Source organism: Telopea speciosissima, chromosome 2, assembly GCF_018873765.1.
Source record: "Telopea speciosissima isolate NSW1024214 ecotype Mountain lineage chromosome 2, Tspe_v1, whole genome shotgun sequence".
Lineage (NCBI taxonomy): Eukaryota > Viridiplantae > Streptophyta > Magnoliopsida > Proteales > Proteaceae > Telopea > Telopea speciosissima.
In genome coordinates this window covers 53,116,304-53,188,392 of record NC_057917.1, presented here as the reverse complement: position 1 = coordinate 53,188,392, position 72,089 = coordinate 53,116,304, and the positions used below count along the sequence as shown (strand labels likewise).

Below are 72,089 nucleotides of genomic sequence, written 5' to 3'. Positions count from 1 at the left end.
CGGCACCCAGTCAATCCTGGACAGCATGGAATTTTTTTGTACAAAATGATTGGCTCCTCTGATAAATTATAATTGCTAAATTTACTGTAACCCTTGTTATTTTTTCTTCTTTGTTCTAATGTTTGAGCACTTGCACTTGCATTTCACTTCAGGTTTATCCCTCTGAGTTTCTTCTGTCATTAAAAATTAACTTGGTTAGAGTGTAGTAAACCCTAGCATGGCTCATGGTAGGGGTCATGCTAAGTGATTTTGTTCTGTATTTGGGAAAGGTCAAACAGAAGCTATATGGGTTTTTCTATGGAAGCAGAAACTTCTTCAGAAAAAGGGGCAGGAGATGGAGCAGAATTCATAGTGTGGCTGAGGAAGCATGATACACCACGGTGATGGGAGTAACATGTCTAGCAGTTAAGAGTGCAAACTCATGGCTTCATCGCATGGTGGCCGAATTGGACAGTGAAGAATATCCTCAATGATAGTTGAGGGTAGGGTAGCTGAACCTCAACTGCCCAGTGAGAAGAGATGTAGCAAGTCAGTTACAAATTGCAGTTGCATTGATGAATTTTCATTTGGGTTTCATTCTACATAATACATATACAGGAGAATCAATGGCTTTCTCTTTTCTGTACACCTGAGGAAGGCCTATTGATATCCAAATGTCTGCAGACATCATCATATCAGTTAACAGTTACCTTAGCCATTGAATCATGCCGGCTTGATCCCGTACTTACTGGACAGAAGAAAAAGCTCAAAAAAGAGATTCACAGCTATAGATCATCCACTTACAGCTAAGAAATTCCAACTCTTTTATTTATCATCAATTCCAGCTTTTTATACATGACTTTTCAGTTTATAGCTTCATACACGTGGAAAAGGAAAAGGTATTGAAGAAAAGAAGAATATAAAATCCACAATCAATCCGTGAAAGAATGAGAAATAGAAGGAAACACCAATTCTCTCAAAACAAGGAAGAAGAGAAGGTACGAAACATTTATACGGTTAAGTAGAAAAATAAAAAAGAGAAGCGCATTGTGTATGGGAAGAATGGGACCACAGCTCCACAATCAGTAGTGTCTGTAGCCTAAAACAGTTCGATTGATCCCTCGGCTGCCCTTCCCGCCTCTGCTCTCTCCATTAATGGCAGAGGCAACAGCAGAAGACAGTCCTTTCAGCTCCTCAACGCTGGCGTAACTCTTTCTCATCAATGCTCCCCCACCCTTCTTCTCCATTGCATTGGTCGATTTACTACCCAGTTTCGATGTCGCCACGCTCAATTTCGAAGTCTTAGAAGAAAGTGGTGGTGTCATCTCCAATATGGACGGCAATGTCGGTGATGGGGGCCTTCTGTTCTCTTTCCTCAGAATGGCTGAGAAATCCGGCACCGATCGAGTAACTACTGACGTTCCATTCCTCGCACGGCCTGCAACTGGCCCTTGGAAAGTTACCCTTTTCTTGGGAGACGTCACTGTCGACTCTGGTACATCCTTGATCATCATATTGTGTTTGCTCCTTAGCTTGGATTCTCTCAGTTCAGCGTAAGCCCTGTATCTCGGCCCTCTTTCTACAGCAAAATCAGCCAGGGTGAATTCTAGCAGCTCGGGTAAAGAGGAGGAGGTCGAATTCAGAGTATGGATGGAAGCATTGGGATCAAGTGTTGCATAGAGAGATTCTAGAGGGTGACTCGGCTTATGGGTTTTTGGTGGCTGGGCAATGGTAATCTCCTCCTCCTTGGCTGCTGAATTCGAGTTCCCGAGAGAAGTTAAAGTAGAATTCCTAGAGAGGAGAAAGGCCTTGGGATCAAGATTGTGACTTCTTGGCAGATTGTTTTGTTGCAGAGCAGAAGTAGAGTCGACCATGGTTTCTGAATTTGAGCTTTGGGAGGATGTTGAATTCTTAGAAAGCAGAAAAGCCTTTGGATCAAAGGCTGCAAGGAGAGATTGAAGAGTGTGATTCCTGAGCCGTGGTACGGCTCCAGAAATCTCTGCCATGGTTAATTGCCGTTCTACACTTCCACCTCTGTTGGGTGTTGGCTGCTTCGTGTCCTCGTCACGGAAGAAAAAGGAGAGATTCGATTTCGTTTCGTTAACCCTTATTATGAAGTTTGATCCTCCAACGGTCTAATAAAAAGGAAGGAAAGAGGGAGGAGCAAAAGCTTCAACGGTCCACTGGACCAGAAAACGGACCCTTTGTTCCCTTTCTCAATTTCAAAAGTCATAAAAGGAGAAAGAGAGAAAGAGAGAGAGAGAGAGAATTTCTTTGAATTACTCCCCACCGAAAAATCAAAAAATTTCTTTGGATTGAAAGAGAGAGAGAGAGAATTTCTTTGAATTACTCCCCACCGAAAAATCAAAAAATTTCTTTGGATTCCCTCTTCTCTAGGGTCAGACTCATATTTAATCTTTCCTGTCGTCTTTTAGTCTGGATTGGACCTTTGAGAAATTATCTGAGAAGATTCAATGGTTCACGAGACTTCATGTCAATGAGCTATAGGCCTATAGCCATAACCTTTTACATGTCATTTCAATAGGGGAACAGCAATTGAACGAGAACGGATACGTACGGCAATTAAACGGACTAGACGGTAATAATATTTTTAAAAAATTTGACTTCATAAAATGCATATGGTAATAATACGGTACGCGTTTAATACGAATATAATATGACATTGATGATAATAATACTTTTAAAACAACGGACATATATTCATTATATAACATGCATTCATCACCTAATAAACAAAATAATATCATGATTTTATGAACTAAAATAAACACAATAATATAATATGCTATATAACATCTCTAAGATTATCATTTAACATACCAAAATATCAATAATCTACAAGAAATGAATGTAGATTATCTGAAAATGAAATGAGCAAGTTGATTACCTTATCATTAAATCATTCTTCCAACATTACATTTCTTTCTATCTACAATGAGATAACCATATATTTTTAACCAGATGTGTTCTTGTGAAGGGGGATGAGTTCCCACTAATTAACCAACACAAGACAAGAGGGAGAGTTCCAGATATGGATCTCCACTGTACACATTAGCTACAAGAGACAGAAAAACAAGAATAAAATAGAATAGAGATTGAGCCGTTCTCGCCAATATCACACCAGATTCATTTGCTTCACTACCACCATCAAAGTTCAAAGACCAGAAAAACAAGAGGAGAGTACAAGACTTAAGTGCCGCTTTGTTGAACAGAGATGGGGAGGATGATTGGAGATGGAGGCTAGGGCGGCTATGCAAGTTGGGGCATATCGATTCTTGCTTCACTCAAAGTTCAAAGACCAGAAAAACAAGAGGAGAGTACAAGACTTAAGTGCCGCTTTGTTGAACAGAGATGGGGAGGATGATTGGAGATGGAGGGCGGCTACAGTTGCGGCAACAGTGTTGCCTGCTACGGTTGAATGTTCAACGCAAATCGAAAGGGACGAAAGGGAAAGTGAAATCGTTTCCCTAAATTCTAATCTTTTGGGTATTTTTTTTTTTTAAAAATGTATAATATGCATATTATACGAGTATAATATGCATATTAGAGTATAATACACATATTATACGAGTATAATACTCGATCGATTAAAAAACACATTTTTTTATAAAAATATGAAAAAATATGGGGACGGGAGTATTATACGTTTAAAAATTTGGGTACGCATATAATACGCGTATTATATGCGTATTTACTAACTAAGGTAGTATCTGATTAACTTATCCCAAAAAAAAAAAAATAGTATCTGATTAAGGGATTTCTATCAAGGTTTCAAAAAAGAAATTCGAATCGGTCAGAGCCGGTTTTGTTTCGAATTGGTTGAAATCGATAAGAATCGTCTGAAAACCGGGCAAAATTAGCGGGAATTGACCAAAATTGTTCAGGTCGATCATGGCTCAACCAATTCCAATGGACTAATTCATTGATTTGTTTCCGATTTTTTAAATTCGGATTCTATTCATATGCTTTGGTTCACCCTCCCATGTTCGGAAGTCGGAGTGTCGAACCCCAAACCAAACTGGTCAAACTGGCTGAATTTGAACAGAAAACAAAAAAAAAAAATTCTAACCGTACCGATTCCCTATCAGTCTAGCTTCGGTTGTGATGTTATGGAACCAACTGAAAATTGCATTGAATCCGCATCCGGACTGAAACCGATAGAAGACAAATATACAATCGACCAACTTGAAAACAATTAAATAATTTTCTACCCCCGCGCTTCGATTTCACCCATTTTCAATTCGAAATTGGTTCAGCCGGATTGAAATAGGACAAAATCGATTGTTAGGCCCTCGTATTTGAAAGTAAGGAAAAGGAACGGAAAGAGAGATACACACGTAAACTAATAGTTATTGTTATCATTATTATTATTATTTTTTTTTCTTACCTTCCAAACATAACCCACTCAATTTTTTCTGGATCCACAATTAAGAGACTCCCTCGTGTGTTTATTGATGATTCTGCCTAGACTTTGGTGAACCAGTGGGTCCATGCAGGAAGAAATTTTTTTAAGAACTATATAGGTATTTCAATAAAATTCTTGTATAGGGTTTCACGATAAATATGTAGCGAGAGTTCTTTTTCTGTAACAAAATTTGACAGAGGTGTGAAGACGAGTGGCTATAATCTTATTCTCCATTGATAGTAAAACAAATCTCATCTCACCGTAAACACAGGCAATCTTGTCGAACCACATAAATCTTTATGTTCATTGTGTGATTGTTGTGTGTGACTTCCATTCTTTTCTGCATCGTATTATTATATTTCATTTTCAACAGCCGGCTAAGTCATTAAGTTCCCTTGTGGAATTAAACTGTTAATATGGCTCTCTCTGAATGCAATTGGGTTAAGCCCACATTAGCTACACTTGCTTGCTTTCTTTCTTTCTTTCTTTCTGTTCTTTTTTTTTTTTTGGGGGGGGAGGAATAACATGGGCTCGAACCCAAGCGAAATAATTTAAGCCCGCAGCTGAGCTCGTGCTCAGGCTGGGGTGGGTTTCAGGTTACCTGATCATCAATCCAAGCCCAGCCCAACAAACCGCCCACAGCTTAGCAAGAGCTTGGGCTCCGGCAGGTTTCAGGTTATCTAAGCATCACCAATCCAAGCCCAAACCAACAAACCCTCGGGTTCTAGTTTTTTAGCCCAAGCCCAATCCTGGGCTTGTGTTTTTCAGTTTTTCTGGGTTAGTCTTTGGTGGGACCTTTATCCCCTGAGGTTCGCTGACCGGTACAATTGTGCGGTTCCTCTCATTAGGGGGGGTTGAAATGACCATTCCACCTCTTGACCGAACGCATTGCCCGGATGGGATCCACCCCCTTTTATTAGAGGCACTAGGGAACCGTACCGAGCAAGGGAACCGCAGGTGAAAAAAAATCGTCTTTGGTATGTTTGGGTGAACTTGCTCAAGTGGCCACCTTTACCTGTAATTTTCAATCATTTGACTAAGGTATCAACTTTGGACCCGAACCAGGAATTTGACAAAAACTGATCCATTTAGGAATCGATTCACCCAATAGCTTATTGGTCCGGTTCTGGATCTACCAATTAAGTTATTGGTCTGGTTCTGGATCTATCGATTAAGTTATTGGTCTCCCAAACGATTTCAAAACTGATAGACCAACTAGGAATTGGAACTGCTGGAACTAGAATAAATCCACATCCTAACTCGAAATCGTAAATCCCTACCATATTACACATATACTTCTTAAATTTTAAGAGAAGGGGAAGTCGAAGGGGGAAGGAAACTAGAAAGTTGGAGACATGATTGACCTCATATATAAATTAATGTAGCGCATGCGCTAGTGCGAGGGCCAATGAGAGCATGCGCAGGGACATGTCTTGATGAGATTTTTTATTTCACTGGGGTTGAGTGGTAATATTGCGCACTCCTATTTCTGGGCATAGGAACCACGTGACCACCTAGCCTTTTTGTTTTTCCCTTAACCAAAATACAATTGTGAGCATTATTCAATACATCCTATTTTTCTATGTTATTCCTTAAACTTCATATAGATTATTTATGTTTTCTGTAATTCATCACTTGCAAATAGTTCATTTTATTAATATGATAACCTGAACAGGAGAACCAGGTTTGTTAAGAGGGTACTATTACACTAGTTAGGAAAAGAAGTTTTTTTTTTTTTTTTGAAAATTTAAAACATTATAATAGTTCTTAGAACCATTTAGGAACCCCAACTGTAACCGGCCTGCCCATTAGTTAATGGTCCTAAATCCTAGCTTTGGAACTGGTAAGCTTATTGGTTCAAATCTAGTCCTGAGTCCTGACACCTTAGAGCTGGAAACCGGACCGATTACAAATAACTGGACCAATTTACACCCCTTATTAAGATTTATTGACAGAGAGACCACAACCATGGGCCAGACCCCAAATGGGCCTTGTAGTCTTATAAGTAAAAAATAAATGGAAAATGGGCTTCAAAGGAACTAAATACTAGTAGACAAACCAAACCTTGGGCTACTAGAGATGAATAAAGGGATGAAAACGTAATGGAACCTATGGAATAGGCACCAACTTAACACACGAATGGAGAGATGAAATAGTTTCTCCAAGTGTGAAATGGGATTAGGTAAATTTCTTTACTAGGATTTACAAAATCTGGTAAATCGTTATGTAAATTAAAAGAGACTCAAATCTTCTTGGAAGCTGTTACAGATTCTAGAGTAAGGGGATGAGGGGGGAGGGGGGGGGTCCTCTACTGCACACTGCCCCATTCGGCCTGTGCTGCACAGACACAAGACCACGTGCAATGATTGCCTTACCCCTGCTCAAGCGATCATTGCACGTGGCCTTGTGTCTGCGCAACACAGATCAAACGGGCAGCTGCGCTGTAAAAGATCTGGATCCACAGGAAAGGGGGGGGGGGGGGGAGAACGGGGAACAAATCTACTTGGTTTGAAAGCAATCTAAAAAGACTGGTAACCCATAGAGACATTGAAAGCTTAACACAGCACATGGTGACAAAGGAAAAAAAAAAAAGAGAAAAGGGTAGTAGTGGTGTGGGCCGGACATTTTCAGATTGAGATTCCTTATAAAGGAAGACTTGTGAAGGAAGGGTCGTCGTCCTTGTACAGTTTCACATGAATAATGGATTGTTGTGGAGTGGTTGCTTCTAACTTCGATCTTTTTTAACTTTGATCCATCTTTTTGTCATGTTGAGTTGAGGACCCCCTCATCCCTCCCTCCTCAATCCATCCATATCCATCCATCCATCCATCCATCCCCACCTCTCTCTCTCTCACTCTTTCTGTGTCGTCTCTGACTCACTGACTGCATCTACTAGGTAACTGGAAAGACATATTACAAATCCTACAAAATCCTTCTCGTGGGTTCTGTCGGGAGTAACGATAAGCCACTGATCTACTAATACGAGACACAGATCGGCTGACACACTCTGTGCATGCCAACCTGAATATGCGACTGTACGTAGGGTTAATCTTGCATGCATATGCTTCTACCTGTTGGTGGATATATATGTCCGTTAAAGTGGGCCCCATCAACACCTCATCATAAATTCAATTTCAAATTCAAACTCTCACGTTCTATATTCCGAGATTTGATCCCAAATCATTTAAAGTGGTTATTTGAACCTATACTATTGTAGGTTAGAGGAGAATTGGTACTGTTTGGAAAAGTGCTTACCATCCCTAATTCTTAGGAGCTCTCTCTCTCTCTCTAGAATGAGATCTCCCTCTCCAATAATGGATTCATTTGCTTTTCTCTACCTTCCTTCCTTAGTGAGTATGTGAGAAAGTAGGAAACCCTACTTTGCATGAGTGGAGATAAAGGTGGTGGCCAACAATGATGGGAATGAAAAGCTATTCGGTGGGTAGATGTTATGTGCCTAATGGGTCCATTCTAGTATATAGGTGCTAGATTGGACCAGTTTAGTTTGAGATAAGTTAAAAAGTTTGATTTAACGCATTCCATCAGTTTCGAAGTTTTTGACATATCGATCAAATACCTAATAGCAGAACAATCAATGGAAGGGTTATATTCATGTGGAGGCTTTGCACTTTATAGGTAACCAGATTTTCCCCTTCCCTTATGAATGGTTGAATCTACTGGTAGGACGTTCTGATCATCTTCTCTGCCTTTCAGATCACATATAAACCAACGAGCGCAATTCCTCTCCCCACGTGGAGACAACGCTCATATGGGATCCACCGTTCAGTAAATGCATGACCCTCACGTCATGAACGATGAATCTTCATATAAGGGTTGTTCCTACATGGGGAGCTGATCTGACTGATAATATTAATCTCATACTATTAGATGAAGAGACTCACACATCTATGAGAGGATACAGAAAGTCTCAAGGTATTTATAACCGTTGTGGGACTATTATCTAAAGGAGAGAGAGAGGGAGAGAGATGGAAGGGCAAGTGGCATTGGACATTAGGTCATCTAAAACCGAAATTGAGTAGGTTTGATTGGGCTAGAGATGATCCATCTGATCAAAGTGGACGTCCACATCAGTTTGATGCAGCACTGAAGGAAGAAAATAAAGATTGGGACCCAATAACAGCAAGGATTGTTTTGGCAGGGTTGTGAGGGGGATGAGATGATTTGCCTTCCCAACCAATTGAGTTTTATTGCAAGACAAACTTGATAACACTTTTTTTTTTTATAATTATATATTTATTTATTTTGTCATAAGCTCCAAGGAAGAAGAAACTTACTTTTCAAGTGTACAAGTTTTCAAATCCATAATTGTGCTTAGAAACCCACCTTTTCTTTCCTTCCTTTTAAGAGTTCAAACCAAACCGTCAAATTTCAAAAAAGAGGAAACAAAAGCAATCCAATCCAATCTAATCTAATCACTAATCTTCCCCACAATATATTTAAGGAACTAATACTACTTACTATATAATGCTTTTTATTACTCTTTATTATTTATTATATATATATATATATATATATGCTTACATTTCCACCGAATTAAGGTACCATTTGGGAGGTCCCAGTGGCCAATTTGACTTATAGCTAATCTCTCCAATTAATATTTCATATTATTAATTGTGGGAGACCCTTGAATGATGCATTAGGTGCTCGACATGCATTATCTTGTTTTTGTGCTTACACGTAAGCCTTGTTTTTAGACAATGGCTTTTGTCTTTAGTTGCTGAGGTGTAAGCACCACAATCAAATTAACAAATCATCCTTTTAAGTTAAGTTGTTTATTGTTATTGTTAGGAATTCTTTGATTTGTTATCTCTATCATACACACTTTTGTCGGCTATAGTAGATGTGAGTAGCTTGATATGAAGACTTATAAGTACTTAAGGGCATGAATTTTATCCAGAGTCCTAACAAGTGCTATCAGGGGTAGTGCAAAGTTTCAAGATTTTTTTTGGTGAATGAAACATATATAGTATAAGAGTAAAGCCCAAAGGCAAGACCCTAGGGAGACCCTATGAGAACAACAAACAATTAAAATTGATGATACATAAAAAAACTAGGGGAGGGGAGAAAACATTTAAGGATGAAACAACAAAAACCAAGGATACAATAAAAACATAATTAAAGATGATACATCAAAAAGCCGGGGATGGGGGAGAAATAAGAGGGAGGTCAAAACTGTTGGCCAAATGATTATTCCTCAATGTGTCTAGGGTTTGCAGAGTGGGTAATTTATATCTGATCTCACACAAAAAAAAAAAAAAAAAAAAAGTTTCTCAAATATATTCTATAATACGCGGTGAGGAAATCCATCTTCTTTTATTTATTTCCTATTAAAATATGGTGAATCACAACACAAAAGGCAAACTTATCAAATAATATCAGAAATTGAATTACCATTTAAATAAACTTTTATTCTCTCTAAAAGGGAATGATAGTTCTTTGATGAGGCCTACACTTTCTATATATAAATCTCTTTTAATACATATCTAGAAAAATGACAAGAAAAGAATAAATGATCTACATTTTCTCGAGATTGAGACAGTAATTAGGGACAGAAAGGTTTCTCTTGAGATGGAACTCCTAGTTGTGATAACTTTGATGTGCCTCTGAAGATGGAGAAAATCCTTTAGAGAAGATCTCAAATTCCTATGCGTGCAACGGTACTCCCATATGAAAGGGGATAAAATTGAGATTCCACACGAAAGCAATGATTCTCATTCGATGTGAGTAACTCGATAAGAAAATTTTTTAACAACTAACTTTCAAGGATGAGTTCTATCTGAATCCCAAGATCTCAAAACAGAGTGATATATAGTTTGACTCAAACAGTGACCATGCATTTAGAGTTTGAGCTTTGGGACTTTGAGTTGTTCATTATCAATTATCTTCAATCCTAATTGGAAAGTGGTAGGGAGTTGGTTTGTGAAGCATATGATCAGTTGGCCCCACAAACCATTAATTTCAAGTCGGGATTAAACGGCAGCAAGAGGGAAGCAAACAACTATCAAATAGGGTTAGTTGGCAAATAATGGAGCATGAAATGAAATATCACCATAAAGGAAAGGACTTCTTCTAGTTTTGCCGTTGAATAATTGAATAGATTGTTTTCTTCTCTTTTTTCCTTCCAACTTGTTTATTTGCTTCACAGGTTGGAAATGAAACATGATGTATAAAGATTTCAACATGAAGGAAGAATCCTTTCGCCATAAGTGTCTAAACTCTAAATCCTATAATTAATTGAATCCAAAAAAGGTATTTGTGACTATGAACGATAGGGTGTGGGACATAATGATGAATCCAAAATCGAAAAGAAAGCGCCTCGATGTGGTGGTGATTGCCAATGCAGTAGAGGCTTAGAGCTCTGGCCTAAGTCTAGGGAGAAGTTGTCGCAGTCCCTCAATCCCCCACCCACCTCAACCCCACAATTAGATGTGTACATTCTGTTATTCTCCACCCCCACACCCATACCCTGGCCTCCCTTTCTTGAGTTGGAACAACAACCCCTAGCTAGTGGCCTATGAGCCCTCGATAAGAGATGACAAAACAAAAAACCCAAAATCCAATCATATGAATTCCTTCTCCTTAGTTGAAGAAAAACCTAGTCTTCTAAAAAAAATAGAAATAAAACATGCATGCTTCTTAAGAAAGATTTAATTTCAGTAATTTCTCAGTCCTTTTAATTTGTTATCTTTAATGAGAACACCAAGAGAACTTAATATGTTTTTGGTGATTTAAAACCCAAAGCAACTCCAAATTAAATAGTAATGCTTATCCAACATAAATCATCATTTTAATAGAGCAAGCAATGTGAGAAGTAAGGACCAAGCAAAGGCCTAGCCTTTACCTACCTTACATTGTGATGTAGTATATTTGCTGGGCTTTTTCCAAGACAAGATATGTAAATCTTTTCCATGTTTGCAAAGTCTATTCATGTTTACTGGATTCCACTGATGATCATGACCCCCTCCCCCGCCCCCGCCACTTTTTTTTTTGACGTGTGTACATAACATATATATAAAAGCTCACTTCATACATAAAATGATAAATTCACCATGTATTCTATATCTAACCTCACAGTCCTAAATTAGTGAGACACACACAGACACTCCCTAACCATGAAAAAAAGAATATAAGATGATCAGAGAGGAGGGAATGAGTACTATCTCTCAGCACTTCAATTTTAGATGAAAATTTCATTTTTAATTAAGGTCAAATGTTCTTTGTGCCAGAGTACATGATACGCCTAGACACATGAGGTGGGTGAAATGACTGCCCTATCCTACTGAATGGCTGAAATGATTGCCCCATGTGCCTGGGTGCAGCTTGCGCTCCTAGACAAAGAACAATCACCCTAATTATCTTTATCCATTTTGATGTAAACGAATAGTTACACTTACCATATTTAACTTTATTTAGTACGTATTCTCAGAATAGATTCTAAGTGTAGAATGCATTTTGTAATCTGATTCTTTTCTATTTTTCGCTTTAAGATACGTTCTAGATCTAGAATCTATTCCATCTATTCCGAGAATGCTTAGCAAACACAATGTATATAAATATGCATTAATTTATAATATTTAAAAAGAAAAAAAAAAAAGAAAAAAAAAAGAAAGAAAATCAAAAAATTGTGAGACCATAGCAAATGGCAATGCAGTTTGTATGTAAGATAGAAAAGCTTTCCTTGAAAAAATCAAAAAATGAAAAATATACATCATGATCCAATATAGGCAATTAAACATCAAGCTCAGAGCTGGGCCGAGCTGAGCAAGAAGCCAAGCATTGTGTTCTGCAATTTGGCACATATTTCAAGTTTCAAAGCGGATTTTGATGGATCAAATAAAGTAGTGAACTGAAGCCTCCTAAACTGATCAAGGCGCAGCTGGCGCAAGGCTGAGATGTAAATCCAAGCCAAAGGAATCGTCGAAACTGGGCCCACCATCACCTCCTCCTGCTGATGGGAAAAGTTTCGACGAAGAAGAAGAAGAAGAAGGGACAACCCCAGCAGGAGAAGCATGATGATGGTGATGAGGTCCAACTCGAACCTGAACCTGAGAATGAGACCCACTCCTTACCTCTCCTAACCCCATCACTTCCCCTCCTACGTACGTTAACGTGGCCGGGGCTCTCCCGGCACCACCCGAAGGAAAGACGCAACCGTGAGACACGGGGAAGGGCGGCGCCGCCCTCGACATGTATACCCAGGGAGGCGATTGGGGACCCGTTGCAGGAACCAGCATCGGAGTCGAGGGAGCGAGGAGGTGTGGCGGTGGCGCGAAGGCCGATATCATAGGATTTCGGATGTAAGAAGCGGCGGAGCTTCTACTGGCTTGCATTTGGGCGCGCTTGAGTTGCTGTCTCTCCTTCTTGTGAGCGTTTTGGTGGCCACCTAATGCTTGGGAGTTGGCAAATTCGCGACAGCAGTACTGGCACTCGTATTTCCGACCTTCGCTGGCAGGGAAAACGCCGGAATCCGGTGAGTCTGATCTGGTTTTGATTGAATCTACCTCCTGATCTTCTTCTGATACATTGAAGCCAAAGAGCTTTAGTCGTACGTTGTTGGTGGTGGGGGTGGCACTATTATTTGGCTTGGTTTGGTAATCTGCTACTTCAGCCATTATTGGACTAAAGCAACTGAAGCTAAAGCTCTGCAAGATTTGGTTATAAGAATAAGAATAGCATGAGATTTGTCGTGGGTTTTGTTGTTTGGCTTGGAAGATCAGAAGGATAGCAGAAATGAGAGAAAGAAGAAATGCAGGAAAAGCGAGAGAGGGGAATGGGAATGGGAATGGGAATGGGGATATCTATCTATCTGGGATTTATTTGTGTTAGTAGAGTGGGTGCATGTGTTGGGGTATTTATATAGGAGATACCTAAAAAGGTCTTTTGCACAGTTAGAACTTAGAAAAGAGAGAGTGAGAGAGAGATTGGGTTGCCGGTTGCGGACATCCCAAGGAGGGAGGGAGGGAGGAGTAGCTAAAGAAAGAGTGGCATTGGGAACATAACCCAGAAACAAACAAGGAAACACAGCAATACTACTTATGGTTCATTTCGCGTATGTCTCGCCATTTATTCCATCCTGATTAGGAGGGAGAAGGGGGAACCCGGTACCCATTTACTAAATTACCCCTTGATGTTTTTTATCCGTTACGTAAGCTTGTTGATAGTATTATACTACGTACAGTGTAACTCTTTTTTTTTTTTTTTTTCGTAAAGTACGTACAGTGTAAACATGAATGGGAATTGGGACACATTATCGTACATGTCATTAAATTATCTCCTTCAATTCCCTGCGCGGCCCAGTTCCCTCATCCCTCTAATAAGAGAGGGGAGGGGGGGGGGGCAGATCCCATTCGTGCAGAGTGTTTGGGCAGGGGTAGGGTGTTCATTGCGTCCCCTTGTTAGGGGGACTGGGGGACTAGAGAGGATAAAGATACGGGAGTCAGCCAAACTGTTACACTCCTTTGGAATATATTAAGGATGTAAATGGATAACCAAAATCCGAAACCGCATTCGTATTCATTTAGAGATATCCGGAAAAAAAAACCCGAATACTCCAATAAAAGTCCATTCGAAAAAAAATTCAAATACTTAATAATAAAAAATTAAGTAAATAATGATTTTGAGGGTTTTTGAAGATTCAACATGTTCTTGAATATGATGAAAAAAGAATCATGATCTAAGAGATATGGATTTGAGAGTGAATTGTATTCGCTAAGGGGAGGACGGTTCAAGTTACGCAAGACAGGGATATGTAAATGGATGGTCGAAAATCCGAATTCATTTAGAGGTATCCATATTTGTTCAGAGAATATCTGGCTCCGATCCATATCTGATCCGTTTACTTCCCTAGACTATATCTCAAAATATAGTGCATTAAGAGGGTAGGGCAACGCCGGATAAGTTGGGGTGGTCGATCTGAAATTGCTAGTAGGTTCAAAGTCGAACTGAATCGGTAGATCAGACCGTTTGAAGCCTGAAATTGGACCAACCAAATAGTAAACGGTCCGATGTTGAAGTTAGAGTGATTAGGTAGGTGTTCATAGTGCTTATTTATAGCCCAATGGGAGACTGTTTGGGATTAATTGACACGGGTAACTAACCAACCATTTATAACCTTATTGGCCTATTTATGGCCTGATTAGCCAATTAAGTAACCCATTTAAAGAATGAGTAACACATTTTATTAGATAATGTATGGAACCTTAAATTGGTTGGGACCAATTAACTAAACGATTGAATTGATTGATTAAACCGGGCAATCCATATTCCATATACCGACCCATGCATGCACCCATATTCCCATCATCCAAAGAAGGAACTAAAATTGGGTAGGTCACCTCCATGACCACACCATTACCGCATGGAGGATGATGAGGCCATTCCAAACTCCAAAGTGGCCATTTACTTATTAGTTTTTTATTTTTTTTAAACTTAATTATATAGATCATTAGCGACTAGCTAGCTACTCCTTAATTAAAATTGTTTTAAATTAATCACCCTATTGTATTGTATTTATATATAGACATATAGGTAGGGGGTTGTCAGCTAATTAAGCTTAGTCCACCTTAAAGTTGAAGATAGTGAGGATTAAGGTTGTTTGGTACTATTAATTTTCTAGAGATGATCACTATGGATCGCCTAATATTTAACAAAACCCTTCCCGCCCAATTACGTACCCAAACATATTATCTTTTCCTTTAAGTATTGTTGGCATTTCATCATTGGCTATCTTCTTCACATCATGTCTTATTGGGTGGGCCTTATTGCCAGATTATTTCCACTCCAAACAAGCAGATCTTCCTCCATGGAAGGTGTACGTTGGATTTGAATCTTTTCTCTATATACTATAATTCCTTCTTTTTTTTCCAATTCCAAACAATTTAAGACGAGATTCTAACTTATGAAGAAAAATTTTAAATAGATATCCATATATGTATGGAGGGAGAGAGAGAGAAGTATAGCAAATTTGGATATTCCAAGAGATCCATGACCCATATGTTTGGAATTGAAGAAACAAAAAAAAAAAAAAAGAAGAGATCCATGACCCATATGTGTCATTTTTGTAATTTGTCAATCCAAAAGCTTGTGGGAAAGTATTTTAATGAAACGAACCCAAATGGGCTCCCTGAAGCCCATGTCTCTGTTGGCTGTCTTCTGGTGCAACAGTGGTTAGAAAAATCCACAGTCTCTCTCTCTGTCTCTCTCTCAGCTATAATTATAATAAGGGAAAAATAATTGTATGTTTCCAACTATTGTTTTTCACAGAGGAACACTTCAGCGTTGTCGTGGCTTGATCTTGGGAGCCGACAGCCACCCACCCCTCAGGCCCTCACCTCTCTCTGTCTCTCGATCTCTTTCTGTCTGTCTCACACACATATTCACAAACACAAACGTTGCAATCTTTCAAAGGCTTTGAGATGAGGAAGTTAAGTTGGAAAATCCCATGCATGCAAAATTAATCTCCCCACCTCTCCCATCCAAAACATCAAATCTGTCAAACTCTAACCCTACTACTACTTACTACTACTAACAACAATAATAAGCACAAAACCCACCCACCAATCATTACCTACTACCAATCACTGCATCCAAAGCTTTGACGTGTCTCCGACTGCAACACTTACAATCTTCCACGTGTACCCTTTAGCTGGGTCTCACTTTTGTGTCCCAAACCCTTGGATAACCCCATGTTTCACAAAACCATATATATGTATAGGAAAGTAGTTTTGTTATCTTTCTTTCTTCTTCAAAATAAGGGACAAATGTATCTTTTTAGTTGGGAAGGAGAGAGATAGACTTATGGGAGTGCTGGCATAAATCACTTGCAAACATGATTTTTATTTTCATATCTGTATATGTTCATTTCAATTCTACCTCTATAAAATCAAACAAAATGAAAATAAAATCCCAATGCAAGAATTCAGCTCTCATCCAGCTGTGACGGGAGCTAGATGATTCAGCCCAGCCAAAATAAAGGTGTTTGGGGTCATTCAACAGGCAGACCCTCTACGAAATGACCAAACCCATCCTATGAAATGACCAAACCCCCTGCCCCCCCTATTTTGGCTGGGCTGGATCCTTCAGCTTCCACCACGACTGGAGGAAAGCCAGGTCGCAGATGCAAAACCCCTCAGATCAGATCAGGGTTTAAAAACCGGGCATTTTCCAAGCATGTAGGAGTTTTTAGGAGTTTTTTCGTACAGAATTAGCCCAAGTTGGATGGGAGGGGGGAATCGGGCCTATTCGATCCGACGACACTTTAAACCCTGGATCCGATGTTCAGTTCAGGTGTTGGGGGCCTGGGGGCCCACCATGACGTGATGATGATGATAGGTAAACGTTTTAGCATGCATGATTCCGTGATTAACGTTGATTAGGCCTCTAATAACTTTCCCTCCCTTGCTGCTTGTTTTATTATCTATTTACTAAAATACGGTTCCCTTTTGTTTGTTTGTTTGTTTGTTTCTTTCCCTTTTTTCTTTCTCCTCTCTCATCAGGGACTGGAACTGGAACTGGGACTGGGACTGGACAGAGAGATCTTTCAGAATCTTACTAACTACGACGAAAAGGGCTCCCAATCTTTTCAATTCAATTTAAGAGAGAGAGAGAGAGAGAGAGAGTGAGTGTGTGTGTGTGTGACAGAGAACAAATAAATCCTCCTTTGGTGGTCCCCACTTGAAATAAAAATCCAAAACCAAATATATTATATATCATTCCAAAACTTCCCCAAAGTCTCTATAAGGTCTTTTCAGTCTTCACCACAACTCCATATCTGACCCACCATTGTCTCCTCCTCTTCCTTCTTCCTTCCTCATGTGGGTTTTATTCAAAGACCCCACCCCCCTTCCCTCTTCACTTATTAGTCAAATTTTCTCATATTATGATAACAAGATTTGAGCCAATTCTTTCATTATCTCCAAGACCCCACTTTATTAAACTTATCTCTCTTAATTGATCAATTACATCACTAAAGTTAAGATTAGTGCGTGGTGACTTAATCAAATATTGGGTATTTAAATAATAATATCACCATATCTGTGACCTAAGCATCTTGACATGTGGCAAACATCCATGAGTTGATGCTCTGTTTGTAGTTTCTTGCTCTCTTGCTTGGAAAGGAATATTTTTCCATTGAACCCTAAACCCAATATTCCATAAAAACCATGTAAGATATAAGAAAGCGTTATTGTCTAATCATGTAGATTAGTGCTTATCTACTATATATGATGTTTAACTCATCCACTAGTAGTGGGTTTTTGACCTCTCTATCTATTAGACTAGTACACAACATTATTATTGTTCTTTTTTATTATTAATAAATGTTTTTCTCAAATACCAATTTTTTTTTTTTTAGTTAGCAACTAGGTAGGGACACTATCTCTATCAAAAGGGGGATCTGAGGAATTGGATCTACCTGAAAAAGTATGACAGGTGACCCTCCATGAAGGCTTGTAGACAAATACTTTCTAAGATTATTCATATAAGGTTGAGGGTTGAGACTCATCAATGGCTTTTAAAATTAAGTATGATTATTTGTCTTTTCATGTGTGTTGGTTGGATCTTCTATCTCTATCCTTTCAAGGGCCTTCCATAATTGAAGTTGTGGAGTGGGACCCACAACCCAACTAGTAGTTAGACATAAAGATGATGAAACTTATGCTGTGCAGGAATTAATATTTGGAGGTTAATTAGGCAATATGGGTGTGGGGCCATGGATTGTCAGGGAAAACGAGAACATGGCTTCTTCCTTTGATGTAGGGAAAATCATGTGGTGGTGCATCTCACTTCCTCTCTTAGTGTCCCCACAAGCATCAGTACTGGGTTAGGAAGACCTTGCACTGGGACCACAGCCCACAGTATACGTGAACAATATAACCCTAGGGCATATGTAGGCACTATATACATCAAAACCATAACCCAATTTGCACTCTATGTTTTAAAATCCAAGATGAATAGAAATCGCAAATAAACAATCATACAATCGAACATAAAGATTTACTTACATATATGGTTTGACAAGATTACCTACATCCACAGTAAGACGAGATCTGCTTAACTATCAATGGAGAATAGTATTACAGCAATTCGTCTTCAAACCTCTCAAATTGATTACTGAGAAAGAAATCTCGCTACATATTTATAGTGAAACCCTATATAAGAAATTTATCGAAATAACCATATAGTTCACTCTCTCTTACACACACACATGCATGGTGAAATTTACGTAGGGTGATGATGAAATTATCTAATAACTTTTTTGTTAAGTTGGTTTATGTAGTAGGGTCATGGAATTATCTCTAATCACTTATTTCTACCTTGTGAATTGATCAACACAACTGTCTTCTTGAACATGAACTTTTGCTCTTGTTGTAATGGTTTCCACCATCAAATATAATAAAAGATATGAAGAGGCCTAAATCATGCTTACTTGGGAGTTGATTGAAGTGATGCAGATGTTAACATTTGAGATTGCCCAAATCCTGCATATGTCCCACCAAGTTGTGTTTATTAAGTAAAAACTATATAATGGGACATTATTTTATTAATTTAATTTAGACAAGATTATTACATACATGTTCCTACTATAATACAGCCCCATTAACTTGGTAACCATCTTTGTTTCTTATTGTAGCCATTACTTTTGAAAGGACCCAAAAGTTTTTTTGTTTTCTCTCTCTCTCTCTCTCTGTCTATCTCTCTGATTGACTTGAGTTTTAAGTTGATATCCCTTTTATGGATTTGTTCAAAGCATGTTAAGCAATACAAGCAATGTGGAATGACTTGATAAAACCCCATTTGAAGTATTAAAAGTGGCACTACCCACTTCAAATATTAAAATAATAAGAGGGAGGTTGGGTGGAGTTAGCTTTAAGTCATGTGAAGTAGCTCTATAAACTTTATATTAATTGACATGGAACTAAACCTAGATCAGAATGTCTAGATTTTATTAGCTTCCAATGAATTCCCTCCTTTGAGATTTATTTTAAAAAATAAAAAATAAAAGGGTAAATTATAGGTCACCCCCTGATTTTCAAACAAAACTCAGATCACCCCCTTGTTTTTGAAAAAACTCAAATCATCCCCTGGTTTAGATTCCAATATGACAAATTAGTCTCTATCGTTAGTTTTATGCTGTTAAGTGATGATGTCAGCTAGTTAAATAAATTTAAATCCCTAAACTACCATTGACCAATGTTAAAGATAAAGGAAGGGTAATATTGTAAATTTAATTTCAATGTTTTAGTACAAGGATAAAATAATCATTTCACACCAATAACTAACAATAGATTAACACCGTTTTTATAGACAGGGTGATTTGAGTTTTTTAAAAAACCAGGGGGTGATCTGAGTTTCGTTTGAAAATCAGGGGGTGACATGTAATGTACCCAAAATACAAGTCTTGAATTAGATTGATATGAGGTTTGGTCAATTAATGAGACAAAAATAACTGTGGATGTTACCTGTAAAGTAAGCTACATATACATACACATGACTATGGAACTCAAAGACATGTGTTTGGAAACCAATGCACATGACAAAGAGTATTCTTTGGTATTTATGAGCATGTGGACTTGGTCTTAAGAAAAGTGTTTTAACTGTTTTGAGTATTAATACACCCCCCCCTCCCTACTTGAGTCTTGAGGTTCCTATTTTAGTAAAGAAAGAGACTTAGATAAACTATCTTTGAATTTTGGAGGCATGTCCCCTGGAGATTCTAGTTAGTTGCAAGGCTCTAACATATAAAACAAAAAATTAAAAAACAAAAAATTGTTTCCAACAGGAAACCAGGGTCAAGAGACTCAAAGACAAACTCTCCTTAATTAAATAATTGTAGTCTTTTAAGTATATGCATTAGGTCATCTTCTAGCTCTGCAGAGTTTAATTGGCAAAGGAAAATATTGATTTCTGACACAAGAAGGAACCTTCTATGATATAAAATAAAATTTTGAAATTGGGTTTGCTCAGCTGTTGTTGTATCTTGATTAATTTTTTCCTTAAAATAGATTACCTAAGAAGATGTACGTTCTTTAGTCTCATCTAGAAAACTATTAACTTGCACGTAAGCTTATTTATTGTTTATGAGCAATGTGACTATGTTTACCATTATTTTCAAATTAATTTGTTGCGCGATTTCAATGCTAATTGTACTTTGCAATGAGATTAAAATATTGGTCATGCATCGACGGAGAAGGCGGTTACTAAAAATCAGGATTAAGGGACCAGTAAACTTGGAAACGGCGGTCAGTCCAGGAGAAACGCCAGTCCTATGAATCCATTAACCATCTATAGTACAATGGGGGACCATAATCTGATACTTAATGAGCTAAATAGAAAGGTCCATGGCTGCTCTTTCACCCCATGGGTGCTCTAAATCTTGGCTTAATCTAGATAGTAATTAATTGATCTTGTTTCTGAATAAATATAGTATAATGGAGAAACATGAGATGGTTCTTAATTTGTCCTACTTAAGGTGTTTGTCCATGCAAGACAAGATGTGATATGTTCTTTCAAAGTTTCGAAACTTTGAATCTATGGAACATTGGATGCTAATAAACAGGCAAGAAGAGGCCTGCATTTGTCAATTCGACCCCAACCCTATCTCCATATATCTGACTACGAAAGTGGGGTCAAACCTGGCCGGGATGGATGTTAAGGTTGTGTTTGGTATGTATTCTCGGAATAGATTCTAGGTTTAAATCACATTTTAAAGGGAAAAAATAGAAACAAATTGGGTTTCAAAATGTGTTCTAGACCCAGATTCTATCCCAAGAATACATACCAAACACAGCCTAATATGTATTAGTTATTGAATCATATTGTAACTTAGAATTCTGTATTTTATTCATTAACAATCACAATGTGATTTTATACAAGAGAAAAGGTATGGAAACCCTAGAGGATTGGATCGGATCATCCACATGTGATCACGATTACAATAGGAAACAAATCCTAGAATATTGCACATGTGATAACGCATAGAATAGGAAAGGAAATCCTAAATATAATCAATGACTAAACCGTATATAGAGTTGCTATAGGAGAGAAACTCTATATACGTCAACACACCCCCTCAAGATGACGAGTCGTGACAACGAATCTTCAATTTGTCCCGCAAGAATTGGAACCACGCAGTAGAAAGTGGCTTGTTAAGAGCAGTAGCAAGTTGATCAGTGGTGGAGATGAACTGAACGGACAGTTGGCACCTAGCAACACGATCTCGAACAAAGTGAAAGTCAATCTCCACATGCTTAGTGCGAGCATGGAAGACTGAGTTTGCCGATAAATAGGTTGCACCAATATTGTCACACCAAAAAATGGGAGGACCAAGTAGGGTGAAACCCAACTCAATGAAAGAGACTCAAGCCAAACAAGTTCGGCAGCAACATCAGCCAAGGCTTTGTACTCAGATTTTGTAGAAGAGCGAGCAACAGTACATTGTTTGCGAGAGTTCCAGGAGATCAGGTTGGGGCCAAGGAAAATAGCATAGGCGCCCGTAGATTTACGATCCTCAATACTGCCAGCCCAATCTGCATCAGAGTATGCATGTAAGGTTCGATCAGGAGATCGACTGATGAGAAAACCATGTGTGAGAGTGGCCTTCAAGTAACGCATGATACGTTTGACAAGAGACCAATGATCCTCAGTGGGTGCATGCATATACTGGCATACACGATTTACAGCAAAGGCAACATCAAGGTGCATGAGTGTAACATATTGGAGAGCACCCACTATGGAGCGGTACTTAGTAGCATCGGAGAAAGGAGCACCCCATGAGGCAGGGGATGTGATGGTGGTAGCCATGGGGGTGGAGCAGGGCTTGCAGTCGACCATACCGGCATGTTGTAGTAGATCGGACACATACCGAGATTGAGAAAGCAAGAGACCTTTAGAGCTATAGGTCACTTCGATCCCAAGGAAGAAGGACAGCGGGCCGAGGTCCTTAATGGCAAACTCAGAGGACAACTGATTGAGGAGAGAAGTGACACGGTCAGCAAATTGCTTGTAACCAAAATATCATCCACATAAATTAGGACATATATAGTGTGAATGGCATCCTTAAAAATAAAGAGTGAAGGATCCGTTTGAGAAGCATGAAAACCCAACTGAATAAGGTATTGAGAGAGGCGATGGAACCAAGCATGAGGCACCTGTTTCAGTCCGTATAGCGACCTGTGAAGTTTACACACATGATTAGGTCGGGTACTGTTAACAAAGCCGGGTGGCTGCACCATAAACACATCCTCTGAAAGAATACCATGCAGGAAGGCATTCTGAACATCAAGTTGGCGAACCGGCCAACCCTGAGAAACTACAATTGTTAAGATAGATCGAATTGTCGTGGGTTTTACAACCGGACTGAAAGTCTCAAGAGAATCAATGTCAGGTTGCTAGTTAAACCCTTTTGCAATCAAACAGGCCTTATAACGCTTAAGAGAGCCATTTGCCTTGTGCTTCACATGGTAAACCCATTTGCAACCGACAAGATTCATGGTAGGAGATCTAGGAACCAGTGACCAGGTGCCATTTTTTAGCAGTGCATTAAATTCTTCAGCCATTGTAGTTCGCCACTCCGGGAGTTTAGATGCATGTGAAAAACAAGTAGGCTCAGGGGGGAGTGACGTCAGTATGTAAAGCATGGGGGCGGGAGCGGGAGGGTACTATAATAGGTGGGGGAGGCTGGTGGGAGACAGGCATGGTGGAATAGGGAGCGGGTACGGGTGGGTGGAGAGGGCAGGGGAGGGGACGGTGAAGGGGAAGAGGACACCAAGATAGGGATGGTGGGAGAGGCCGGGGGAGACGGTGATGAGATAGGCGGAGGTGGTAGGGTAGGTGGTGGCAATGGTAAGGGTGGAATAACACAAGGAGTGGAACCCCAGGGTGAAGGAGAGACCGGGGAGGGATATGAAACACAAGAAGGACAGGAAAAAAATGGGAAAGTAAACTCGCCAAAGCGAACATGATGAGCAATCCATATTTTCTTAGATTTAAGGTCGAGACACCGATAACCAGTGTGGGAAGGGCTATAACCGAGGAAAACACAAGGGGTGGAACGAAAGTTCATTTTATGATTGTTGTAAGGTCGAAGAAAGGGGTAGCAAAGGCACCCAAAAACACGGAGAAAAGAGTAGTCAGGAGGTTTATGGTGGACCAATTGAAAGGGTGAAATTTTGTCAGACACTCGTGAGGGCATTCGATTGATTAAAAAAACAGTGGTTTCAAAGGTAAAATGCCAATATTGTAGGGGAACATGTCCATGGGCAAGAAGAGACAAAAATCGTATATAGAGTTACTATAGGAGAGAACTCTATATACGTCAATAAATCAAAATAATGTATTTTGCATTTCGGCTAAAAAGAAGATGAAAATACATGAAGTAGAAGAGATTTTAAGACAAAACAGGAGCATTAGACTGCCAAAAATACAACCCCCATTAAAGATGGATTTAATGGATGCCATGGCCTGGAAGTTGTAAAATGATCAACACGTGGTCTAAACATCCACAAAAGATTTTTCACTATGGGAATAGTAGAAGAAAATCACGTGCTTTGCGCACCAATTTGTACTACATGAAGATATGATGTAGCAATTTTCACCAGTTTCTATGTAGAAAATGTCTTGGATAGAGTGTGTAATTTCGAACTCAAATTCAATCAAATGTCCTCTCATGTATTTTCATGCATCCCTTTGTATTTCAGCCATCCATGTATTATAATTTTTTTTTAATAAACCATGTACTATGCAATTACTCAACTATGACTAAGCTCTATGTTGCCATTTGTTGAATCCATTAATGTCCATAAAATTTCAGCCTAATCTGTCTGCCACGCATTAGGAAATCGGATCGGAATCAGCCAAAGTGACTTGTGTAGAAGACGAGAACCTAAAACGATGCAGAAAAAGAATGAAAATCGAAAATAACAATCACACAATGCACACAAGGATATAAGTGGTTCGGCAAGATTGCCTATGTCCACGGTGAGATGAAATATGCTTCTCTATCAATGGAGAATAGGGTTACAGCCGCTCGTCCTTACAGCAGAAGAGTCATCACTACAATTTATAGAGAAACCCTATACAATTAATTTATCGAAATACCCATATAGCCCTAAAAAATATTTTCCTGGGGGCTACCATCCTGGAACCCTTACATGGACCCGTCAGTTCTCCACTGCCCCAATAACAAAGATTAACGCGCAAGGTAAACTAGTCCCTACGGCCTCTTAACGGACCAGATGAATGACCCAACTAATGCAACAGATGGAATACAAGACATTGTATCCTCCCCCGATTCTATCGATCCAAATTAATGGAGACCAATCCCATACCCAATTCTAAGTTTTAAACCTTTACTTTGGGTACTAAATCAGACAGTAATTTTTTATTATTCCAAATCAAACCATTAATATCTAATAGAAATGGAACACAATTTCTTGGGCAAACCACATTTCTCCACTTTAGGAAGTAGATCAACTAAAAGCACAGGGATCAGTTCAAACCTCCATCACTTACCGCCCCACACGATCTGTTGCTTTTTAAGTCCCTGAAGTAAGCTTCTAGTTTCCACTTCAACCCTACTTTCTGCCATTCCATAATGCAGTCCTTAAAAATAAATAAATAAATTTGACCATGAAGCAATATGCCAAAAGCCCAACCGGGATCCTTAAGTGATGGGGTTAATGAAACCAAAAGGCCTAGAATTAATCACAGGAGAATAAGAATCAGATTGAAAATACAAAGTGGAAAAGAAAGAATAAGAATTAAGTCTTGACTGACGGAAAATAACATAGAAAGAAAGAGGTCCAAAATGGAGAAATTGTGAAGAGTCTCATTTTCTCATTAATAACTGAGGTATTACACTTATATATATACACACATAAGGGAACCCATAACTGGTTACAACAACCTATAACTAACTGTGTGACAGCTGTACTCAGCACACTACGTGACAGTTGTACTGAGAACCTTGTTAGTATGTGTGATCGTGTAGGTAGGACTCTCCATAACACGCCCCCTCAAGCTCAACGGGGTGTGACCGACGTTGAGTTTGGACCGAAGATAGCTGAACCGGGGTCGAGAAAGACCTTTTGTCAAGACATTGGCATGCTGATCAACAGTCGAAACATAGCGGGCGTGGAGTTGTTTCGAATCAACCATATCACGCACAAAATGAAAATCGATGTCAATGTGTTTCATCCGAGCATGAAACAGCGGATTGGCAGTTAGATATTTCGCGCCAATGTTGTTATAGCAGACAACTGGGGCTGTAGCCAAGAAGACACCTAACTCATGGAGCAGAGAGCGAAGCCAAACAATCTTAGCAGCAACTGAGGCGACAGCTATGGTATTCAGCCTCTGTGGAAGACCGAGAGACAGTTTCTGTTTGTGAGAGGACTAAGAGATCTAATGTGAACCAAGATACACACAGTAGCCAGTCGTGGACTTACGGTCAATGGGACAACCTGCCTAGTCAGCATCAGAATAAGCTACCAGCGACATCGTGGACTAACGACAAAAGACTAAGCCATAAGTGGGCGTATGAAGGAGAAACCGCAAGATATGCTTCATTGCAGCCCAGTGAGCATCTGTAGGGCTGTGTATAAACTATGCAACACGGCTCACAACAAAACTGATATCTGGCCGTGTGAGGGTTAAGTATTGGAGAGCCCCAACAACACGACGATATTCACTACCATCAGGCAAGGGTGTACCCGTAGTGAGGGACAAGGAGACACCAGCCGCAATCGGAGTGAACACCGGCTTGGCAGAGCCCATATTGACGCTGGCTAGTAAATCATGAACATATTTAGCCTAATTGAGAAAAAGACCAGCAGAAGTCCTTATAACCCCCATACCTAAGAAAAAACTCAACTCCCCAAGCTCTTTAAGAGCAAAGGCAGTGGACATCTGTCGGACCAAAGCGGTAATGGCAGAAGGATCATTCCCAGTGAGCACTAGATCATCCACATATATCAATAGATACAAAACCACAGTGCCCTGACGATAGATGAATAGGGAGACATCAGTCTTAGAAGCATAGAAGCTACACGATAGTAAAAAACCACCGAGTCTGTTGAACCATTCCCTGGGGGCCTGGCGCAAGCCAAAAAGGGACTTACATAGGCGACAGACGTGGGCTGGAGCCGCTGGATCCTCAAAGCAGGGAGGTTGGCACAAAAGACGTCTCAGACAAGGAAGACGCAAACGCTTGGCATGATTCCGTAGGACCTCTCACCCAGGGCGCTGATGAAAGCCCTTGGCTTCAAGACGGGCCTTATAACGTTCGATGGTCCCATCCGCCTTACGTTTAAGGCGGAACACCCATTTGCACCCAACCACATTCTGACTCGGAGAGCGGGGAACCAAATCCCAGGTACCATTCCGAAGTAAAGCGTCAAAGTCATCTTCCATCGCTTGGCGCCATGGCAGAGAGCGCATGGCCTGTGTGTAGCAGGTGGGTTCGACCAAATCAACGGTAACAAGAGGAGTTGCAGCAAGGTTCAAGCGCTGCGTGGGGCGAAGAGAACCAGTCCTGCTCTAAGTAATCATTGGATGGGAAGGCCCAATTGTGGAAAGCACAACAGGAACAGGTGGGCCTAGAGCAAGCCCTCTGGGACTAGGTAGCCCAGGAGGCAAAGAGGACGGTGGTCCATGAGACGGTGAGGGTCCACGAGTCGGTAAGGGTCCATGAGACGATGAGGGTGAGGGCCCATAAGCCGGTGGGGGCCCAGGGACATCGAGGCCGATGTCAGTGTCGCAAAGCAAGGAACCAGTGGGAGTCGATGTAGCACTGGATGGGCCAGCATCGGCAGAACATGGCAGGAGCACAAGTGGTGCAGTAAAGAACTAAGGATCCAGCTCTGTGGTCGTGGCGCCAGCCCAAGTAGATGAATTTGAGAACGGAAACGTGGACTCGTCAAAAAGAACATCTCGTGCAACATATAAACGTTGGGTAAAAAGGTCCAAACACTGATATCTTTTATGTGACCGTGAGTAACCAAGAAATAAACAGGGCTTGGATCGGGAGTCCAATTTGTGTTGAGCATAGGGCCGTAGCCACGGATAGCACAGACATCTAAACGTGCGCAAAAAATAGTAGTCAGGTGCAATATTAAACAGCCACTTATAGGGGCTTTGGGAACCAATGAGAGGCGATGGTAGCCGGTTAATAAGATACATTGCAGTTAGGAACGCATAAGACTAGTATTTAGGTGGCACATTGGCATGTAGGAGAAGAGCAAGGCCACTCTCCGTAATATGACGGTGCTTGCGTTCAGCAGCACCATTTTGCGCCTGAGTATGTGAACAAGATATCCGTTTGGAAATACCATGAACCTGCAGAAAGGAATCTAGTACACCGAACTCTCCTCCTCCATCAGTTTGGACACACTTAATGGTCCTTGAAAAGTAGTTTTCCACCAACACCTTAAACCTTGTAAAGATTGGTAAAACATCACTCTTGCGGACCAGTGGAAATAACCAAATGTAACGACTGAAGTCATCTATGAAGACAACATAATAGCGAAAATTATCCACAAAAGCTACAGGGGCAGGGCCCCATACATCACAATGTAACAGTTCTAGAGAATACATGCTCAATGAATTAGTAACAGAAAGAGGAAGCCTGTGGCTTTTAGAACATGCACAAGTTCCACACAAAGAATGAGTAGTAGTAAATGAAGGTAATGCAAATTGCTTGACGAGACTTCAAACAGTCTTGAAGGAAGGATGACCAAGCCTACAGTGCCAGTCGGCCAGAGGAGCACGAACAACGGAAAGAGATAGTGATGGGGAACATCGAACCAGGGGCAGCTCATAGAGCCCATTGCTACTCAAGCCTCTGTATAAGATCATGTTCGTCTGATTGTCCTTAATCAAGAAATAGGTAGAATAGAATTCCAAATGCACATTATTATCAACAGAAAAACGTTGTGCCGACAGCAGATTCTGATGAATCATAGGAACCAAAAGAACATTATGTAATGAAAAAGCATGATCAGAACAATAATAGTTCGAGGATCCAATATGAGAAATGAAAAGATGACTACCATTACCTACAACAATTTGATCAGATCTAGAATAGGGAGATGAAATAACCAAATTACTAATGTCTACAGTGATATGGTTATTAGAACCAGTATCCAATAACCAAGAAGAAGCAGAGCTAGAGGAAATTGGAAAGGAAACACGTACCGAGGAAGGCATGGTTGAACCTCTGGGGGCAGTTAGAAGTCAAATGCCCAGGCTGATTGCATATCTGACAGGTGGAGCAAGTCGTCGGAACAGAGCAATTCACCGGAGGTGAACCCACCATGGGAGTACCAATGACTCGGGGAGCAGAGTGAGGCTGAGACAGATCTTGCCGTGAACCAGAGGACGAGAGATAGGGCTGACTGCCAGAACCACCATTCTGGTCCGAAAATTGCCTAGAATTGTTGTTGGAGTAGCGAAGATTGCCACGATAACGAGAACCACGAGAACGACGACCTCCAGATCTGGAAGGGGAGTCAACAGATCTGGAAGAAGAGTCATCAGATCGGTGAGAACCATATGGCACAGCAACCATATTCGCAGTGGTGACTGGAAAGAGACCATCAGAGGAGTGCAAAAAGTTCTCGTGACTCAGCAATAAACCAGTGAGCTCGATAAATGAAACCGGAGAAGAGTGGAGACGAATGGATGTCGCAAAATCACGATACTCACTACCAAGACCTCGGAGCACCGCCAACACCAGATCTTCGTCACTGATAGGCTGATCAATGGCAGCCAAGGTATCAACAATGGAGCGTGCAAAGAGGAGGTAGTCAGTAACTGAATCTGAACCTCGCTGAAGACGAAAGAGGCGATCCTTCAAGTCCATTATCCGAGTGCGGGAAGGAGCAAAGATTCAAGCGAGGGTTTCCCAAGCCTCATGAGCAGTTTGGGCACCGACGACGTGAGAGACAGTGGATTCGGTAAGGGATGCTATGATCCAACTCAAGATAAGTTGATCCTGCCTCTCCCAGAGAGTGGCAGCATCCTCAGACCGCCGGAATGAACAGAGTCCGGAGAACCACTAGCAGGTCGTAGGAAGGAGCCATCGACGCATCCCAATAGATTGTAGCCACACAGCAGAGGCAAGAACTGCGCACGCCAAAGCATATAGTTGGAACCACCAAGCTTCAACGGCAGCTGAGGCGCCATATTCGTAGGAACCGTCGGAGTGGACGAAGGCAACGCCATGGAAGAGCGGAGAAACAAGAAAGAAACCAAGAAAGTAAAAGAGGGCTTCAAACGTTTGCACAAGAATCAAGAAACATCACAGGAACCAAGAAAACAACTCAGATGAGTATGAATAGCGTATTATACCATGTGAAGAGTCTCATTTTCTCATTAATAACTGAGGTATTACACATATATATATATATATACATAACTGGTTACAACACCCTATAACTAACTGTGTGACAACTGTACTGGGAACCTTGTTAGTGTGTGTGACCATGTAGATAGGACTCTCCATAACAGAAACTCAGTCCTTACTTAATCGACTTGTCTCTGCAGCCGATATTCTCTTGGAAAACTCGCTAGAGAAAATTAAATGCCAACAAGAATCACTGTGGTTATGATAGAAAGTGCAGACACTTTCAATATTAGTTGATTCCCCAAGATCTCTCTCTCTCTCCTCATGGTTGCCCTTAGAATTCATTGACGATTTAGGCTACAAGGAAGCTGGTAACACATTATACACCTCTAGTGTCTAGAGAATGTTACAAAAAAAAGCACCATCAGCAGACACCATAAAACCTATCCATTTCATTCAAAATGCACTTTCTTCAACACCACCATCAGCAGACAATCTATTTTCTTACCACAGGTTCAACAAAATAACAAAATTTTATTACTATTTCACAGCTCTATGTATTTAAATTGCTACAACAATGTGGGAGTTGAGGATCAACTCAGTTTAATGAAAACAATTCACATTAAGACATCTTGCCTGACAAATTCGTAATGTCCATACAGAAGAAAATGGGGTAACCAAACAAAAAGTAACAACAGAGGTAAAAAAAAAACAAGATGAAAAGAGAAGGGGAAAAAAGAAATCAATTGGAAGGAATACATGACCGGACTTTGCTGGAAGCAAATCAACAATTTTCTCTGTAAGAATGTGAGGATGGAATAGTAAACCAATCCAGCAATTCAGCAGGCACCTTGACATCCTACCAATCATATTGGTATACTCAATTTTAACCAAGCTTTTTGTCAGTACCTTTCAGACCGAGATTAAACCATTTCTTCTTTGATGCTTTATCCTTCCCATCTGCTCCATCATCTCCTGGGCTCTCAGCCTTCAACTCATCTCCAGGTACTTGGCTACTGCTGCTGCTGCCACTCCCACTAACAGTACTAACTGCCCTGGCTATGGTAAATGCAGAATGGATAGTATCTCTCTGTTTAAGCAGTTCGTCAACCTGTGCTCCACAATAGAAAAAAAACAATGAGGTTCAAACCCCAAATGCAGTAAGTTGCGAATTTCCTTCAATCGGTAATGACTGCCTTTCTAAACTGTTTCTTCTCTTTGAGAAATTATAGAAGTATAGGTAAAGAAGGAGATTTGTCAGGATAAGGTCATCAACATTCAACACTCTAGTGAACTTGCACCCCACATGCACAGAGGTTCATGAAGGTAGTTAAGAATTTCCTTGAACCAGGGGAATAATCACCTCTTTTGACTGAATAAATGGAATAACCAAAAAAAAGGCTGGGTATCCATCATTCATTTAAGAAAACAACCCAAGGCAAAAGAGTTTAAGATGAAAACACAAAACGAAGAATTCTGTGCTAAATGGTTTCTAGACCTCCACAATTCAAGTCCATATAGCATAATAGGTTGAATCATCAGTCATAAATTTAGGAACATCAGGGCAGTCATGTTGGTTGAGGTAAGTCAGATTCTAGTAGTAACAGGTATAGTGCTAATCTGAAATTTGCTTAAAATAGGATGCTAGGATGTCTCTGTTCAACAATAAAAATATAACTGAATAGTATGTGGAGGACAGAACATACAGATTGCTTTTCTTGGGTGTATCTGTTGGTGACTTCTTGAAAGCGGGCTAATGCCTACAAAATTCCATAAGAAACAGTAAGCCTTAGAATAACTAACGATGCATAACTGCTATGAAGTAAAGTACTGAAAACCATCACGTCATGCCTTTCTGTATTCTGTTTCAAATTGGCGAAGCTCATTTCTCTTCCTTATAATTTGAGCTTCGATCTCTTTAAGCTTCTCAGTAGTATCTTCATATGTCTTCGCACAAACCGCCTCAATGATATAGGTAGCTGGCTTAAAGAAGTTATCTCCTAAACAAATTTAAATGGATATCAACAGGCTGCTCAAATTTTATTATCCCAGGAAACTAAATAATAAATGGAACTATTTCAGACCGTAAACAGCAAATATGTGAGTTCCAGCTTTTAGTTCAGAGACTTCACAAGGTTGTAGGCCCTCCAATCTTTTGAAGAAGGCAGCTTCTGGGTCCTTAGCCACAGCTAACTGCAACGACACAAGGATTAACCCATTACTTGTAAAACATATTATGGCAAATTTATTTTGGCAAAGATGTAAAAGACAATGGAACTGACATACCGCGTTCACAGTTGAATCCATTCGGTATACTTGAAAATGTAAGAAATACATCCCTGCAGATGTTGCCTTACCAGTCTTGTCACTATCTTCCTGTTCACAAAGAGTTACAAGTAACCAGGAAATCAAGTCAAATAACTTCTGGTAAAAATGTATTAGAGCATTCTGAAAGCACTCAATGCAAAAGATACACATGGAAGTTTGAACATTAAGCATGTGCTTGAAAGATTTGTGATGAAAACAAATAATTATTCAACAACTTCCTCTTCAGCAGAGAAATTTGGTAACAAAGCAATAATCAGAAGTAGCTATTTCAGTTTCCAAAAGGTCAGATAATCTAAAAGTATAATGTAAAACAATACAGAAGACATGCTAATGCAGGCCCGATTTGAATTTGGACCGGAATTTAAAATAAATTTGGGTTTATTTAAGAAAAAATAGCTCTCCCTCCCTCTCTCAATCTGCATCACTTGCAATGGGTCCATGATCAAATTCAACTCAGCAAAGCCACATCCCAACTACAATGTGAGTAAAATAAAGCTATTCTGCTATTCCAGTAGTTTAAGATCTCACGATATATCAGTATCTCGGGCTTGTCGAGATGGCCGAAATATACTTAAATATCCGAAATATGGTATTTTTTCTGCCATATTTCGGCAGTTCATCTCGGTGGGTTTTTGGCCATATTAAGGTCTCATACTTCATGTACACCCTTATTTAAGCTAAATAAACATATTTAAACCTTCATATTGCAAACAAAATTAACTCAAAGTGGTGTTTTGGGTATGCTCCCTTGATTGATAGTATACGGTCGCCAACCCTGATGTATAAATAGTTAAATACACATTGTTTAAGTACTAAAAGACATAATAAGAAATTTAAACAAAGTAATGAAACAAAAATAAAGTCAAATGTAACATTTAATTTAAACTTTAAAGTTTAAACTCATAAAGTCACAAGTGCATAAGTTCATAAGTCATAACTCAAACTCCATAATAGTCAATAGTTCAATACTCAATACACAAAGTATTTCTACGAAATTTACAGAAATATGGTACTCAATACACAGTATTTTTATGAAATTTACTGACATATACCGAAATATACCGAAATTTCTACGAAATTTGAACTTTTTTCATTTCGGAAGCCCATCTCGTCTCGGTAGTGTCGAAATTACTGAAATTTACCAAAATTTCGGCGATATATCGCGAAATTTTGAACCATGTATTCCACTCTAACTAGGACCACATCTTCCGTTTCTTCATAACACCCCAATCAAACTACCCAAGTAATGTTGGACCCTTTGTTCTTGTAAAACCTTCAACCAGCACCATATTACTCCTCATGGATGCAACCATTGGTTTTTGTTCGAAATTTATATATTACAAATTTAACCAGCTATACACGACTCACACATGAGGAGATATCATCATATTCTCTCCATTTAACATGGCTGTACAATTCTTGGAGCGATTCTATTTTAGGGTTTACAAAGGGGTAATTCAAGAAATTTGTATTTCTTTATATCCCCATAAATTGTTGCGATGGGGATTAGGGTTATTGGGAATTCTTTGCAAACACAGAGAGGCATGAGGAGCTGACGCATATAAGTCACCTAAAGATCTGATTTTATTGAAAATAAGTTCTGGGTTGGGTTATGTAGGTGTTGGGTCTTTGATCCCATGGATTTACTTTGTAATTGTCCAATTAATGAGCCAAAAATATGAGTAGAAAGTAGGAAAACGGGATTTACTTCATTAGTTTAGTAAGAGTCATGTTTTGAGTCTGTTAGATGCACGTTTCTCACCAAATTGGGCTTCTTTCTCTAGAAATAAGTCTAGGGTTGGATTATAGACATGCTGGGCCTTTGGTCTCATGGGCTTTCTATGTAATAGGCCACTTTTATGGGCTCAAGTTGGGGTACATAAGTTGCATACGGAATTAGCTCTATACTTAGTTTATTTTCATGTTTTAGTGTTTTAAATTGAACCGGTTGAACCACTGGTCCAATTTAAATGATTTTTGAATATTCTTTTAAGATAGAATCTTGTTAACTTAAGTTTTCATTTAGGGTCCACACCTCTACACGAATTTTAGAGAGGGAGTGTTTTGTATTTAGACTCAGCCAAGGATTAGGGATTTCCTATTCCTAGGCTGCATAGGAATTTAGGCCTTTGGCAATTATAAATAAGGCAAACCGTGGGGCTCGTTTTCACCTCACTGTTTATGAAATTTCTCTCTTGCAAGCTGCTGCAATTGTTCTTTTACTGAAGATTTGCTTTGTGTGTGATCAAAGCTGGTGGGATTGGTGTGTAATCCAATTGACACCTTGCGGTGTGAAACCCGGTGGTTCGTTGGTGGGATTGGAGTCTGATCCAATCGACACTCTGCAGTGTGAAGCCCGAGTGGTTCTCTTCAAGATCCAGTTTCAAGTTCAAGTTCCAAGATCCAATTTTTATTCAAGCTACTGCCATTACAAGCTGCTGCCGAATACTCCTTGGTACTACAAGTGTGACAGCATCCCCATCCCCCTACTACTTCTAAACCCTCTACAGCCTAACCCTAATTTCCCCTTTTTGTTTTCTTCAAATTCCCATAACCTAAATCACTCACAGACCTAACCCACCATCAGAATCACTTCTAGTTGAAACCACAGCATCCCCAGTACACCCCCTCCACTCGATCCAAACCTCTGCCCCATCCTATCCTCAAAACCCCTAAATTCCCTCAACGTTCATTAAACCCTAAAACTCTGTCCAGATAATTCCAGCCATCAAAAGCCTTCCATACTTTGGCCGAGTGCTCATCTCCACCCCTGGAGAACTCGATCCAAAGCCCCCCTCCTTAATTCCCATTATAAACCCTAGAATCCCTCACTTCACTCTTTCTAAAAACCCAAAACCCTAACTTGCTGCCATTTAAGTTTTCACTCCTCCACTAATCAAACCATCACTGGACCTTCACTAATAGACCCCCCTACACTTGCCTAGCCTAACCAACCCTTCAAACCCTAACCCTAACTTTGACCTAATTCCATATTTTACACCAATCGGACTGCCTGTTCATAGCAGATCCTAAAGATTGGCTCCTAGTTGGATGGTCTCCTTGCCACCTAGGACTACATTACTGTTACTTTCATTATTTTATTTTCCTAATCAGTATATAGTACCTTATTAGATAAGGATTGGGTTAGGCCTTTCATTTTTAGTGTTTGAGACTGTTATTGAGTCTTCTATGTAAGTTTATAAGGGGTTACAGCCTTGTACACGAATTTGATTAATGAGATTGAGAAGAAAAAAAATATAGCCTCTTGCTTTGCTATGTGAGAGAGTATGGTGAGATGCCATGGATGAGAGACCCGGGAGAGAGTGGGATACTCGATCCAAGCCTATCCTTCTTTTCTATTTTCTATTTTCTTCTTTGTTTCCATTTCAATCAATTTCATTGTGTGGTCTGCTACAAGTTCTTCAATTGTTGCCTAGTGTTTTGAAGATGAAAGCAGCATTAAATTTTCTTAAAGATGATCCTGCTTAGGGACATAGTTGTCAGGGAGGCAAAGCGATCCAAGGCGTTGGAGGGGTGTCTAAGCACTTAGGCGACAAGGCGCCCGCCTAGGCAACCAAGGCGCCCCCAAGTGTTATTTTTTATTTCCCCCTTTTCTAACATTATTTAGTATGCTACAATATTTTAGTATGCTACAATATATACCTTATATCATCAAAAATCAACATTAAGCCTTCTCAAGTCATCAAAAATCAACATTAAGCCACATTAAGTCACATCAAGTCATCAAAAATAAATATTAAGCCACATCAAGTCATCAAAAATCAACATAGAACTAGAAGACAACAAAACTGAAGAAGCAAGCTATTGGAAGTTTGAAACAATCAAATATACATTTGGTTTATACTAGTCTCACATTTGGTTTATACTGTTCTTAGAAAATATGATCTTATCTATAAGTAATTAAATTGTCCTCAATTTAGAGAAATGTTCATGTTCTCTAAGAAGTTTGACTAGTCAAATGATTTTATTTTTACATGAGACTTTTAGTATTAGGTAGACCACAAAACCAGCTTTCCAACAAATCCCAAATTGCTTAAATCTGATTTATATTGAAGAAGTTATGTTCCGGTCAAACCTTATTTGGTATGTGTGAATGCTGTCAAAATCGCTCTGAATGAAAATATATTTTTAGATATCAAAACAAGTGAATATTTTACCGCACTTTTGGTTTTTAGCAATGTTTTAACATATTAAGATTTAATAATTTTTAGATTTGAGAAAAAACCCAGCATTAGAAAGTTGAAAATTTTACCTACCGTCGAAGATCCAGTTTTTGTTCTTGAACTGGGGGGTTGACTTTTTTCCTTTTGGAATTTGATTTTTTAATTACTTTTATTGGATTCAAATAGGGGGTATTTGCTTATTTATGAATAATATCTTAAGTAAATGAAATACCAAACATAAAACATTTACTTAAATGATATTTGACATAAATAAGGACCAATACCGGGTTCGATACCATTAAAAACCAATGCAAGGCGCCTGGCAATAAGGCGGAGGTCGCCTAGGCCCCAACAAAACCGTCTGGACGCCTAGGCGACGCCTTGACAACTATGCTTGGGGCTAGGTCCTTCGTGATCCAGCTCTACAGTCTACATTAGGATCAATTTCATTGTGTGATCTACTACAAGCTCTTCAATTGCTGCCTAGTGTTTCGAAGATGAAAGCAGCATTACACCTTATTCAAGATGATCCTGCTTGGGACTAGGTCCTTCGTGATCCAGCTCTACAATCTACATTAGGAGCGTGTTACCCTTTCCTCATTGTTAGTAAAATCTACTCTCATCTCTCTGTAGATGTAGGCACCTTGCCGAACCACGTAAATCATTGTGCTTGTGTGATCGTTTCTTCTTTCCGTTTATTGTATTTCCTGAATCGTTCATTTCTTCTTTCCGTATATTGTATTTCCTGAATCGTGAATAGGTCTCAGTCTCTACAATGGGTAGTCTCTATGAGAAGTACCAACACCCCAAGCAGTAGGATGAAAGGGAATGCAACGAAAGAGATCAACTTGATTCTGTTGATCTGCTATTATCGCCAGAAAAAGGGCACCGCCAGTAAGAAAGATGATGTAGATCGAAGCATGAAAAAGACCTGGAGGGGGAAGTCACTTTTCACGTGACACTGTTCACGTGAACAGTGATTTGAGGGCTGATATGGACTGCTGGCTTAGAGGAGTTGATTTTTGGTGTTATTTCTATTATTAGACGCTTATTTAGTTTCCTATTTGAGTTGTAATTGGGAATCCTGGTTCTGCTAGGAATCCTAGTTAGAGTCTAGTTTCTATTTTATAGGTTTTATTAATTACCTTCTTACTTATATTAGGATGGGGTTGTTTTATTATAAATACATGTATGTGGCTGAACTGAAAAGAGTCAGAGATTGAAGAAAAAGAGCTATTGACGAAGCTGTGAGATGTGGCAACAGTGAGATACCGTGGGTGAGAGGATGATGGGCTGAGATAGCTGATCCTATCCCCCTTCTATATCCCTTCTTCTTTTTCTTATCCTTTCATGTTCTCCTTCATATGTAAACAGAAAATGGCAATAAAAGTGTTTTAGTTATTTAATTTTGTTTATTGTATTGATCCTACTGCAATCAATTTCCCGCTGGTTTCCTTGATTCGAGGTCAATTTTGCTTTAAAAGAACAACAAGAGGATAGGGAGAGGAGGAAATAAACAGCAAGAAGCAGAGGGAAGAGTGGTGGGAGTGATAGGAATCACATTTGGCAATCCGGAATCAAACTAAGACGAAGAGGTCTCAAAGGGGGAGGGGAGAGAAAAGAAGAAGAGATGTGTGTGTGTGTGTGTGTGTGTGTGTGTGTGAGAGAGAGAGAGAGAGAGAGAGGGGGAGGGGTCACATGACTCGCCCCAAACACGCAGGCTTCTTCTAACTAAACAACAACTCAGCCTCATCCCAACTATAAATGGAGTCAGCTACACGGATCCTTTCAAAGTACATGATTAATATTAAGAATAAAAGTACAAAAACTCAACAAACACAACTACAAATCAATCTAAAACAAACTAACTGGGGTACGCTACACGGATCCTTGCCTTCCAATCAGCTCTATTCGACGCCATACTAGGAACAAAACCTAAACTATGCATGTCTTTCCTCACCACTTCACCTAGGGTCATTTTAGGCCTGCCCCTAGCTCTTTTAGAGCCTTCAATCTGAATCAAGTCACTCCACAGAACTGGAGCATCCGGTGGCCTCCGTTGAACATGGCCATACCACCTCAGGCTACTTTCTCGTAGCTTATCTTGAATCGGGGCTACTCCCAAACCGGCTCTAATATGGTCATTCCTTATTTTATCCTTCCCAGTTTTGCCATGGAAAAAGAACTCGCCGAGATGTCGGTAATATCTCGATTTTTTGCAAAACCACGACGAGATGCTAGGCGAAATAAGCAATGGCATTGTCTCGACCGAGATTGTGGTCGAGATCTCTGTGGTCTCAGCCATCTCGGTGAGAAACCTTGGCATACAGACACTTATTTATGCCAGAAACCAAGACAGACATTTACTTGTGCCAGAAACTAGGACAGGCTCTTATTTATGCCAAATAGCATTTAAGTAAATGACTTCATAATTTATGCCGAATAGCATTTAAGTAAATGATTTCATTTACTTAAGACATTATTCATAAATAAGCAAATACCCCCTTATTTTAATCCAATAAAAATAGTTAAAAAATCAAATTCCAAAAGGATAAAAAGTCAACCCCCCAGTTCGAAAACAAAAACAGGATTTTCAGCGGTAGGTGCAATTTTCAACTTTTAAATGTTGGGGGTTTCTCAAATCTATAAATTTCATAAATCATAATATGATAAAACATTGCTAAAAACTAAAAATGCGGTAAAATATTCATTTGTTTTGTTGACACCTTATCACAAAAATGGTTAGTATTACTAGCAAGCTCTCGGAAATCCGATCAGAGATCCAACGATCTATCCTCAAATTTGTTGGTAAATTTCTCTAGAAAAGCAAGAAAATCAGGGTAGATCATCATCGGAAATAAAGATTTTGCTCTGATAGCAATTGATGCAATCTGCGATTCCAAAACCCGGCTCGGATCCCTTATCCAACTCTAAAACTAAAATAGAGTTCAAAGTAGCTAGCCTATTCCTATGTATCCTACCCAATGCAAACATAAGAAAATAAGCACATAAAGATTAAACTACTTCCAGCTCCTATTGGACTAAAAACTCAAGTTGGGCCAGTTTTGTCTAGGTTTGGATTTCCAAACTCAGTCATGCTGGTACAACCAGTCAAGTGCTACTGCATCAAGCATTGAGAGAGATCAAAGCTCTCTCTTGTTACCCAGTTCTAGCATAACAATACTCAAAAGGAAGCTGTTGCAGTAGTGCTGGACAGAAATGGGGCAGAAGACAGAGAAACGAGAGAGAGAGAGAGAGAGAGAGAGAGAGAGAAGATACCAGAGGAGTAGAGAGAAGACAGGTCTCACAACCTATTGCTAACATACCTACCTGGTAACAATAAACAACTCAAATAAAATCAAAACATCAAATCTGTTTTTTCTTTGGTTACAACCTTAAATATTTACATGCTTTATGATTCTGCTGCTTTATTATATGTCAGGGAGAGGGTTCTCTGAGCAAGCAAGGTATTCTACACTCTCTCATATTTAATTTTTTTAATCATCGTTTCTCTCATCTTAAAAAATTATTATAATATGCATGTGAGGAGGCATAGTTTATGCCTTAGGCTCAAAGAGCCTTTTCCTTATATGCTATTATGCTTTTTAGTTTAATTTGCTTCGTTTTTTTTTTATGAATATGCTTCTTTATATCTTATACTTTGTTCATTATTTGTTAATTTTTATCATTTGAGGTCATTACTAGCAATTTAGCATAATTATATAATTTGCATTGAACTTTGTCAGCGTTTGCTTCCGGTCCAAAGCCTAGATAAAGGATGTTGATGAATTAGGTCCGCATCCGGTATCCCGAAAAAAAAAACCCTAGCTAAACCCTTTTAACATGGATTTTAGAATCTTATATTATCAAAGCGACGCACTACACTATGACCCTGTAAGCGACGTGCCACGTTGGCACCCAGATGCGGTTACATGTAGGCAAGGATTCTCACACCATGGATGAGTGCGGGTAAAGAAGTTAGTCCAAAACGTAGGATTAGATTAGCATCTTGGAACATAGGATCTTTAACGAGTAAGAGTTTAGAATTGATAGATGTTATGAGGAGAAGAAGGTAAGTCTTGGTGCACTGGTAAGGTTGCTCCATTGTGACCAAGTGGTCATGGGTTCCAGTCTGGAAACAGCCTCTCTGCAAAAGCAGGGGTAAGGATGCGTACATTATGACCCTCCTCAAACCCCGTAGTGGCGGGAGCCTTGTGCAATGGGTACGCCCTTTATGAGGAGAAAAAGTATTAGCATAGCTTGTATTCAAGAGACAAGATGGAAGGGTAAGAAAGCTAAGGAGTTAGATGGTTTTAAACTTTGGTATATGGGGTATAAAAGTACTAGAAGTGGAGTGGGCATAGTAATGGATAAAGATTAAAAGAATGATGTGGCGGATATTAAAAGATTTGGAGATAAGGATTATATCCATCAAGCTTTTGTTGGAGAAAGAGGTTGTCAATATACCTACGCACCCCAAGTAGGATTTGATGAAAGTACCAAGTTAAAATTTTGGTAAACATGGATGGTTAGTGCACGATTTTAGACAAGGTGAAAATATTATTATAAGGGGTGTTGGAATGGAAATGTTGGGAGAGATCATAGAGGCTATGAAGGTGTACATGGAGGACATGGTTTTAGAGAGACGAATGAGGAGAAGGTCTCAGTTTTAGATTTTGTTGTGGCTAATGATTTATCTACTGTAACCACTCAATTGAAGAGCATTTAGTTACCTTCAAAAGTGGGCATCATAGGGTATGTATGGCAACGTTAAAAAGAAAATTGTTTCTATTGTTTTGGTACTTTTTTGGAACAGAAATGGGACATACCCTGTATGTGTCGTCCAGTTCGCTTTTTTTTTAATGAACCAATAAAAAAAAAAACAGATTTAGCAGAGTTTTGAGAAACACCAAAAGGGAGCTCCAAAAAAATAGAAACACAAACTGAAAGCAAAAATGTGCATGATACAAACTCGATATTCATGAATCACCACCACCACCACAACCACACCGCCGCCGCCATTACCCCCACCACCTCCACCTTCACTGCTACCACCATGATGAGGACATCACTCAAGGATTTATGCAGCCCCCATGTTACTTCATTATGGATAAATGACCAGCATTATGTGTAGTTCTTTTAATTAGTTTGTTGTATTTTTATTTGGAGCCAGAATTGTTGTGTACTAATGTTGTAAGGGAGTTATTAGGGAGTTATTGCTGGAGAAGTAGCCATTGCTGGAAAAGTAGTTATTAGGTTCTTTTTTACTTTTTGGGGTTTAAAAAGACTGTATTTGGAGATGGAAGATAGGCAAGCAAGCAAGGAAGGAATGAAAGCAAGAGTGATTCTATGCAATTCAAGATGGTGTGAAGCCAAGATGATTTTCTTTCGTCTCTACCTTCTTCTTCTTCTATCCACTCCTCTCTTTCAAACTCTATACCTACAACAAACTATCCCTATTTAATTATCATATTTCTCTCAACCCCATTTTCCTTTCTTAAGTCCCATCCATTATTTCTTTCAACTACAGCAGCCTGTAAACCCCAATAAATCAAACTAGTCCTACATCACACCACCACCACAAAATAGAAGAAATTCTTCTCTTAATATGCAATCCATACATGTTTCTTTTTTTTTTCTAGTATGTTGATACAGAATTACTCCGAAATCACACAAACACAAAAATTGTTTCAAACTCAGAAACAGTATTTTGGAACAGAAATGTTGCCATACAGGGCCATAGTAGCCAAATAGATTTCTTCCTAACTAGAAGATCCAATAGATTGTTATGTAAGGACTATAAGGTTATACTAGGAGAGAGCCTAACCACACAATAGATTAGTGGTCATGAATATGTGCTTCATTACGCAGAATCGTAAGAAAGGTGAGCTTATTTTCCCAAGGATAGGGTGGTGGAGCTTAAAAGGAGATACATTGAAATCATTTACTAAGAAAGTGGTCAAAAAAGGAAAGTAGGACTTTGAGGCAGACACTAATACGATATGGAACGAGATGACTACTTGTATTTAAGAAGGTTATTAAAGATGCCCTAGGCGAATCAAAAGGAAAACTTCATTCCTCTAGGAAGACTTGGTGCTGGGATAATGAGATTCAAGTAGCCATTAAGAATAAGAAAACTAGTTTTAAGACAAGGCAAAGGACTACGGATGTAGGATCCAAAAAGGTATAAATTTTCCAAAAATGAAGCCAAGAAGATTGTGGAAAAAGCAAGGGCAAAGAAATATGAATATCTTTATAACAATCTGAGCACAAAGGAAGGGGAAAAGAGTAAAGATATCGACCATATTAGATGTATTAAAAGTGAAGATGTTAAAGTACTAATAAGGGGTGAGAACATTAAGGAGAGATGGAAAGATTATTTCAACAGCCTACTACATGGAGACAATTTGAGTAATAGTGTCCTGGAAGACTGCAATACCCATCAAGACACCACACGTCGTAGATATGTACAAAAGTTTAGGATGTTTGAAGTAAAAGAATCTTTAAGGAGGATAAAAGTAGGTAAGGCACTAGGTCTAGATGAGGTCCCAATAGAAGAGTGGAAGAGCTTAGGAATATGTGGTTTATCTTGGCTAAACAAGCTGTTTAATAAGATTATGAACACAAGGAAAATGCCAAATGAATGGAGGAGAAGCATTGTGGTTCCGATTTACAAAAATAGAGGTGATATTCAGAATTGGAATAACTATAGAGGCATAAAACTAATGAATCATACTATGAAACTATAGGAGAGGGTTATTGAAACCCATCTGATACAAGAAACTACTATTATGGAGAACCAATTTGGTTTTATGCCAGGCAGATCCACGACAAAAGCTATTTACTTTCTTATGAGACTTATGAAAAGATTTAGAGATTACAAAAAGGATCTCCATATGGTCTTTATTGACCTAGAAAAAGCTTATGATAGAGTCACTAGAGAGTTAATCTAGGAAGTACTAGAAAAGAAAAGTGTTCAGGTAAATATGTGGAAATAATTAAAGATATGTATGATGGTGAGGTGACTTGGGTAAGATTTATGGGGGGTCAAGGTAGTGGATTGCCAATTACAATTGGGTTACATCAAGGATCAATTTTAAGCCCTTATTTGGTTGCGTTTATCATGGATGATTTAACCATTGCCATTCAAGATGAGGTTCCTTAGTGTATGCTTTTGGCTAGCGATATTGTTTTGGTGGATGAGACAAAAGCAGGGATTAATGCCAAGTTGGAGTTATGGAGGCCAACCTTGGAATCAAAAGGTTTTAAGATAAGTAGAACGAAGACAGAGTATATTGTGTGAAACTTTAGTTACACTAGGACGGATAATGAGGTGGTGAAAATTGATGAGACGAAGATTCCGCAAAGTAATTATTCATGAATAAAAAAGGTGATATAATGGATGATGTTTCACAGAGAATTAAAATAGAATGGATACAGTGGAGAGGTGTGTCTAGAGTGTTGTGGGATTGATGTATTCCATTAAAAGTAAAAAAGGAAAATTTTATAAGACATTCATGTATGTATGGTGTGGAACATTGGGAAGTTAAGAAGCATCGTGTGGATAAACTCAATGTAGAGGAGATGAGGATGTTGAGATGGATGTGTGGCAAAACTAGGAAGGATAAAGGAATGATCATATTAGAGCTAATTTGGGAGTAGCTCCGATACATGATATGCTGCGTGAAAGTTGTTTGAGGTGGCATGGCCATGTTCAACGGAGGCCTTTGGATGGTCTAGTACGGGGGAGTGATTTAATTCAGATTGAAGGAACTAAAAAGCAAGGGGCAGACCTAAAATGATCCTTGGAAAAGTGGTGAGGAAAGACATGCATAGCTTAGGCCTCGTATCAAGTATGACCTCGAATATAACTGATTGGAGGGCAAGGATCCAGTAGTCGACTCCATTTAATTGGGATAACACCGAGTAGTAGTTGTTGTTGTTGTTGAATGACCTTGTATTGAAAGAAAATAAGGACCCGGTTAATAACCATCCTGCTCCCAATTCCTTGATTCCACGTGGAATTGATTTCTTTTTAGAGAATTTCTGAGATCTACTAGATAAGAAAATAAGTTACAAAACAAGTAGAGTTTACATTATTTTACACCTACTTTTCTTGTAAACCTGCTTGTTTTGTAAATTATTGTTTTAATCTAGTAGATCTAGAAAATTGTCCCTTTTTTTTATTCCTTGATTTTTTAGAGTAGATTGGCAGTTGGTAATACTATTCTGGAATCAATTTCAGAACAGAATGAGATCAGAATCAGCATTACGTACAATGTGTTCCATTCTCCAATTTTACACAATATTTACCAAAATGCCATTACCCATTTTGAAAAAGAGAATCGGGAGAGGGAATATTCAAAGGCAGAAACCATGAGAGTGTAGAAGAAGAAGAAGCACCCCATAATGTAGCTCTAGATAGGGAGGGATCCTACTAGAGACTAATTATCAAGGATCTAATAACAAAGGAATCAAGGAGCTGCTGGTTCTGCAGTCTCAGTAGGACAGAATTGCAGTTTTAGGTCAAATCTAGGGTTAAGTTTATGAATATAGAGATGAATCTTATAGGGTATTGATGGGCAGGTCTAGGAGAAGCTCGTAATGTAGGTTTGGATGATGTTTAACAAAAAATTTGAATTTCAGAAAATCAGGGTTAGGGTTTCGGGTTTGGGGTTTTAGAACTTAGGCTAAAACTAGGGTTTTTAATGGGATTTTAGGGCTAGGGTTGGGATCGAATTTTCCAGGTAGGAAGGGGAAGATTCGATCCAAATATGGGAGGTTTTTATTGGCTGGAAGTACTAATTCTGGAATTTAGGGTTTTTTTGGGGGGTTTCACAGAGACAAGGCAAACTAGGGTTGGAGTGAGAGGATGGGGCTGCAAGTTGGATCGAGTGGAGGGGATGTTGTATGGAGGCTGTGGTTTGAATTTGAAATAATTCTGTTGGTCAAATATGGCTGGGCAGCAAGATCTAGGGTTTAATGGAATTAGGTTTAATGGAATTCAAACAAAAATAAAGGGGATTGATTGGGGGGGGGGGAATTAGAGGATTAGGAGAAGAAATTGGTGAACAAGTTGCAGCAGAAATCCACTGGCAGCAGCTTGATCAAGGTTGAAGGATAGAACCACCTTCAGAGAAGAACCTCCCAGCCGTCACGGAGTAAAGAGTCACAGGAGATCCACCTGCCCTTCTTCCTTGATAGAACCACAAGGCAAACACTCCAAAGAGCAGTAGCAGCAACAATCGGCAGCCAACAATTCTGTTTTTTTTCAAATATTCAACTGTGTGGGAGCCTCCCACGATTTAATCTTTCATAATAAAAGGCCATAGGCCAAATCTTAAAGCTATTACAACTCTAACCTCTTCATAAATAGTGGAGAGGTATAATTAAACTACTTAAAACAATTTAAAACACTTAAACTAAGAAGATTCCTAAGTAACCAATAGGAACATTTCACTTAAATTGGACCAGTGGTTCAACCGATTCAATTTAAAACATGAAAAATAAACTAAGTATTGGGCTAATCACGTATGCAACCTATGTACTCCTACTTTAGGCTCATTAAAGTGGCCTATTACATAGAAAACCCTTGGGAACAACATATATATATCCCAACCCTAGACTTATTTCGGACATTTATCCCCTCAAGTACAACACACCCTCAAGTGCACCAAAAAGGTACATCTGACAGTGCACATGCACTTGGGGGAGTGTTTTAAACAAAATCACTTTAAGGTGCACCGTCAGATTTACCTTTTGGTGCACTTGAGGTGTACTGTACTTGAGGTGATAAAAATTCGACTTATTTCTAAAGAAATAAGCCCATTTCGATGATGAATCTGCATCACCCCACCACCAAATATCCATGAATGCAAGCACCGGGAGTCGATTCTTTTTGTTGCTTCTCATCGCAATTGTACCCTTCTTCAGCGTCCTCTCTGCCACAGAGCAACAGTACATCTCAGCTTTAGGGGACCCAGGAATGCGAAGGGATAGGTTGAGGGTAGCTCTCAAAGGCTGGAACTGTTGCAATGAAGGGCTCGATTGATAACAAATTGCCCCCTCCTTGCCTCACCTTCCTTCTCTCCGATAGGGTATTGTTTTCCGGCAGAAAGTACATATTTCAAGCCCCACCTTCATCAATCTAGGATTTCTCTTGGCACATGGAGATGTCCTGGAGATTGGTTTTCAAAATGCAACAGCATTTGCCTGAGCAAATCGGACGAGATGAGACAGCATCTGGCGTGGTTTGAGTTCCTTTTATTGTTTTGTTTTGATGCTTGATTTATCAGATTAATTGATCTGTTTTACCTGAGATGAATCCTCTGTGCTGCATTGTTCCTGTTTCGGTTGATCGGGACCGAGGCAACCCCATAATAACAAAGCCTGCGACACAGCCCCTGTTAGGGTTGGATATCTCTTTTAGAAATGTGGGAGTAGGTTCGAACAAACAGTCTCTCTCTACCCAGGTTTCATCTGTGGATGTTGATTCCGATTATAGGGCTGATGGAAGAAATTCCAAGGGCTGCTGCAGCAGCGGCATTGCAAATGTCTGTGTGGCTGGAATTATTTATTAATAGGTAAATTGCGGAAAGAGATGGAAATCTAGGTGGTTTGTGCTTGAGGAGGAGGTTGAGCATCATGCTTTAACAAAAAAAAAATGGGGAAGGGCCATTATCTTGTATGGCCTCATTCCAAGTTGGCTTGCTCTGGAACAGACAGATCATAAATAATATGCTCTGTAACTTCCGATTTTTTAGTGCATTTGGGGCTGGTCTGATTTCTGGGAATATGAAATCAGACTGGTGTTACCAAACAGAATTCCACTCCCGATCGATTCCCACGGAACAGGAATCAGGATTGTTATCAATTGGGCCCTAAAAGACTCCTAATTGTAATCTAAAACTGAAATTAAACTTGACTTTAACTAGGACTCATAAAACTGAAATAAAATCCTAAATCAACTCTACCACTAATTAGCCTATTAAAACTAAGATTACAAGATAAATCCAAATAAAGGCCTATTCTATTCCACTATTAATTGACTGACTGATACAAGGGACTATTCCTCCACTACCGACTGACCAGTAGTTGAGAGGATAGCAGGGAATGGTTAGACGGTAAAAACCTAAATAAATAAATAAACTAAAAATTTCCTACTGGACCCAGCACCCAAGAACCAATTGGACAAAGTTCATCTCCATCTGGGCTCCCCAAGGTCCAAGGAATTGCTCTTGCATCAATGTGATAAGATGTTAAGGTCGAAGTGTGTAGTTGCCATGGCGCTAAGGCAAGCAATGGCACCTAGGCGATGTCTATGAGAGGCCAACACACCAAGGCAAGTGCCATATTCCAGGTATATTTCCTTCATCTTCCGAGTCTGAGGACTTCATACATAAGGCAACTGGTCACTTTGGCATCAAGGCTTGACTTGTCAACTAGGCAATATTTTGACAACTATGTTCAGTTGTTGAAGATGACTACAACAAGAATACCGTTCAGCCAATTTCTGTCAAGTGAGTTTTAAGAACTCATATAGTCATATTCTATTATTTCCATCAACTACGTAAACATTAACGTGCGAAGATATCCCTTACAAGCCAACGCATCACATTAACAAATAAAGCATGTTCTTCTTTGATGTCTTGCTCAAGTGAAAAATTATCCATAAAAAAACGCTTGCATGGTACAGAAACAATAATATATGATTAATGGGGAGTGGCAATAGCAGGAAATTCTAGAAAAAAACGACTCAAACAAGTATGATACCTGTAAAGCCAACCCATAACCACCATTGGCGTCATGTTCAAAATACAGCAGCTGTAGCAATAACATAGTTCAAATCTAAGTTTGTTGAAAAAAGGATGTTACAACCATGGGATAAAGAAAAAGAAGGCAGACCACAATGTGGCACTGTTTGACCAAAGTCAATCATACCTTAAATTTACTTTGAGCAGCTGATGTAACTCTAACTACTATCCCTGCCTGAGCTTGTTGATCATTGATTGTTACACCAAAGAAGTGGGCACATTGTTTTTCAACCTGCACTTGAAAGCACAATTAAGAGAAGAACCCTGAAATGAAGGTGGATCTGCTTCAAGTAAATAAAACAAGCACCTTTCCGCTCACTGATGTTCCTATGGGAAGAGGTCTAACAGTGACTGTGCCATTTAAAGCCTCCTCTAGAACATTAGCAGAAATTGTAGTCTTGATTGGGACACCCAGCTTGCTAAAAAGTAAAAACCACACACACAAAGAGCATGAGTACCAACCCAAGAACTAAAAAACAAACAGGGAAGATATTTTCAGTGTCCATCTGAATGTCACCTAAATAGTGCTGCAAACATTGTATTGACAGTCCCCAGGTTGGATAAATCAATCTCCATATCCATGCCATCAGTTTCGAGAGCCTAGATAAATCAGAGACCAAAAATATTATAAGCTTTGAACACTTCAAAATGAACTTATAGAGGAAAATGGTTGAGCAGAATGAACTTCCATCTTTTTTCCTTAAAAAATATGAGATAAGATAGATGAACCAGGAAGAATTGGTTCAGACTAACAGATAATCTCCAACCCCATGCACCAAGACAAGTCCAGCAGTTTGTTTACAAGGGCCTCAATCATTGGTTTACTTAAGGAGCTACTCTACTATGAAAAGGTGAGAAAATGGTAGCAATGTCCCATGAAGACAGAGATCATCTCTGGCAACCAAAAGTTTGACATTGAAGATGTTAAATATCAGAAAAGGAGAGATTCATAAAATTGCTCAAATAAAACCAACAGAGATTATTTTGGTATCATATCTAGGCCAGAAATCAGAGGTGAGAGGACTGTGTGATTATCTGGAATAGGAATTCCATTAAGGAGAAAAGGCTTGGAAATCAAAAGCACTTGGTTGAAAGGGATGATCATTATAGATCCAGCAAAGAGAAACCAAAGGGGAAGTTAGGTGTCTGAATCTTCCAGAGAAGGACAAGGATGGTTTCTGATCTCGTCAGAAGAGGATGATTATTTTGGGTGAGAGGCAAAGATCCTAGAGAGTATGTTCTAAAGGAAAAGGCATAAGAGTCTCCATGGAAGAGTACTGATGCAGTTGCATTAGACATTAATCCTGTACGGAGGCCTCTTCGCTTAGAAACATAGTTCAAAATCTCACCGAGATCTCAGCAAGATCTTGGAAATCTCGGTAAACTCGAGCTAGCCGAAACAAGGTATGATACGAAACAACAAAATGTCAAATCTCGAGAAACTCGACCGAGATTTCGAATATTTCGGAAATCTCGGTAAAATCTCGAATATTTCGAGAATCTCGACCTCCTCAGTACTCATAGAGTCATAGTATTGTATTGGTGGGACTTGGGAGTTAAGACGTGGATGACTAGGGTAGTAAGGTGTCTATGAATAATGTATTATTCATTGTACTTAGGTTGGGTGTCTATGTAATATGCATTGTGAACGCTTCATTGCATCTTGTGGTTTGTAGTAGAAACTTTAAGTCTTTAACTATTTCTTAAATAATTATTCAATATTATGTGTGTAATTTACTTGTTTTACTTGCCAATTATGTCTCATATCATTCAAACAATGTGTAGAATAGGCAATATTACATTAAGGGTTGGCCTTTACAGCCAACCAAGGGTGCAAATCCAAAACACCAAATTGGGTGTTTTTTTTTTTTCAATTTGAACCTTTAAATATGTTTATTAAGCCTAAAACAAGTTTACCTTAAAGTTTCAGAGCCAACTATGGCCATATGCCCACCGAAACATTAAAAAAAAAATTACTGTCTCGCCGAGATCTCGGAAAACTTGACCTGGTTGAGACCGAGTTTTAGAACCTTGCTTAGGAATCCCACAAGGTGTTGCTGGCAATCTCATGGGCTGAAATGAACCTTTGGGTAGTTATATTATAAGCTCTACCTTTTATTTTTTGGGTTTCATTGGAACAGGCTTAATTTATATGTCCATAAAATGGGAGCTGAAGTGATGCAGATTCATCACCGAAATACGCTTGTTTTATTAGGAATAAGTCTAGGGTTGGGTTATATACATGTTAGGCCTTTGATCACATGGGTTTTCAATGAAATAGGTCACTTTTATGGACCTTAAAGTATGGGTAATAGGCTTGCATACGGGATTAGCTGTTTTAGTTCCATACTATTTTGATGTAATAGTCATGTGACTAGTTAAGTGGTCACATGACACATAATTTGGAATTAGTTTATTTGTTTTTTAGTAGTCATGTGACTTTTTTAAGTATCATCTGACAACTTAATTGCCTTGATGTATTAGAATCGGCTAGGTTGTTTTAGTAGTCATGTGACTATTTAAGTGGTCACAACTCACATGACCTTTTTAATAATGTTGGCAATGTAATAGAGTCGGCTAGGGGGCTCTTTGTCTCCAAGGCTGAATAGGAAAAAGGCCTTATGGCCCATATAAATAAAGTAAATAGTGGGGAAGGGGGTTCTTTTCACCTCACAATTTTGAAAATCTTCTCAAAAAAGCTGCTGCTGCAACTTGTCTTCTCCAAAGAGATTCATCTTGTGTTTGATCAAGGCTGACGGAATCGGTGTTTGATCTGATTGACACCTTGCGGTGGGAAGCCCGGGTGGTTCGAATTGGTTACTTGTTTCTCCATTACTGTTACATTCAAGTTCTTGTTCAAGTTTTGGTTTCAAGAGGTGTTCTACATCGACAAAGTTCGGTTCTAGTTTGTTCTTCGATTACAATAATCAAGTTTGAACCTGAACCAAACCCTGCCCATTCTCTTCTTCTCCTGTAAACCACCCACAACTAGCATAGTATCACCCAACCAGTATAGGATCTAGCCCTTTGAAAGACTCAGTCCAAACCTGGTCCTATTCTGCCCACTCTAACCCTAGTTCTACCATACTTGATGCCGGTTCTGTCCAGCAGCCTCTAGACTTGTTAATTGTTAACGAGACCTTCACTGGAAGACTCCTACATACCATCTAATCTTAACCCTAACTTCAAACCTTAATCCCCACTAAACCCTAACCCTAAATTTAGCTTTCCATTAGTTTTACCCTAACCGGGTCACCCTTTGAAGAACAGATTCTGGTTCTGGCTTCTAGTTGGATTGCATTCAATCTAGAACTACATTATGAAGTTAGTATAAGGTATTAGTAGTTGAATGTTTGAGTTATAAGGAATGAGTAGTTAAGTGTTTGAGTTAGATTAGGGTACTCAATAGCTTTTAAGAGTTCTGTTTTGAGTTTATACTTTATTGCGTGTGTGAGAATGATTAGGAGTCCTTTTATGAGTCAATTTAAGAATTTCAGAAGATCTTTATGTATGTAATACACCCCTCTATCAATTAAGATAATGCAGGATTGGCTTGGTTTGGTTCATATGGCTCAAACCAACTCTTGCGGTTCAAGACTTGGCTCAGATCTATTTTTTCTAGAAACCAGATTTCTAGAGTTATTTGGAGAAGTTTTCATGGCCTGCAGTTGTAAGTTTTCATGGCCTGCGGTTGTAGGTTTCCTGAATTTCAGAAACCTTATCTTGTGGGGCCCATTTTGAATATCTTGTGGCTTCAAGATCTTCTTCATATCGTGGGTTATCTTAAGGAGTTTCTGTCCTTTTATTTTATATTGTTAATTAGAGTCTAGATGCTAGTCTTTATTTCAGTTTAGGACTCCTTTTTTTAGCGAAAGGTTACCTTATTTATTAGGTTGTTATTAGGTGGTTGAGTGAAGATAAAATACCTTCCAAAGTAGGAATTAAGGGTAAATATTTTTAGTCAATAAAGGACTGCCAACTCAGCCACTTAGTTGTTTTTTTTTTTTTTTTTTTTTTTTTTGTTTTTTTTTCTTTTATTTACTGCCTCATAAATATATTGTGAAGGCTCACAAGCCCCCACGAATTGATTGAATGGAAAATAGTTCGTTTTGAGAATTGAAATTGTTGCCTCTATTTTGTTCTCTCCTCTCTCCTCTCCCCTCTTCTAAAATTACCATTCACATCACTGTTCATAGCCCCGTAACAGCCTCTTATCTTCTCTTTATTCTTATCTTACTCTCCCTCTAAAATTACTGTTCACGAGTCTTGTTCACAGTCCCGGAACGGCCTTTTATCTTCTCTTTATTCTTCTCTTAAGCCCACCATAGCAAATCCTTCTTTTGATCTGCATCAATTTGGTATTAGAACTGAACCTGAAGAAGCTATTCAACATGGAGGTCGATGTTTATATTTACGATCTATTACTTTCACTCCAAGAAAGTGTGCATGCACAAAGAGAGTATCAAAGACAAGCCTCTGAAGAATTCAATCAAAAAAATTGGAGTTATACTTGAAGTTCTGCAACCAAAAGTCATAGGCCAGTTAATCGAGAAAGCCTTTGATGATAAAGACCCTCAAGAGGAGCCCGTGATTAGAATCGAAGCTAAATTGATTGATGATCTGATCAAAGATCAAGAGCCTCCTACAGAAGATTATGTTGAAGATGAGCAAATCATGATAGACCCTTTAGAGATCAAATGCGTTGAGTTTATTCTTCCGGAACAGATCTTCAATGTCAATCCAACAGTCACTAATTTTGTCCATGATGTTTGTGAGAAGCATCGGATCGACGAATCACAGCGATTGATCATGGATGCCAAACAAGTGGTGGGCATTCTCCCATACTTTTAAATTTGAGGGCGAATTTTTTCTAACAAGGAGGGAACAATGTAGGTTTGGTTTGGTTCACATGGCTCAAACCAACTTTGTGGTTCACGACTTGGTTCAGATCTGGTTTTTCTAGATACCAGAATTCTAGAATTATTTGGAGAAGTTTTAATGGCCAGCGGATGCCCATTTTAAAAATCTTGAGGCTTCAAGATCTTCTCCATATCGTGGGTTATCTTAAGGAGTTTCTTTCCTTTTATTTTATTGTTAATTAGAGTCTAGATTCTAGTCTTTATTTCAGTTTAGGACTCTTCTAATTTTTTAGCAAAAGGTTATCTTATTTATTAGGTTGTTATTAGGTGGCTGAGTGAAGATAAAATACCTTCCAAAGCAGGAATTAAGCATCACGTTTTTAGTCAATAGAAGGACTGCCAAATCAGCCAATTAGTTTTTTTTTCCTTTTATTTACTGCCTTATAAATATATTGTAAAGGCTCACAAGCCACCACGATTTGATTGAATGGAAAATAGTTTGTTTTGAAAATTGAAGTTGTTGCCTCTATTTTCTTCTCTCCTCTCTCCTCTCTCCTCTCTCCTCTCTCCTCTCTTTTCTTCAAAAATTACTGTTCATGGGTACTGGTACTGTTCACAGCCCCGGAACAGCCTCTTATCTTCTCTTTCTTCTTCCCTTATTCTCCCTCTTAAGCCCACCATAGCAAATCCTTCTTTTGATCTGCATCATAAATCTTTTTGAGTAAAGAAATTTGATTTTTTTCAAGAGTTTTGGTGCTGGTGAGCAGTGCATACAGGATTGTGTCTTCTTTCTTGCATACAGGATTGGTACCCCAGACCTGATTTCCGCCCTGGTTCAATTTTCAGATTGCTAGATTTGGTCACCTTATTCTAGTTTTGTTTTCATCCAATATTTGTCCCAGCTCTGTCCTATTGATTTTATGTTGATCCTGGTATAATTGTAGTTCTTGTTTCTAGGATCTTTTCAAGAATCCTGAACTCCATTAAGTACACAGGTAAGAGAAACTACTAATCTGAAAGGAGTCATAGCCGAATAGGAAACAGGGAAGGATTTCATTGTCCTTTGTCCAGCAGAGGAAGCTGAAGACTTACTAAAATAAGGTACGAGGAAAAAAAGAGCCAATTGATAAGAGGTCGGATGAACTGTATATCAAAACATACGTATAGATTAAAGAAATGATAATAAGAAAAAAAAAATTGGGGTTGTTCAGGTGCTTGAGATGTTGAAGAGTGGAGCTCAAAAGAGCTAAATCGAAGAGGGGGAAAAGGGGCCCTTCATCAAACAATTTGCATCACAGCATAAAGCCAAAAGAATCATTTACAGGCAACCTCAATTTCATTAAGGAATGCGACTGAAAGTGCCTGAAGACGGAAACCTGACAAGGCCATGAAGGGAGCAATAGCAAGGATTGGAACGTATCTGGGAAGCAATTGTATTCCTGATGAAAGTAGATACATGAAGAATTAGGGAAAGCGTGTGGCAAGCTGCTGAGAGCAGATTCAGAATTTCCCATGGGAAGGTTTTGCACTCAAATGCTTATTGTTTCAAACAAGACTCCGACTCAAATCTCTGCCTGATCAAGTCTATATCAGATGATGATGAATGTAGACAAGAGGATGAATGAGATGCAGAACCAGGGGACTGATAATGATGGCTAAATCTTAGAGAAGAACATGGTGACAGACACAAAAATCTCAAATAGGAGGACAAGGATTTCACAAAATCAAAAACGGAGGATTAGAGAACTATGAGAACAAGTCAGCAGAAGATTATGAGTTGGAGGAACAAACGGCACCCAGTAAACATTTAACCGATAAAATGATGCTATTACTTGGAGGGATAAAGGACGGAAAGTCCAAATTTGGATTCAGAAGTCATTTAAAAAAATATATGTCTCTGTTAAGTTATTGGTCCTATAGGTGTCGTGCAACCCTATTGGGCCCATTATTGTTGGCGGTAGTGGAATTAGGACTCTAGTCACGATAGAGGGAGTGTCCCTATCATGAATAGAGTTTTAGTTAGTTTTGGTTTGGTTATTAGTTGCACTTAGTTAGGATTCTTGTTTCCTTTATGGTTTAGATTCCTTATTTGGTTGTAACTTCAATTACTTGTTGTATGCAATATATAGATAAAGTATGATGGACCAGCGATAGCTCTCACACACTGAATCTATCATTGGTTCGGTTCTTTCATCTTCTCTCTCATTTTCTCTCTTTCTGGGTTTCTCTTCTCCTATGAGGAGTGGATGCGTGAGAAGGACACCCTCCAGACAGTGCACTTTTTGTGGCAAGCCCAACCATACAATTGATACATGTTGAGCTAAACATGGCACAGCAGAGTGGGCTCCACCATTAGCTAATAGTGCTGCATCTGATGGTACTACCGCAAAGGTGTCTTCTGGTGACACCAATCTTGCTTCTTCATTAGGGTTTATGTCTCGAGATAACTATAAAGATTTGGTTAAATTTCTCCAGAACCTGCAGCCATCTACCGATGCTTCTTCCTCCATCCATGACCTTATCTTCTATTCTTCGTGTACCCCAATTACCTTTAAGCTTGTTATCTGTTAGTCAACTGACTAAATCTCTTAACTGCTCTCACTTTTTTCCTTCTTATTGTGTTTTCCAGGACCTTCTAACAATGAGGACGATTGGTGGCGGGATTGAGCAAGCTGGACTCTACTATCTGAATTGCATTGGACCCTCTACTACTGCTACCAGTATGGTGCTCTCTCTCCACTTCAATGGCATTTTCGGTTGGGGCACCTATCCTTATCCAAACTTTAGCATATGGTACCTAGCTGCAAATCAGTATCTTGTCTTGAGTGTGAAGCCAGTGAACCCGGGAAGCATCATCGGTCACCCTTTCCCTCACGTAGTATGTCTAGAAAGAAGTCAATCTTTATTTCCTTAGTTCATTCTGATATTTGGGGTACTTGTCGTGTCAAAAATAAGTTAGGTTTTTCCTACTTTGCCACTTTTGTAAATGCTCACTCCCATTTAACTTGGGTGTATTTGCTGAAAGATTGTTCAGAATTTTTGTTTGTTTTCAAGATTTTTGTAATGAAATAGAGACCCAATTCAACGTTTCCATTGAAGTTTTTCATTCTAATAATGCACTTAAATACACTCCTTGGGCGCCTAGGCAGGTAATGTAGTCCTAGGTGGATAGGAGACCAGCTACGAACCAATGCTTCAGGATCTGCTATGAACAGGCAGTCCGATTGGGGCAGAATAAGGATTTAGGTCAAATTAGGGTTAGGGTTAGGGTTAGGGTTAGGGTTAGGGTTACGTTAGGGTTTAAGGGTATGGTTATGCTAGGCAGGTGTAGGAGAGTCTATCAGTATTGGTCCAATGATGGTTTGATGAGTGGAAGTGTGAGAACTTAAAAGGAAGCTGGTTAGGGTTTCGGGTTTTTGAAATTGGGAAGTAATGGAATTTAGGGTTTAGAGGGGGAATTAGGGCAAGGGCTACAGGTCGAGTTCACTAGGGGTAGAGAGGGTCACTCGGCTAAGGTATGAAGGTCTGATGATGGTGGAATGTTGCTACACTGTAATTTAGGGTTTTGGGTTTTAAAGCGGTTTTTGGCTGGATGAAAGGGACAAAAGTCTGTATCGAGTGGAGGGGGTGCAATGAGGGTGCTGTGGTTTCAATTTGAAAGGATTCTGATGGAGCGTTAGGTCTGTAAGTGATTTAGGTTATGGAATTTGAAGAAAACAAAAGGAGGAAATTAGGGTTGGACTGTAGAAGGTTTAGAAGAAGTATGGGATTGGGGATGTCTCAGACTTACTTGTAGTTGCAGGGAATGATAGGCAGCAGTAGAACCTTGAATAAAAATTGAAACTTGCAAAGCAAAACTTGAATAAAAATCAGATCTTGAACTTGAACTTGAAAGTAGAACTTGAGAGGAACCACTAGGGCTTCACATCGCAGAGTGTTGATCGGATCAAACACCAATCCCACCAACAAACCACCCGGGCTTCACACTGCAAGGTGTCGATTGGATCATACATCAATCCCACCAACTTTGATCACACACACAAAGCAGATCTTCAATAGAAGAAAGGTTGCAGCAGCTTGCAAGAGCAGATTTCATAAGACAGTGAGGTAAAGAGAAGCCCCACGGTTTGCCTTTATTTATAATCGCCAAAGGCCCAAATTCCTATGCAACATAGGAATAGGAAATCCCTAATCCTTGGCTGAGTCTAAATACAAAACACTCCCTCTCTAAAGGTGTGGACCCTAAAATAAAACTTCAGTTAAGAAGATTCTACCCTAAAAGAATATTCTAAAGTCACTTAAATTGGACCAGTGGTTCAATCGATTCAATTTAAAACTCTAAAACATGAAAATAAACTAAGTATAGGGTTAATCCCGTATGCAATTTATGTGCCCCAACTTTAGGCCCATAAAAGTGGCCTATTACATAGAAAACCCATGGGACCAAAGGCCCAACATGTCTACAACCCAACCCTAGACTTATTTCTAGGAAAAGAAGCCCAATTTGGTGATAAACCTGCATCAGCGGACGCCTTGCCGCCTGATTATTTCGAGACCTTTTCATCGGTTGCTCGTCTTATTTGTTCCATGTTCTTATATCATTAGTTGTTAATCTAGACTGGCCTCTCTATCAATTGGATATCAAGAATGAATTTTTTATATGGTGATCTGAATATGAGGTGTATATGGAGCAACCTTCAGGGTATGTTGCTCAAGGGAGAATCCATGCAGAGTATGTAAGCTACACAAGGCTATTTATGGTTTGAACCAGACACCTAGAGCCTGGTTTGACAAATTCAGCTCGATTGTTACTAAGTATGGTTTCTCACAATGTTATTCTGATCACTTGGTCTTTGTTTGCCGCTGGGGTTCTAAGGTGGTTGTGTTGGCTGTTTATGTCGATGATATTATTGTATTTGGTGATTATACATCTGGTATGGCAGAGGTAAAATCTTTTCTGCAGCAGCTTTTTCAGATGAAAGACTAGGGTTCCTTTGGCTATTTCCTTGGTGATGCAGATACACTACCTTGGACCGACCCAAACCCAGTTGGGTATCCAAACCAAGATGAACCGGTTTCCAACCATGTTCTGGTTCAGTAGGATATTTAGAATTTATTTTATTTGGGAAAAATATGTAATCTTTTATTTTGGGGTAGCTATTAGACTTATAGGGAAATTTCCAATTTGAGTTTTATTGAGTTTCTATTTTAGTTAGTCTAAGTTTTAGGAAGTAATTAGGAGTCTTTTATTTCTATTTATATATATGATGTAATTCCCCATCGTTGGAGACAGATTTGAAGAATGAACTGAGTTTATGGTTTGAGTAGCTTGAGGGATGTGTGCGTGTGCACTCTTCTTCTCCCCCCCCCCCCTCTTCTTCTTAAGCAATTTCTCCCCTCTCCTCCTGCAACTCTGATTTTTCCCAGCTTCCTCTCTTCTCCTAACTGGCCTTCCCTAATGGGGGTAAGGGGCAAAAGGAAGAAAGAGAATCCAGGAGGAAATCAGAATTGCAGGGGGGAAAGAGGAGAAACCGTGAGAAGAAGAAACAGTAGAAGAAGAAGACGAAGAGGGAAAATCAGAATTGCAGGGGGGAAAAGAGAAGAAGAAGCAGTAGAAGAAGAAGAAGAAGAAGAGGGGGGGGATCAGAGTTGCAGGGAGACAAGAGAAGAAGCAGGAGGGGGGGAAGGGTGCACACGCACACAGCCAGAAACTCAATTCATTCTTTGGTTATTCAATTCTGTTCTCATTCCTCTCAAAATACATTCTTTTAAAAACTCAAAATCAAAAAAAGAAGAAGAAAATAACTCCCTAACAACTACTTCTACAGCAATAACTACCCCCTAATAACTATTTCTACAGCAATAACTGCCAAATAACTCTAAAAATAAAAGATAAAACAAAAATAAACTAAATGCAAGGCTTGTAGGGCTTGGGCTTGGGCCTGAGATGGTATCTCTTGGAGTATCCAATTGGGCCTGGGTAAGGGCTAGTAGGAGCAGCCCCCAAATGTCCTGCATCAACTCTCCCTTGCTTTAAAAAAACCCAACCTCGAGTTTGGATAAACCCAGGAAACCAGTCCATGTGATGCACATCCATGCCGTTCAAAAGCTCCAGTAATTCACAAGAAGAGGAGACAAAATCTTGAAACAGCACGTCCTCTCGATATTGTTGAGTGGAATGTCGAAGTCATACGTCATTACTGTTGCAGCATCTCCGATGTTGTTCTTCATTCCAACTTGGGATAAGATGAAATAATATGGAACGATTGGTTGTTGCAATCGTGTGGTTAAAGGGGGTCAATGGATGTTATGGTAAAGAAGATGAGGTAGTGTATATGAGTATTTTGGAGTTCTGGCTTGTGGTTTCCAGAACAAGGGAACAAGATAAGAGAACTTAGATAGGAGAAGAAATATAAGAGGGGAAGAGAGACTGAAAGGGAGAAAAATCTGAGAAAGAGAGATTCACCCAGGTTTGGGCTCTCATACCAGATAATGGGGGGAGGAGAAAAAGGAAGAAAGAGAATCCAGGAGGAAATCAGAATTGCAGGGGGAAAAGAGAAGAAGAAGAAGAAAGGGGGGGGGGATCAAATCTGCAGGGAGACAAGAGAAGAAGGAGGGGGGGGAAGGAGGGTGCACACGCACACAGCCAGAAACTCAATTCATTCTTTGGTTATTCAATTCTGTTCTCATTCCTCTCAAAATACATTCTTTTAAAAACTCAAAATCAAAAAAAGAAGAAGAAAATAACTCCCTAACAACTACTTCTACAGCAATAACTACCCCTTAGTAACTATTTCTACAGCAATAACTGCCAATTAACCTAAAAATAAAAGATAAAACAAAAATAAACTAAATGCAGGGCTGGTAGGGCTTGGGCTTGGGCTTGGGCTTGGGCCTGAGATGGTATCTCTTGGAGTATCCAATTGGGCCTGGGCTAGGGCTTGTAGGAGCAGCCCCCAAATGTCCTGCATCATTCCACCACTTGGTATTGAAGTACTACAGAGCAAGAAAGGGATTAGTCTATCACAACGGAAATATGTATTGGATCTTTTGTCTGAAAATGGTATGCTTGCATGTAAACCAATTAATATTCTTTGTCATATAGAGAAGCTATGTGTTGCAGAGATGAGGATGTTAAGACATAAGATGGATGTGCGGCAAAACTATAAAGGATAAAGTAAGAAATGAATGTATTAGAGCTGATTTGGGAGTTGCCCCGATCAATGACAAGCTTCGAGAATGTCGTTTGAGGTGGTATGGCCATGTTCAACGAAGGCCTGCGAATGCCTCAGTATGGAGAAGTGATCTGATCTTGATTAAAGGAGCTACAAGAGCTAGGGGCAGGCCTAAAATGGCCATAAGAGGAGGTTGTGAAGAATGACATGCATAGTCTGGGTCTTGTACCAAGTATGACCTCGGATAAAGCATGGTATAAAATCTCGCGAAATATCGGCGATATATCGCCATATTTCGTGAATCTCGATATGTCTGAGATACGAAACACTTCCGAAACATAAAAATACAATATCTCGTCGATATATCGTGATATATCGCGAGATATTGTAAAAGTGACAAATAGTGTCACATTAAGAGCCTTATAATTCCATATTTCGCAGCTCTTGGTCGATATTTCGACCGAGAGCCGCTGAAATTCAAATTTTCTCTCTTCTTCCTCCCTTCCAAGCCTCATCCAAGCATTGTTGAAGCTCCTTGTCGCCGGGAAGACGTCGGAGGGTCATCTAAGCTCATCAACCAAGCCTATTTTCATTATTTAAGGTAAATTCTATTTCTCTAAAACTATTTTTTTTTAAAAAATTTTGTACAAATGTTGTTGGATGTTGATGATATTAATATATGTTAGACACCGGAGGCCGATCTACAGCCTCACGGTGTCGAAATTTTTTTCCCATATGTATTTTTTTTATTTTTTTTCTGGTTTTAAAAATTCATTTTCCTACAACTAAAATAGGAAATAATTAGGGGTAATATGGGTAATGAATTAAATATATGTTAGACACCAATGGCCGATCTACGGCTTCACAGTGTCGGATTTATTTTTCTGCTCTTAAATAATTCTTTTAATTTTTGAAAATTAAGAAAAATATATAAAAAATTAAAAAAACAGAAATAAATAAGGAAAAATATGAGTTTTAAGTTTAAAAAATAATGAAAAAATATGAAAGTTATTTCTATATGTTTTGAGATGCATTACATGTATATTATGTTTACTAATTTTTGGTTTTGTTGTGTTAGGTCAATACTTATATTAACATTATATATAAAAAATTGGTTTTAATTATGTGAAAAATATAAGGGTTAGGGGAAAAATATTAAATAACTATACAAGTGTATTAGTAATCTAAAAGTGTCAATTGAAGTGCATCTACATTAAGTTTTTTAATTATTTGTGTTACTTACATTGCAGTAAACAAGTATCATTATGGCGGATCGTGATAGACAACGTGTGAAGGGCAAGCAAAAGGTGGGGGAAAATAGTCAACAAAGGGGGCGGAGGGAACAAAGAGAACAGAGGGAACAAGAGAGACCAGCCAGCCAGCATAGGGGTGACATTGCATGGTTACATGGTACTCCCATTGATGGGGATAAGAGAAAATCTATATGTAACTATTGTCACATGCAATTTATGGGAGGTGGGTCCAGTAGACTTAAACAACATCTGACTGGAGGATCTAAAGATGTTGTAGGTTGTCATATAATCCCTACTGAAGTAGCCAGGGAGATTGGTGATAGTTTGAGGGGAAGAAAGAAGAGGAAGGCTGACAAGCAAAGGATAAGAGAACAACTTGAGGATACAGAAGGAGTTCGATGGGAGGAGGAAGACGATACAATGATGATGATGATGATGATGATGATCATTGCGATCGATGACATACAAACAAAGAGAGGAGGCTAGGGATTTTAGGCGGACTGTTTAAGGAGCGAGTAAGTTTTCAAGATGATCAGAGAGACAAAGAGTAGGGGGTAGTGGAGGAGTGGCGATTCGGAGGTCCTAGAACTTTGAATCCTTTTAAAAGATCACAAAGTGTGAGGGCAACCCCAACACCTCTACCAGACTCAGACCACCATCAACATCCGATCCTAAATTGCATAAGAAGAAAGGAAGCAATCAACCCGAATCAAAGGAGCATGGAAGGGGATGAAGGGATTGGTTAAAGAATCAATAGCTAAGTGGATGCTATACCATACCATCCCAAAGAACATCGCACAAGGCCCCCATTATGATACCATGATAGATACCATTGCGAGGCTGGCCCAGGATTCAAGGGCCCCACCCCATATGAGGTAATGAATGTTTATCTACCTCAACAAAAGAGTGAGATTGATGAGTACATTAGTGAGATGAGGAATATGTGGGAGACATATGGGGTGACTATAATGGCAAATGGATGGACTGGGCCTACAAGAAAGTCCATCATCAATTTCATGGTTTATTGTGATGGGAGGACAGTGTTCCTCAAATCTTGGATGCATCCAAAGAGATAAAGGATGCAAAATATATTTACTGATTGTTAAAGGAAGTAGTGGAAAAGATGTGGGTATTGAGAATGTTGTCCAGATTGTAACGACAATGGAAGTAACTTCGTGGGGTGAGAAGATGATGAACAATAGTAAGTACCGGCTCTTCCTCCTTATGCAGCCCATTGCATTGACTTAATGCTAAAAGATATGGGAAAGTTAAAGTTGGTGAAGACTGTGGTTGAAAGTGCAAGACAAATCACCAACTTTGTATACAACCACTCCTATGCATTCAATCTATTGAGGGAAAAATGTGGGGGTGACTTGGTTAGGCCTGGCATCACAAGATTTGCCACCAACTACATTGCTCTCAAAAGCATTAAGACAAAGAAGGCCGGGCCGAGAAGCATGTTTGCTTCGAGGAGTGGTTTGAATGGAAGGGTTCCAAGACCGCAAATGGGAGGGAAGCACAAACAACGATGTCATCCGAGGACTTCGGACCAAACTAAGCAAAGTGGTGAAAGTTTTAGAGCCGATAGTTAAAGTTCTACACGTTGCGACTCCGCTCTCGAAGGGTCCAACCATGCCAGTCCTATATGCTGCAATAGACTTGATGAAAGATAGTGTCTATAGTGTGGCTCCTCGCAGTAGCAAACACTTCTTAGATATCATAAATGCTCGCTGGGAGAATCAACTTATGCATCCACTGCATAAGGCTGGTGAGTAAATTTGTTTTATGTTTACTAATTCATAGTATTATTATTTACTAATTACCTATGCATTTGACAATACCTCTATTCTATATGTCATATTTCAAAGATACTACTTGAACCCTAAGTATCAATATAACAATAGGCTTGGGTTGGAAACTCAACTTATTGATGCGTGAAATAAGTAGTGAAGAAGTTGGAGCCGGATGGTGCACTACAAGCAATTTGCAACAATGAAGTGAGTTCATTTGGAAACTCAACTTATTCATGCTTTCAAATAAGTAGTGAAGAAGTACTTACTAATTTTCCACATGGGTGTAGATCAAGGTATTTAGGGATGCATTGGGAAGTTTTGGAACTAAGGCTGCGATACAAGGCAGAGCACGTGGTGATCTTGGTAATTCTTTTAAGTTTTAAATTACATATGTATTGAAATTTGAAAGTTGAAAGTTGAAACAAACATTTGACACATGTCTTTTTGTTGTAAACTTGTAATGCAATTATGGTGGGTGTTGTATGGGGAATCGGTGAAAACTTAAGAAGAATAGCAATTAAAGTCCTTGCCCAAACATGTTCTCGCATCGTTGTGAGAGGAACTAGAGTACCTTTGCACTCATCCACTCCAAGAGGCGCAACAGATTGGGGTCTCAACGTTTATCTGACATGGTGTATATGCACTACAACATGAGGTTGAAACTGCAACACATACGCATGGGACATGTGGGACAGAGGGGCACCATTGATCTAGCTGACATCTTTCAAGTTGACTCAGACGATGAGGACCCTATTGTGGATTGGGTGAGGGATAGAGGTGAGCCGTGTTGGATGAGGAGGGAGGTAGGCCCGACCCCATGATAGCTTCGAGATTGAGTGCGATGTGGACGAGTATATGGGCCGACGAGGGTCGGATACATGCAAGGGAAGCCTCACCCATACCATTCCAGCCCACCTGGTGGCAATGTTGCATGATGAAGACTGGTCTAAGTCCTCAAATGATGATGATGATGATGGTGATGATGGTGATGCTGGTGGTGGTGGTGGTGATGGTGATGCTGGTGGTGGTAATGCTGGTGGTGGTGATGTTGGTGGTGGTGATCTTGGTGAAGAATTTGACAAAGACGCGAGAGCGTTATGTGGTAGGCCAGGAGGCCCAGGATATGGCACTGTAGAGCCACTTCGATTCACCGGAGAGACACACGGTTTGATCATGCCACACAAGATACGGACCACGAGCACGTGCCCCCGCACCCCCACCCTCGAGAGGCCCCCTACATACATACAACAGAAGCGTAGGGGTCGACAAACACAATTGCAACCTGATCACATGGACATTGATAACCTATCTAGCTCTGTTGGTGGTTTGAGTATGGGTGATAGGGAGGGAGGACCGACTAGACATTGGCGTGCCCCATCTTTTGACGCACATGTCACTCCATTGGCATCGGATTATGGTGCATCACAACCTTACGGTGGATATGGATATGGATCATCATCATATGGGCAGTTTAGTGGGGTAGGGGACTATGACTACTAGTCCCAGTCCCAGGGACATACTGAATCATCTTTTGTAGATAACATCTTTGCATACCCTAGCGGACCTAGCTACCAACCTCACCAGCCATACATGCAGCCAATGCCATCGCCTCTTGCGCCGGCGCCAACATCATATCATAGTGGATCATCTTCTTCACGGACTGGATCGATTGGTAACCCTAGTTTATATCCTAGGATAGGTTACCTACAGTATGTTAATGATTCCATTTACGTGATACTTGTGGATGACTACACTCGTTTCTTCTCCGATTCTATACCGTGGTCCACATATGTCCTTCAAACAGAGAGCAATGGACGTCGACTCCAGCGAGGCATGAGTGGGATTGATCTAGGGAGGCACAGCAACTACTATTAGCAGTTTAGCACTTGTAATTTGTAACTTAAGTTGTGATTTCATTAATCCATGTGTATTTAACTATTTATACATTAGGGTCGGCGACCGTATGTCAATCAAGGGTGCAAGCCCAAAACACCAATTTGAATTCACATTTTTACAATTTTATGGTTTAAATGTGTTTATTAAGCTTAAATAAGGCTGTCCATGAAGTTTCAGGCCTAGATATGGCCAAATACCCCCCGAGATGGACCCCCGAAATATTGCAGAAAAAATGCAATATCTCGGGCATATTTCGCGATATCTCGGATATTTCGGATATCTCGGTAGGCCCGAGATACCGATATATCGCGAGATATAGTACTATGGGATAAAGCCTACTGGAGGGCAAAGATCCATGTTGCCAATCCTATATAGCTGAGCTTTTCCTAACTCCCTGGTCTAGGACTCTTTCCTTTTACTGTCATTTCTCTTTTTTGCACTTCTCATCTCTTATGTCTTCGTTTCTTGCTTTTTCTCTTACTTAAATTTGCCAGGATCCATGTAGCCAACCTCATTTAGATGGGATAGGGCTTAGTTTGTATGGATCCACATCAAAAGTTTAAAACAATGGTGGTGAAGATTTTGGTCATACACACCTGTACAGGAGAATAGTTGGGAAGCTTATTTATCTAATTGGCAAGCGGCATGTCATATCTTAAAGTACCTAAAGGGGCTCATTTATTGTCCACATCAAAATGTCGATCTTGTAGGATTTCTGATGCTGACTGGTATGGTGTTGATGGTATAGGTCTACCACACGTTAATGCACATTTATTGATGGCAATCTTCTCTCGTGGTGCAGTAAAAAGCAAACAACTTTGGCTAGATCCCGTGTTGAGGCTGAGTATAGAGCTATGGCTCATACTGCAGCTGAGTTAATGTGGTTGAAGTCAATTCTTCAAGAGTTGGGTTTTCCTATTACTCAAGACTCAACCTATGAAGATGTTTTGTGATAACCAAGCTGCTATCTACATTGCCAACAACCCTGTATTTTGTGAAAGGACCAAGGTTGACTGCCACTGTGAGAGAGATGTTGTTATGAAGAAGCTGATTGTTACTCCATTTGTTTCATCTTTTTGGCCCTGCTTTCCGGAAGTGTTGTTCCAAGCTGGGCATGGGAGACTTATATGCTCCAGCTTGAGGGGGCGCGTTAAGTTATTGGTCCTACAGGTGTCGTGAACCCCTATTGTGCCAATTATTGTTGGTTGCAGTGGAGTTAGGATTCTAGTCATGATAAGGGGAGCGTCTCCAGTGTGACTAGAATTTTAGTTAGTTCTGGTTTGGTTATTAGTTGCTCTTAGTTAGGATTCTTGTTTCTTTATTTGGTTGTAACTTTATTACTTTCTGCACGCAAATATTATAAATAAAGTATGATGGACCAGTGATAGCTCTCACTCAATGAATCAATCGCTGGTTCAGATCTCTCATATTCTCTCTGTTTCTCGGTTTCTCTTCTCCTTTGTTTTCTGGTTAGTTCAAGCCACAATGAATTTGAGCTTAAAGGTGGAAACCCATACTAAGTGATGAGCTCAGCATATCAATGTATGATGACAACAATAAAAGCACGGCAGAGAAAAAATAAAACAGAGAATATCTCATTATATAAAGGTTGGCAAAAACTGAAATGGCAAAAATAATTAAATAAAAAATGGGGAATATATATGTATATATATTGGGTAAACTTATTGGGCATATAGTTATATGCAAAAATCAGGTAAACTTATTGGGCATATAGTTTTATGCAAAAATTCATGTGCACACATAGGCTATAGCTATTTTCTTAAAGAGGTTTCATTTTCTTACAAGATCTCTCAACTGGAATCTTGACAGGCATCACAAATCTTGGAAGGATATAAGTAAAAATGCCAAGTTCTAAACATTGTACACTATCACAGGAGCTTTGTTATTACTACTATAGAAGAGCAATCTAGCTTTACTGACAGTTATACAATTAAGAGTCCAGATCCCGTCTGATCCATCTAGGACAATCTCTTCAGTCAAAGCAAAGTCTTTCAGTCCCTTGTCATTGCCATATCAATTTTGGCCTTCATTTATAGCCTTTGATTTCCACCACATCACTTCTTCTCACTGAAGTTCTCACTGATCTTTAAGCCCATAAACCAATCACTTCAGTAGTCTTCCTTTTTCTTTTCACTACTATTAATCATATCCCTATATTCTATTAAATGCTTTCATATTTTCTTTGTCCTACAAACTTTACTCACATCATCTCAATACCCCCAAAATACTTCTACTTCAGCTATACTCATTCTACAGGCATGCAGTTACTGGATTGCCACAAACTGCTATGTCAACAATGCTAGCTCTACAGACACATTTTCAGTTGACAGCAACACCATACCTGGAGGAATCATACAAAGAAAGTAACATCCTTGTGGTTGTCTATAAGGAGGTCATGGCTAGGGGTATAATGCAAAGTTGGAATTAGTTATATTTATCTCTTCCCATATACATTTGATGTGCTTGGAAAATGGGAAATGATGAACAACTTCTCCCTCCTGTGAGTTGCTGTTTCAACATGGTCTTTACTTCTCAATCATTGTCTTGCCATTAGTCCATCCAGAAGATATTGACAACTTTATGTAAAGTTGAACAAATCTCCCCCCCCCCCTTGGTAAGGGGAAGTCAAATAGAGATGCCTGTCAAAGATTTTTCTAAAGGGTACTCATTAACCACTGTTCGGTGGATCTGACCAGTACATGCTATCTGTCAAGGTATTGCCACTGCTCCATAGAGGCTAGGGCACTGGCTTCCTTATTGAACACCTTATTCCAGAACTAGTCACCTAATGGAATAGCAGATTCTAGGCGGAAAAAAATAGTGGGTATCCAAGTTCAATTGTTTAATTAAAACTTGTTGTTCATGTAGATCTATTGATCTTTTCATGTACTTTGTTACCTCTCCCAGCATTTAAAAGTAACCTGTCTTCGTCCATTCTACACCAAGCTTCATACTGGAAAACAGTTTGTGTGTGTGGGGGGAAGGGGGAACAAAGATAGGAAAGGGAAAGATATCCACCTCAAACCCAGCAGTGTCATATTGCCTTCTCTTTTCTGGATCCGACAAGATACTGTAGGAATATGCAACCTCTTTGAAAAGTTCAGAAGCCTCAGGATTGCTGACATTTTTGTCAGGATGATACCTGCTCAGAATTTGAAGAAAACGATTACATACTCATATATAAGTTACAGGTAAAACATTTATAAAGAAGTGTAATTATCAATGTACGAAACTAGTTGAAACTTATAAAAGATGGGCATACAAACATGAAAATCTAAGTTATGCAATGGTTTGGAGAACTATGTACAGCTGTCCATAACTTTATATGGACATACAAAAGCTGTTTTGGGGCATTGTCCCAAACTTTTCCACTTCCCTTATGTGACTGAAAGACATGTGAATATGTGATTAGTGTCATCTGGTAAATAACCAGAAATGGTTCATTTATAGATCATAGAGCCTAATTCCTTTCCGTTATATTTGAAGGAAACCCTGGGGCAACCACTGTTTGAGCAATAGGTATGTCACTGGTTCCAACTCTGACCATATCAGTCATGAGGCTTGCAAGTAATAAGGAGCCGCAATTCTTGCAAACCAAATATTGTTTTACAATACCAGCAGTTAGAACTAGAGGAAATGTGTTGGATAAGAATCCAGACTCATGGTACATTTGCCAATATCAACAAATCATTTTTCTCCATAGGAAGAACGAACACCCAGCAGGAACTGAGCAGGCAGCTAAATTTGATAGTACCTTCTTGTAGGACCTCACGGTCAGTCATTTTGAATAGTTTTTAAATGAAAATAGCTCAAGCAAAAAATCTCTGAACGGTATAAGATATTAGTTTTGATTCAGAAAGGTCAAGAAGGGTGAAGTAAACTCACTTGAGAGCAAGCTTTCTATACGCCGTCTTGATCTCCTGGTCAGACGAATCCCTCGATACGCTCAACACCTCATAAGGATCTCTACGAACAGCTGGTGAAGCCGAAGGACCTTCCATCTTCGAGCCCATCCTTTCTCCCTGACTCTCCCTCTTGTTCCCCTTATCTCTACCGCCTCCCAATTTCGCCCAGCAAAGCAAATTTACAAATTACACCAAACCTTGCATCCCCAAATCTACCAACAAAACCATTCAGAACCGCATAGCTTCAACACCAGAATCACCAAAGGAAGAAACGAAGAAATAACAATAGCCGACAAAAATCCTAGCCCTAGATGACTAGATCCCACTTTCAACTCAGGATAAAAGGAAATGAGAAGAGAGAAAAAAATCACGAATCCACAAAAGATAGGGTTTTGAAATCACCTGGGATTTGGGTTTTGAGGACGGAGGAGAAACTAAGATAGAGTAGAAGAAGCCTCTTCCCCCCTCAAATTCCTCGGCCTCTGCTGAGTGCTGACTCAGCTTCGTGTCACCTAAATCGGTGTTTCGGCTTCCACAGTTAAAACTTCTTTTTTATTTTTCTTGGATGGAAGGCTTCGCCAGTTACTTGAAAGATGAAATGTGTGGTATAGCTGATCTTATTCGAACGAGAGGGATTGACTTAGACTGAAAATTTTTGTCCAAATTAATTGATCAATTACACTTGGGTACCTATAATTTACATAAACTACACATGGGTACCTTAGGTATAAAACTAATTGTGAAGAAGGACGTGCATACTTAAGGCTCTGTTTGGTATCATTTCTCATTTTCATTTTGGTCTATTTAAAAAAAGAAATCATTATTAAAAACCATTTTGATCAAAAATGAAAAATTGTTTGATAACTACTAAACATAATAGATTATAGAAAGAAAAAGAAGTTTGGTAACTACCTATGTGTAAATAATTTTTGAGAGAATGTTCTCTATGCCACAACGCAGCCTGCTTCCAGGCACATGGACAGCCTGTGCAGGGGGTAGGGTGGTCATTGCGCCCATCCCCATGTGCCTGGGCACACGTTGCACTGCGGCACAGAGAACAACACCCTGCAAATTTCACAGACACCCCCTCTAAATATTCAAAATGGCACAGACTTACCAAACTTTGGGAAAATGTCACAGACTATCTTTACTTTATGATTTTATTTCAACTTAGTCCACTCTGTTAGGTTAGGTTAGTACATTAAGTCTCTGTTAAGTCTTTTATAATCTTGAAATTATATTTTTTACCAAAAAAAAAAAAAAAGAGCTTTTTACAATTATCATTCCAAAATCTTTCATATTTATTATTACACCCCTAAAAACTTTGAAACAACTGTTACCCTCCCCTGTTGCATACTAATAACTAACTGGCCCCTACCGTTACAGACCCGTAATGAAAGGAGTTAATCATGAAAGTGTGCCGTTGTCACGGATTTTTTAGGACCAGAATGCCCTTTTTGGGGTGGTAATTATAAAAATCTCCGACCCCATTACTGTCCCTTTTCCTCCTCTTCCTTCTGCTTCTTCTTTTTCTTCTTCCTCCTCTGCAACCCCAACCGCACAAGGAATCTTTACACAGGCCCAAAGGGATTCCATGCTCTTCAATTACATCCTTCACAAAGAATTAGCTTTAACTCACTCAGATATCATCTCACCCTTTTTTTTTTCCCCCAATTTTCTCTTATCGTCTTCTTCTCTTCCTCTGTATCCTATCTTCCTTCAATTCTCTTCTCTTTCTTTTGTAGCTCTGACCTCTGTTATTTACTTATATGGGTAGTCTTATTTATTTATTTTTTGTCAGAGACCCAGATGGGTAGATACAAATTCATTGCAATTTGATTGATTTGCAGGATAGAACAGGGAATTGTCATGTGGGAGCAATAGCTTCTCGAATCGATGGAGTTGGGGCGATAGCTATATCGATTTACACTGGCGACTTCAAAATATCTATTAATCTCAACATTTCTTACTTCACAATGGTTAAGATCGAGGTTTCGTCTTCCGTTTCAATTCCCAAATGCTCTTGTTTGTTTGTTTTTTTTTTCTTCTCCTTTTCCCACCTGGATTGTTTAAAAACTTGAATAAATCATTTATAACTTCAGGAAGAAGTGGAGATTGAAGCTAAGATGGTAGCACACAGAGGAAAGCTCTCTTTGATGGCAGTAGAGTTTAGGAGGAAGAACGATAGAGTGGTGGTTGCTTTGGGTAAACTATGGATGTCTCAAGTCAACGCCATTTCAAGTTTCCGAACTAGGCTTTGATTTCGACCTAAATTAACTTCGAAAGATCAGAATCAATTTGGACCTTCATTTTCTTCTTTTCTTCTTTCTGGGATATTTTTGTTAGATTTTTTTCCCAACCCAAACAATTTAAAATGGAAATTAGAGTGAATTTTCTTTTAATTTGTTGGTTTTTTTGATTACTAAAACTCAGAGCCAATCGATAAGGTCTCTCTATCAATAATTGAGCATCAGTGATTGATAGCTTTAATCTCTTCAAATCAATTTCCAATATGCATTTCATGCACCTAACTCGCATCAGATAATAAGAACTTTTAAGATTTGATAAGAAAATGCTTCAAGATCCATCTTTGGGGGTTGCAGAGGAGGAGGAAGACGAAGGAGAAGACGAAGGAGAAGAAGAAGGGACGGTGATGGGTGGGAGTTTTTTACAATTATCACCCAAAAAAGGGCATTTTGGTCTTAAAAAATCTATGACAACGGCACACTGTCACGACTAACCCCCTCCATTACAGGTCTGTAACGGTGAGGACCAGTTAATTATTAACATGCAACAGGGGAGGGTAACAGTTGTTTCAAAGTTTTGGAGAGGTAATAATAAATATGAAAGATTTTGGAGTGGTAATTGTTAAAAACCCAAAAAAAATATGTTAAAATTACCCTTATCATAGTGTGAACTTCCCATAATACCCTTAAGGGTAAAAAGCCAAATTGCAAACCATTCTCCATCATCTTCGTTGGTCTGAAGGCGTAAAAATCAAGAACAGGGAAGGGGACTGAAGTGCAAATGAAAACATGAAATCCACGCATTTTGGCTTCGATTTCAGACTAAGGTGCATCGTCGAAGCATCACGGTA

The 72,089-nt window shown here is 39.4% G+C and overlaps 3 protein-coding genes and 1 long non-coding RNA gene across 5 annotated transcripts; 1 reads left to right on the top strand and 3 right to left on the bottom strand.

The window, feature by feature from the left end:
* Window positions 1–787: 787 nt before the first annotated feature.
* On the bottom strand, window positions 788–1,947 carry LOC122652549. The gene has a single exon (XM_043846324.1). It carries the CDS (start codon window positions 1,851–1,853, stop codon window positions 1,062–1,064), a length of 792 nt encoding a protein of 263 aa, XP_043702259.1. The 5' UTR covers window positions 1,854–1,947; the 3' UTR covers window positions 788–1,061.
* Window positions 1,948–12,256: 10,309 nt separating this feature from the next.
* LOC122652481 (zinc finger protein GIS3-like) lies at window positions 12,257–13,069 on the bottom strand. The gene has a single exon (XM_043846230.1). It carries the CDS (start codon window positions 13,036–13,038, stop codon window positions 12,292–12,294), a length of 747 nt encoding a protein of 248 aa, XP_043702165.1. The 5' UTR covers window positions 13,039–13,069; the 3' UTR covers window positions 12,257–12,291.
* Window positions 13,070–30,488: 17,419 nt separating this feature from the next.
* LOC122651881 (chaperone protein dnaJ 15) lies at window positions 30,489–69,542 on the bottom strand. Of its 2 annotated transcripts, none has more exons than XM_043845440.1 (12): window positions 69,395–69,542; window positions 68,973–69,204; window positions 68,106–68,229; window positions 48,608–48,690; window positions 48,398–48,509; window positions 48,218–48,322; window positions 48,050–48,100; window positions 32,052–32,141; window positions 31,850–31,958; window positions 31,617–31,765; window positions 31,472–31,525; window positions 30,489–30,876 (listed from the first exon to the last, which is right to left on the bottom strand). In XM_043845440.1, the coding sequence occupies exons 2-12, from the start codon at window positions 69,098–69,100 to the stop codon at window positions 30,652–30,654; spliced, it is 1,230 nt and encodes a 409-aa protein (XP_043701375.1). In that variant the 5' UTR covers window positions 69,101–69,204; window positions 69,395–69,542; the 3' UTR covers window positions 30,489–30,651. The 2 variants fall into 2 exon arrangements, with proteins under 2 accessions (XP_043701375.1, XP_043701376.1); XM_043845441.1 differs by lacking the exon at window positions 69,395–69,542 and having other exon boundaries at window positions 68,973–69,163; window positions 69,196–69,214.
* Window positions 40,191–40,563, top strand: LOC122651882. The gene is made up of 2 exons (XR_006331528.1): window positions 40,191–40,349; window positions 40,526–40,563. It is a non-coding gene; the product is annotated as an uncharacterized LOC122651882 (long non-coding RNA).
* Window positions 69,543–72,089: the final 2,547 nt, after the last annotated feature.

Bases quoted from the DNA above. Each gene is read 5' to 3' on its own strand.
- LOC122652549 (XM_043846324.1), bottom strand. From the start codon at position 1,853: ATGGTCGACTCTACTTCTGCTCTGCAACAAAACAATCTGCCAAGAAGT.
- LOC122652481 (XM_043846230.1), bottom strand. From the start codon at position 13,038: ATGGCTGAAGTAGCAGATTACCAAACCAAGCCAAATAATAGTGCCACC.
- LOC122651881 (XM_043845440.1), bottom strand. From the start codon at position 69,100: ATGGGCTCGAAGATGGAAGGTCCTTCGGCTTCACCAGCTGTTCGTAGA. The intron at 48,691-68,105 runs GTGGATATCTTT...TGATTTATCTAG, and splicing joins ATGACACTGCTGGGTTTGAG to GCTCTCGAAACTGATGGCAT. The intron at 48,101-48,217 runs GTATGATTGACT...TTATTGCTACAG, and splicing joins CTGCTCAAAGTAAATTTAAG to CTGCTGTATTTTGAACATGA.